Source organism: Symsagittifera roscoffensis, chromosome 2 (genome assembly GCF_963678635.1).
Source record: "Symsagittifera roscoffensis chromosome 2, txSymRosc1.1, whole genome shotgun sequence".
In the NCBI taxonomy this organism is placed as follows: domain Eukaryota; kingdom Metazoa; phylum Xenacoelomorpha; order Acoela; family Convolutidae; genus Symsagittifera; species Symsagittifera roscoffensis.
In genome coordinates, this window is record NC_087063.1 from 63,375,692 (window position 1) to 63,447,780 (window position 72,089).

At 33.1% G+C, this 72,089-nt stretch overlaps 2 protein-coding genes across 2 annotated transcripts; one reads left to right on the plus strand and one right to left on the minus strand.

The window, feature by feature from the left end:
- Positions 1 to 3,760: 3,760 nt before the first annotated feature.
- LOC134839917 (uncharacterized) lies at positions 3,761 to 50,732 on the plus strand. The gene is made up of 4 exons (XM_063855544.1): positions 3,761 to 3,821; positions 3,919 to 4,022; positions 49,384 to 49,718; positions 50,375 to 50,732. The coding sequence occupies exons 1-4, from the start codon at positions 3,761 to 3,763 to the stop codon at positions 50,706 to 50,708; spliced, it is 834 nt and encodes a 277-aa protein (XP_063711614.1). The 3' UTR covers positions 50,709 to 50,732.
- Positions 50,733 to 55,688: 4,956 nt separating this feature from the next.
- On the minus strand, positions 55,689 to 69,847 carry LOC134839665 (endoplasmin-like). The gene is made up of 7 exons (XM_063855288.1): positions 69,715 to 69,847; positions 69,549 to 69,648; positions 58,850 to 58,991; positions 58,329 to 58,768; positions 58,136 to 58,247; positions 56,259 to 57,665; positions 55,689 to 56,131 (listed from the first exon to the last, which is right to left on the minus strand). The coding sequence occupies exons 1-7, from the start codon at positions 69,761 to 69,763 to the stop codon at positions 56,027 to 56,029; spliced, it is 2,355 nt and encodes a 784-aa protein (XP_063711358.1). The 5' UTR covers positions 69,764 to 69,847; the 3' UTR covers positions 55,689 to 56,026.
- Positions 69,848 to 72,089: the final 2,242 nt, after the last annotated feature.

Consider the following 72,089-nt stretch of genomic DNA (forward strand, 5'->3'; position numbering starts at 1 on the left):
ACCACACAAAAAGAAAAACTACAATTCCATGAGAACAAACCCGTTAAAAAATACGTAACCTACAAGAAAAACAACTTACTCTAGAATTAAATGGAAAATTCACGCTCCAAAAATTTTCGAGACTATGAAACCAAACTAAAAAAAATAACAAACATTCATAACACAAACATTTTGAAAAAAGTCAAAATTCACAATATACCAAAAAAAAGACAAGAACATATGCCTGATATCATTGATATCCTCAACCGATACTACCGCATCTTTAAGATATCAATGGCATCACATAATTTGTCTATTTGAATCTTTTAATTCCTTTGACACTTCAATTTTTTCACTGAAAAAATCTGAGAAATACAGTAACAGAATCTGACCAACCACAACGTATCATTGCTGAATACATTCTTGTTCGTCGCCACCGTTCAATTAAGGGACTCTCTCCTATCTAAAACTCGAACTATAACAGCAACTTTAAGACCTTTGGGTCAAAATTTCGTTAAACGTTCGTAAAAGGTGAAAAAAAAATCATGTCAAGTTGTAGACCTCTCCTGACAACCCTCAGCAAAAACCAATAACTTGGTATACACTAGCACTCCAAAAACTTCAAAAAAAATAGCTAAATTAGCCTGAAATAGAGTTTTGCTATCATAATTCTAAATTTAAGATATCTTAAGAAAGACGCCTGTTTACGCAAAAAATGAAAGCAGAAGTCAAAGTTTAATACAGACTCCTGCAGACTATCTTTCACCAATACCTATCAATTTTCAACCCCATCAGTGATTTGCAATATGCAGTTTCATTATTGCATAAAAAGAATTTGGTATTTAAAAGACCTTTTGAATAAACGAAGCCGCTTTCCAAATCCTAGCTTTGAAACAAATTGTCATGATTCTCAAGAATTTCTATTTAAATTTGAAAACTTCTCCAAATCTTTACTTTTCATTAAATTACTTTAGACTTTTTGATTGGAATTTTTTAATTTTTTTAGTAAACACTTTTAAATTTTCTACGTCCTTTTTCAGCTACATCTATCCCATTTCCCAGCAGATCTTGCCTAGCTTTCCAGGTAAAAAAGGGCTAGTATAAAAAATTTCTTTTGTAATATTAAGATATCTTTTCAAAAAAAACGAAATTATCAATCTACCAGCAATGTTATTAACCTAAGTAGCATCCGCAAATCTACCATTTTTCAAAATCTAAGATAATCAGCTGTTGTGAATTTAATAGCCATTATCATGAAAGTATTTTTTTCAAAGAATAATTCCAAGAACACTTCAAATCGTAAATATAGAGAGGTTCAAAATTATCAGAGTATAAGATTGTTAATAAAACTTTCAACCCAATCTCCCCACCTCCAAACCAACCCAAAAAATTACCTCAAATCACCGAAAATCCGATAATCAGAACACACTTCCAAGAAATCCGCAGAAACAACCAGACATTCATATGTAAAAAACCCTTACACTCTCAAAAAACAACTAATATCATATTCCGAACCGTTTTTTCGAGCACGTCAAAACTCACTTTTAAGTGAACCACAAGACCAACCTATAACATGTGACCCTCAATTTTACAAGATTTGGGACGAATAAGACATCAAAATCAAAATCAAACACAAGGAATCACGATAGATAGACAATTAATTGATCCACGACCAAACAGAAACTTCTGAACACCAAAATTTCGTTTCAAAATAAGTTCACCATCACAGCCTTCATCTTCGTCACAATCAGAAACTATATCAGATACCTCTACATTTCCAATTATAAATTCCTCATCATATGCACGACGTTTAGCAACAGACATAGATTCAGCCCTAACATCACAACAATTAAGAGATAACTCATTCTTCCCTTCAATAGCCTCAAAACGTCTTCCATATGTGGTGACCTATCAAAATCAGCACGATGAACTAAACCTAGTAAATGACCCATCTGCAACTCCATCAGAAACATCATCATCTTCTTTTCCAACAACAGTTTCTCTACCCTCTACACTTTCCTTTTCAAGCTAGCCACAATTTTGTAAGTACACATCAGGATTACAACAGTTTTCAAAAAATGAAATCCGAAATTCAAGCTAGCCATTAAAACTTGAGACGAGACATTTGTAGCTCCTCCTCTACTCTTCAGATAGCACACGTTTCCATAGTTGGGCTTTAAATTGTTTACACAAAAGATACGATATTCATCAAGACAACCAATATCATAACTTGCAATTGATAGCACTTCAAGAGTAATTTTAAAAAATTGATGTTATAAAAAATTAAGAACTATCACACCTCAATCAGATCAAAGATTTTTTAGTAGGGCATTACGTTTGCTAGCAACCAACAAAAAAAACATTTCATGAGTTTGCTATAAATCAGATCACTCAATGCGAATCAGAAGCACAAGCAAAAAAAAAAACAAATGTAGAAACATTTTAAGCAAAAGCCACATCAAAGCAGCATTGAACGAATTTTACATTTTAACCCTGATGGTTGCAAATTACAACGCCTTAACTTAGTAGAAGACAAAGACAAAAGTAGTTTCCACATTTTCCTAGATTTAAACCATCAACAACAATTAGAAAACAGCCAAGGTTTGATATAATTAATTGAAAAATATCCATATCATGACGTACACCTAAGATAACTCTCTCAGATTTTTATCATAAGAACTGGATACCCCACATAAGTATTAACAATCCCTCAAATTGTGAAGCTAGTACAAGAAACACAGGATATCGAGGATTTTCCGATTTTTTTAATTGGAAAATACAATTAAAACAAGGACAACTCACAAGAGATTCAAAAACTGACACAGTTTTATATCAAAAGAACCGTTTACCTTGTAAAATTCATCAAGAAAGTTGCGACCCAACATTTCGTACACAAGCAACTATTGTTTGGTTCGCTGAAGAAGACAACTGCACAACGTTCCAATGGCACAAATTCTAACACAATTCTATAAAACTCATCAAAAAACGTTTTATTGAATCAATAACCTTGAGAAAATGAGTCTTCGACAAACAAAGTCTCAAAGCAATACTGATTGAAACTTTCGTGGCATCGAAAAAAAACTAGCACGTTTTCAAACTTACCCAAAAACAGAAAACCTACTTAAGTAAACTAAACACTTATTTGAAACACAGCACTCAGAATTTTTAGAAGAATAAAAAAATGGAATCAACGAGGACTGGTGAAAATTTATTATCCCTCCATATACCCGTTTTACTATCCAAAAATAGTGGAAACGTAAGTGGAAAAAACTTTTAAAAAAACCGAATTGATTGGTGACTAATAACATATGTGTGTGTATTTATACATCTTATTACTAACCAATCATGATCCGCAACTAAATCTTACCCATGATTTGTGAACCCGACACCCTGCTGGTTCAGAGAACTATTATTAAAGATTGAAATCAGATGCTTTCTTCTCTCCTCTAGCTTCGCAATCAAAACACTATATCACTAGATCTATTGGGACTTTGGGACTAGGAAATATAAGATACAGGAGTAAGAAAAGGATTGGTATTTGACTAAGGAATTGCACGAGCCTATCCTGCCGAAAAAAGATAGCGTGCCCAAAAAAATTAGCTTTTCACTGCCACAATTACGATTTCTTCACATATCATTAAAACTTTGCTTCAATTTTACATCTTCGGGTGAGCTTCGGTGAGTGGGAAGACACAGAGGTTATGACAACTTGGTTCAGTTCTCTGTTGTATTTTCAACCAAAAAAACTTGTTTTAATACAGGGAGGTAACTGCCGAGTGAAATGTTAACTTATAACTTCAAAATTCTGCTCGGAAGCGAAGCTGCACTTCGCAAACACAAGCGTGAAAACAGAAAAAAAAGATGCTCTAAAAAGGAAAAAAGTAAATTCATGTTCGACTAGGATTAGTGGGAACTAGTTTCTTTTACGGTTATGTTTAGCTGATTTGGAATTTGAAAAACTGGACAAGCTGTGGGCCAAGATAGAGGGTGAAGTAGAAAATATAAAGAAGCAGCCATTTGACGATATTCATACAGAACCGACGGTCAGTAATTTAGAGTACCATTTTGGATTTTTTTTTGACACTCCTCTTTTTATATTAGAAACAGAGGATGCTTTTGAACGTCTATCAATTTTCAGTCCTATCAATGAAGAGCCATTGGTTTAGTCTCGTCTAATAGGGCGAAGCAACTTCATTACCACGTGCACCGCAGCGGTTACCACAGGCACGATAGAGTTTTTACCGCCTCACCAACTAAAAAACCATCATATGAATGATTATGCTCTATATGGCGTACCGTTTTTTTTATCCCTGAATAAAATTTATATAAATTTCTATAATATTTCTGGGCTGCTGAATTTTGTTCTTCTCTACGGAATCATTTTTTGCTTATCAATGTTCATTTTGCAATATCTTACGTTTTGTAGTATCTTCTAACTGAATTGTTATACAAGGACTTGTTAACTACCACCACCCCCCCCCCAAAGTGTGGGTAATCGTCACAAGGTACAAATAATACCTGATGAGCCGTTGAATTAGTTCTTTATAGGGTACTGAAACCAGTTCTGAATTAGTATTATAAACGAATTATATTATTGATAAAACTATCACTATAAAAAATTACTAACTAACCAATCATATTCCGTCTCTAACAGTAACACTTATTTGTAAGTGCTGAAAATACTTGTAGTTTCAGCACCAGAACAATTTGAATAAATCTTAGAACACAGTTGTACTCTTTCTGGAAAAACTCCATGAACTAACTCGCGAAAACCAGTATACACTAGATCTATTGAGACTGGAGATATAAGAGTAAGATTAATATTGGTAATGGAAGTTGCACGAACCTATCCGGCCGAAAATAAAATAGCGTAACGAACAGACGGTGCACCTTATCTGAAATTACTCTATGAGTACAGGCCAAAGGTCATAACTCATCTGGTGCGACAAAAAGTCTCGAACCAGACCTTAACTAACTTAGAATAGACAATAGAACTTAGAATTAGACAATTGCAAGATGGCAAAAATGTTAGATGGAATAGATAATTTAATAGAAATGTCTCTACGTCTCAATTAATCTACGCCAATTTTGCAAACATTACAAGAAAAACTAGGTATTGCAAGAAGACAAGATCAAGAATTGAACAACGATCAGGAAACGAACCACTCTACTACATGATAGTACGACGGAAGCCGGAACAAGTTTTTGTATTTAGAATACTTTATGCAGTAAACTTAAATTTTCACTTACTGACCTGAAAATAACTTGAAGACTAACTCTTCAACAACCCATTTGGTGCTAAACATACTATCTAAACAATAACGACTGATAAAAAGAACTTAAGTCGTTTCCCTAAAATCTGCAGTAAATCAAATTTTTGCATAAATAATTTGTTGATTAAAAATACAAAAATTATTTAGTAATAAAATTCATGGTTAGTTTCATGAACTAACACACATGATTTTTCCCATCTCAGCTTAACCACCTGAAACATAGCAGCATAAGTTCAAAAAATTAAAATCATCTAAACATAAACTTTAAAATTTTTTTAAACTAAAACTTTTTACATAAAAACTTATCAAAAACTTATCCGCGTTTTCCATAACTTACTTTTCTTTCATGAACAGATCATCAAGGTTTTCCTTGGATCGTTAACTTCAAATTAAACTACAGTTAGTTTATTCTATTACTGATCATCAAGGCTTTCCTTGGATTAAATCGGAACAATTTTGTTCTCTCCATCCCATAATTTTAAAAGTTTCTAACGACCTCAAACGTCAATTCACTTCCCAACCCTTATAAACGACCTTGGACTAATAGAAATTTTTGAAAAACTAACCATTTTAATCAAGTTAGACAGTGAAGAACTTCTTTCTTTATTATTATTACAGTTTTATTATTTCTTTCTTAGACTTTATAATAGTCTTCAAAAGAATAAATTATCCAGTTTTAAACTGGGTTAGTCCGGTTTGGGTACCGTTGGTTTCCTTTCCTTAGTCATGCTGTTATTCTATGATTTGTGGTGTTTAGTAAGCTGCATTGGTTAGTTTTGATTTGTATATAATTCCTTTCCAACCGGGTTAAAGGAAAGTTTGAAACGTGTTATCGTGTATTAGAGTTGTTGAGTGTGAAAGCTTGAAACTGAAATTCATTATTTAAACAATTCTTCGTGGGCGAGCTGTGCGAGTTTGGATAGAATTTTTGTGCGAGTGAGTGGAAATATCAAAAGGTTAGTACTGCATTTTCGTTTTATCAATTTACTACATAGAATTTCAATTTTACTGCTAGTTTTTTGGGGAAAAATTAAGTTACAAATTTTCATCATTATTAGAATTACTGCTTTTAGGGAAATAATTTATAAATTAATTTACTACATTGGTATGATTTTTATTGAATTTATCTAGTGCAAAATATTAATAGAGTTTTGAAGAATTTGAAGAAGTTTTCTATTTTTTATTTTTCTTTTGTGTAATTTGTAGGTGATTGTGGGATGAAGACTAAAAATCTAAATAAGACATGGATAAAGAATGGTTAGTATTTATTTCAAATTTATTAGTGAAGAATATGATAAATTATACTTACCTGTTAGTCGTCGGGGAAAAAACCGTGGGGGAAGATGTCGTGTATTATGTCGGAATTTGTTAGTAATTTTGCTAGTATGCGAATGATGTTTTTAGTTTGAAGCAGTGGCCAAAGCAATTGAAGTGCTTTAATAGTTTTTAGTTCTTCAGTGCCAACTGCAAACTCATAAGGTGTGTTTTGGATGAGATTATATAACTTGTGATTGTATTTAGTGTTGTGAATGAATTCTAATATCGGGATTTCTATAGGTTGAATAAATTCATGTGGGATAAGGAAGGGTCTGGATTCTTCTGCGTTGAAGGTCTTCGTGATGGGACAAAAAATATACATTTGGGTTATGGGATCATAATTGCGAAGAATACCGTGAAGGTTAGTATCTTTGATGCAATATGTGAAGTTAAGAAAAAATGGTGATGTGTATTTAGAATTAATAAATTGAAAACGGTGATGTGGTTGTCTTGATGGAGTGTGTAGATCAAAATGATTTTGTATGAAGCGATAATATGTATATGTGTGGGTTTGTTTAGTGCGTAACATAATGTCGTGTGAGCAGTGCAAATCGCGTTCTTGTGGTGCAAGGAAATTGAAGGTTAATGAAAATAATTGAAATCTTTCTTTAAAACTTTCGTAAGCTTGCATGTCGGTTAGTGCTTCAGAAATGACGTGGTCGAATTTGCGATCAAATATATTGAGTGTAAATACATATGGTGTTTTTATGAAGAATTTTTCTGTGATTTGTGGGTTAGCGAAACGATCATCATCTAAAAATTGGTCTTGGTTAGCTCGGATGATGTTGTGATCGTAATATTCTAGCGTATATTCGTTTGCTCGGGGTGCAGTGTATGTTTTTAGTGACTTTTTATATCCTATATAAGTAAATTGTCTATGTGTTAGTGGTGTGGTGAGTCGATATAGCATATCTTGATTTCTTTCTATATCGATGTGAGTATTAGATAAAGGTAGGCAAAGGGGGTTAGTAAAATGATAATATGATGTCCAATGAAGTGTAGGCATTAAAACTTGTTCATCTACAAAACTACGTGTGTCGTTAGTGTCGTTAGGGGTGTTCAAAGTATATTGTGGAAATGAAGGTAAGGTGATTGCTAAAAAATCTTTCGTGTTAGTGTGATTTGGATAATTAATATATTCACGGGCTGTTCCTGGTTTTGTTGGAAATGGATGGTTTGGGAATTTTCTTTTGAAAGTGCGATAAGCTCTATTAGTGCTATTTGATGATTCGGTGGATGTGGATGATGGTGCTAATGATGCGGTATAAGCTGAAGAGGGTGTAGGGGTAGGTGGGTTTGATGATTCTATTGTGGATGAAATCTGATTTATAGTGGGGTTTTCAAGGTGGAAGGGTTGTTGTTGTAGGGTGATAAATTTATCTAGTTCTTGGGAGATTTGGGGAGTATCTGGAGAATTGGATGATCGGTCTGAATGAAATGAAGAGTAGGTTGGGGTGACTTGTGAAGCATAAGAGGGTGTAGAAATGGATGGGAGTGGGTTATTTGGTGGGATTGGTTGAAAAGGGGGTTTTGAAAAAACTGAGGAGTTGGTTTGAAAATTATTGGATGGAGATGGTTCAGAGTCTGCAAATTCATCAGGGGTTTCAATATTTGGGTTATTGAGTTGTGAAACGGAGTATAAAACTGAGATATGTGAATTAGTGTCTGAATTCATGCCTGATGTTACAATATTGGTTGGGAAATCGGGTGGCGGGAAAGCAAAAAGTGGAATTATTGTAATTGGAGTGTTGAGGTTGGTTGGATGGGAATTTGAGCGGTGTAGGGATCCAAGTTGTCGGCTCATCGTGGGCTAAAAAAAATTATTATTTTGAGACTGAAAAGCGGTGGTATGGGGTTGTTCTATAATTTGTTCATATGTATTTTCATCTAGTGAATGATGTGTCATTATATGTTGAATGGGACTTTGTGATATGGTTGGTCTAAAATTTGGATTACGTGTTATTGCTAAATTTCGAAAATTTCGTGGGACTAGGGATAATGGATGGTTATGTGGTAGGGGTGGCAACTGTGGTGCTGTGGGCGTTATTTCTACATTGTTATGTTCTTCGTCATATGTGTTCTGTCTTGTTGCTATTTTTGTGTTGTATTCTTTTATTTGTGCGTCTAAAAGAATTTTGTTTATTGATGATGAAAAAATTCCAAAAAATCCTGCAAATAGTATCCTTGCTTGTCTATTTACTTGTGTGTGTATAGCGCATGTATTATAGATTCCTTTTAAAAGTGAAAAAAGAAATTCTATAAAGTTAAACATTGCGTATAAAATAGTTAATTTTTCTAAGATGTAATAGGGCCATCCTAGAAAATCAAGAATTTCATTTTTGAGTGTAACAAAGCTAAAAATATTTATAGGTGAGACATCTTGTGGTCGGTTTTTTTCACCGTTTAGATATATATAGTCTTTAATGTCTTTAAAATATCCGCTATAGTCTTGTGTATAAATATCTGCAAATCCTGCGGTTTCGGCAAGTTTGCGTAAGTTTTGGTCAATTGATTGTCTTTGTATAGTGTCCATTTGTGTTAATAATTCTTGGAATTGTTGTGTTCTAATGTGATGTTGGATATCGGATTTTGAATATATTCCAATTGACTGTAGGTCAATATTTGGGTTTCGGGCAATAGCTCTAATGCTTTCAGGTGAAAATTTTTTGAGTGATTGCATTAATGTGGGATATGGGGTAAAAAGGTAATATTTATCTTCATCAGGGTTCAGTTGTACTACATTGTGGCTATTTTCTGATCCACATGGGACTGCGGTATCCCAGAAATAGGTTCGTCTTGAAAGTGTGTCAACGAAATGTACTTTATTCTTATAAAAGATAGGGATTCTTTTATAGCATCGTTTATCTTCAAAAACATATAGTGGTGATACTTTTTTGGTACAGGTATAGAACCATAAAATGTTTCCTTCATAGTCTAAAAAATTTGATCTATTTCCTGATAGTAAATATCCTGCGTAGGGTATTTTTAATACTGCTAGTGCAAGTGATTGTAGGATTTGTGTCCTTTCTAATTCGCATAGTTGCTGAAGTGTTTCTAATTCAGAGAGTGACATTTCTTGAAAAATTCGGCTAATTGTGTAGTCTAATTTCATATCTAAGTGAATATCATAGTGGATATTACCGAAATATGTACTATTCATTAGTGATAGTTCTTGTAAACGTGTGCTTCTAGTGTTATGGGGCTTTAGATGTCCACCAGGTTGACCTTTACTTTTTTGAAAATCAACTGGTATATATGATGTTCCTTCGTTTATAGGGTGACTTGTGGCGTATGGGTCGATTTTTACTTTTCCAGTGGTCATGTCGAATCCTTTTTCGTATTCAACTAATATTTCGGAGTATTGTGTTTTGTGAAGTGGATTTCTGTATTTACATGCAAGTTCTGTTTCTTGATATATTTGAAAACGTGTCAATTTATTTTCTATATTGTGTATGTTTCTAAAATTAGAACTTTGTTTTCGTGATGGATTTATTTGTTCATATGGGATTGATTGTATAAAATATTTTTCGTGAAATTTTATCATACGAGCGTGTATTTTTGCTACTTGAAATGTTGTACATGTGTCTTCGGGGAACCAAACAATTGTTGCTTGTGTTCGTGTTGTAGGGTCACAATAGCCTTGATCGTTTTTACAGGGTAATCTAATTCTTTGATAGATCATTGTGTTGTCAGATAAATCGCGTGTGAGTTGTATTTTTTCGAGTTGTATTTTCCAATCGAAAAACATGATTTCTTGATATCCTTTATTTTTTGTGTCTGCTTTGCAGTTTGATGGGTTATTTATACCAATGTGTGGTATCCAGTGTTTATCGTGTATGTCATAAGTTAATCTTCCGTGTGCGCCGTTGTATGGGTATTTTTCATCTAGTTTTATATGTCCTTGATATCTTTCAAGTTCTGCTTGATGTACAGAATCTGCAAAAACTTGGAAATATACTAATTTTCTATCTGTGTTTTTATTTCTTGTGATATTTAGTCTGAGTAACTCGTTTTTACAATCTTCGGGATTGAGATGTAAAAGTCGTTCGATATTACTCTGGTAGAATGATTCGTGGTCAAGTCGGTTTTTATTTCCATTTGAGACTTGTGAACAATGTACTTTCTTTTCAGAAAATGTTGCTGTGAATTTATATCCTATGACTGTTGTTGCTCGGGCTTTTGAATAAAGTGTCGCTATTACATTTGTAGTTTCTATAGCTTGTGGTTCTGTTTCGCATTGTGATACTTGATTTATTGCATATTTGTGTAGTGTTTTTTGTTCATTTTCTTCACAATCGTAATGTGTTACTAATAAATCTTGGGGTCCTGTGCGGGGGGAAGGGTTTATGTTTTGATTGGAGATTACTAGAAAAAAGAGTTGGAGAAAAATTAATATTTTTAGAATATACATGTGTATGATAATCCTGAGTATGGGTTATAAAATGTGATGTAACAATTGTCTTTTTGGTATATCTGTCGTTTTTTTATATTACTTCAGTTGTTATAAATTGTGGTGGTAGTGATTGAGCTGTTATATTTGGCGGGTTTAATGGGTAGGGATGTTGAGTAATGTTGTTTAGTTTAACCGTTATTTCAAATTTTAATTGTAGACTATTTTGTTGGAGTATTTGGATGTTATGATCACGAATGTCTTCGTGGATGTCTTGTCTATATTGTAGTCTATTGAGTGCCCAGTTGTGGAGTCGGTTATTTTCTGGGTGTTGTCCAAATAATGTTGGAGGTGCTGTGAATGTATTCCAGTCTAGTCTTAAAGGAATATTTGTTGATGATTGTTCTCGATATCTAGCGTCGAGGTTATTTGGGAAATTTAAGTTAAAAGGCGTTGGTGAAATCTGGCTTATTGATGGTGTTGATGGTAGTGATAATGTTTCTGGTAGTGATGAGGATGTTGTTGTATCCGTAGAAATATCTATTGGATCATTGATTAATTTTGGTTCACCTTGTGTGAATGAATGTGTTGTCCAATATGGTAGTCGTGATGTTTGGTTTGTGGGGTTAAAGGGATTTTCACGTATTTGTTCAGATGTTGGTGTTGAACCTAAGTAATCTGAGGGTAGGCTTGAGGTGCTACGTTGTGAAAGAAGCGTAGGGGTTTCTGGTAATATACCAATGGGGTTTTCTGGAGTACTTTGTGATGGGGATTGAGGTATATCAAAATGAACTCGGGGAGTTTGAAAATTTCTGTTTCGTCGAGGATGTATAATTTGTCTATTTATTTCGACTGTATTTTGGTTTTGACTAGGATTTCGTATTCTACTTAATTCTTGTGATAGTGTTGGGTATAAGTTATATGTTGGTTTGCTTAGAGGTGCTTGTCGTTGAACTGGTTCTAGTGGTTCAGATAAGCGAGCGTGTCGTTCTTCAAAAGTATATGGGTTATCTTGAAAGGAAATTCGTGTGGATGTTTGGGGGTTTTGGGTAGTTGAAGGTGGTGTTGGGTTATCTTGGGATGATGTCGGTGAAGACTGACTGTGTGATTGTTGATTAGCAATTTTTGATGGTTTTTTATTTATTCTTTTAGTGGAAAAATTTTAGTTTATTATAGTATTCTTCTAGAAAGAGAATTGGGAGGATTTTTGCTAGGGCGAATGTGATGATTGCTTTCTTTATACATTTGCATATTGTCAAGATGAGGGATGATAGAAATGTTATAAAAATTACAAATAGTAAAAAAATATCTGTTCTACTAAAAATGGTTCGTATCATTTAGATACGTTTTGTGAATCGTACCTGTGGATATAGTCAATAGCTTTCGAAAGTTGGAGGTATAGTTCAAATATGGAATAGAAAATTAAAAAAATATTGCAAAAAATGATTAAGATTATTACAAAAGATTCAAAGGTATCAAAAAGAAATATGATTAAAAGTTTAAATATCGTTAAAAAGTTTATGAGAATGTTAAGAATTATGTTGACTGGTCGAGAGAAGAGCATTTAAGAAATGGCTTCTCGATCGAATATTTTTTGGTGTTTGAGGCAATTTTCAAGTGTGGTCGAATTATTTATTGGTTTTTTGACAAGTGGGTTGAGTTTTGTGAAAAATTGTTGGGGGCAAATTTTATGGTGATCGGGAGGTCTTCTTTTTCTTTATTTTTATTTGTCAAATGATCTGGGGTATTTTTGAGATTTTATACTTTAGGCTAATTAAAATGGTCGTTCTTTTACTTTAGGCTAATTTAACATATTTGTTTTGGGGGGTATTTGAGGTCTGAGTTGGGGAAATATTGTTGATTTTTGGGTTATTAGATAAGGGAGGGTTATGATATTATGGTGATATTTATTTTAGTTGTCAAGTTGGAGTGGTTTGCTTATTTTTGACCTGGAGGTCGCAAAGTTATAGTTATAGATATGCCTGGAGTTTTAATATCGTTCGTCTAGTTGATTTGTGCTAGAGTTAGAGAAGGTGACGGATCGGATGAATCCTATTGGCTAATTATGAACTAGAGTCGCTGCGTGTTTGTCAGCATGTTATTTTGAAAAATGAAAGTTCAAAATATTTCAGAGGTGCAAAGATTATGAAATATAAAATTAAAGCTGTTTTTGAAATTCGACTTTCTTTAATATTTTAGATTGTGGGATGAATGTTTTATAGTTTTTACGTGGTTGGTTTCTAAGTCGTGATGACTCTCTATGTTCTGATTTGTCGATTTGTTCTTGGGGTATTATTTTTTCTGTCAATTTTCTATTTTTTCTTTCTTTTTGAGGTATATTTTGATCTAGCTTTTTTGTATTGTTTTTCGTTGTAGCTGATTTTTTATTTTGGTTTTCGAGATGAATGTCATGTTGTTCCTTTATTTTATTCTCCGTATGTGGGTTATTTTGAATAATTTTTAAACCTGTGAAAGAATATAATTGAGTTAGTTCGCGTAGTGCGTATTCTTTTGGGTAATAAGGTAATAGATTGTTTCGATGTTGAACAATTTCTTTTTTGTCTGAGTCGGTGATTTTATATGTGACATCAATGGGTTTGGCAATTATTTGGTATGGTCCTTTACGAAGGGGTTGTAATTTTTTAGAAATTCCTTTTTGAGTGTTAAAATTGGGTATTAAAACAAATGTTCCAATTTTTAAATCGGAGGCTGGTGTAAAGTGTGAATTTATTGGTTCATTAATGTTTTGCCTTTGTAACAACTTTTTTGTTACTTTTTGGTAAATTTCATTGTGTTTTTTATCTCTGTTTAAAATCCATTCGGTGTGTGTACCGGAGGCTAATTTAAGAATTTGTGGGTGATGAAAATGATCTTCATCGTGTGTGTGTAAAGGTAGGTTATAACAAATTGAGTCTATATTCGGTTGACAATGACTTTGTGCATTTTTATGAGAGTTTGCTGTAAACATAATTGGTTTGCGTGGCTTTTGATTAAAAACCATTTCATATGGTGACATTCCTAGAGTTGTCGTGATTTGTGAATTATATGCTAAGGGAAATAGTTTTACATCTGCTGACCATTCGGTGTATTTTGTATCATTTCCATTGATGATACATCTAAGATATTCTTGTAGTGAACGGTTCGTACCTTCGACTAAGCCGTTTGTCCAAGGTGCGTGAGATGTACGTGGTTTGTGTTTGATGTTATATAAATGACATAGTGTGATGATTTCATTATTTATGAATTCCGTACCGTTGTCTGTAACTAAAATTTCTGGTAGTCCGAATTTGGCTATCTAGTGTTCATAAAGTGTTGTGTAAGCGTAATAAGCGTTACAATGTGGTACTGGGTTAAGTGCTACATAATGTGTAAATGCGTCAACAATTACCATAATGTAAGAGTTTCCTTCGGATGATGGTGAAATTGGTCCTTTTGTATCAAATGAAATACGGTGGTTAAAGTACAAACTTTGTCCTTTAAAGTCTTGTTTTTGTGCTATTTGTTTTTGATTTGGATAAGGTTTATTTAGCTGACATACTATACAATCATTGCTTAGTACTTTTATCCAAATTGGTGCATTTGGAAAATAAAAGTTTTGTATGAAATTTGAATATGTTTTCTCTGATCCAGGGTGTCCTTTAATGTTTTGTGTATGTGAGATATTAAAAGCTATGAGAATCATACTTGAAGGGAGACAGGGAACTGTAGATTCATTTAATTGGTATTCTAGAAGGTCTGTGTTTTCATTAATTGTTGTATTATTAAATTTTCGAAAATATCGGAGGAGTGTTTTATTTCCTAATATTGTTGTATCTGCCTTTACGGGTTTAGTTTTATATTTGTGCCATGATTTTAGTTGTCTAATTATTGGGTCAAGATTTTGATATTGTTTCAAAGTATTAATTGTAATTTTATCTGTTGGGGGGAGAAAAATGTTTTCTATTTCTAATTTAGATAAAGGAATTGTATCAAGTGGGTCATGGAGGTCAAAAACTTGATTTCTTGTGTATTTTGAATCGTTTGTTTGCGGTCCTGATAAATTTATTTTATCAGTTAGATTTTCTTTTTCAATTAACGGAAAAAGGTCTTTTTTATGCGGGTGTTGTTTTACTCTTTTTTGTTGGGTGTTATTTTTTATCCATTGTGAATATGGAATTGGTTTAAAAGTTGATGTTCCAAGTAGATCAACTTCGTAGTGGTTATTTTGGCAATCTAAATAAAGTGGGAAGTGTTGTAGATTATTTGTTTGTGATTGTTCAACGTCAGTTTTTACTGCATATTTGCATTCTAGTCGGGGTGATGTTTCGTTTTCTGCAAGGTAAAATTTTATATTTTTGGGTATTTCAACTGTAGTTTTACGTGTAAGTAATTCAGGTGGTGTATTTCGACTTAAAGTGTCTGGTAATGCAAGATTCTTTCCTGCTGTCCAAACTATATGTAAGTTTGGGAATTTCATTAGAATTAATTGAAATCTATAAACTCGGTGATTTGGATTAGATTTTTGTGTAAAGAGAAAAATGATTGGTTTGTGATCTGTGAATAGAACTGTTGGATGTTTTGATCCAAGTATCAGAAATTCATATTCTGTTAGTGTATATATTATGGCTGTACATTCTCTCATTAGAGTTGAGAGTCGTAGCTCTGCTTGAGTGAATAATCGAGAATTTGCTGATATAAGATTCATTTTGTTTGTGCCATTGTGTGATTGTAATAATGCTGCGCCGATGCCAAAATTCGAAGCATCGCACATTGCATAGAATGGTTGATTTGGATCTGGAATTGTATTTGAAATTTGTTCAGTTAAGAGTTTTTTAATTTCTTTAAATCGTTATTGATGTTCTGTGTTCCATTCAAAATTATTTTGTTGTCTAAGTATATTATAGAATGGTCTTAGGTATAATTGCATTTTATAGACTTATTTGCTTAAAAAATTTAACATTCCAAGGAATTCTTGGATTTTCTTTTTGTTTGTTGGTGGTTGGAGCTTCTGAATAGCATCAATGCGTGATTTTAATGGAGTGATTGTTTTTCTTTCTATATTGTGTCCTAAGAATTTAACTCGTGTTAAAAAGAAGTGTGATTTATCGGGGGCGGCCTTCAGATTTTCGTTCTGAAGTATTTTGTGATAGTGTTCTAAAACATTAAACATTTCTTCTTTTGTCTGTGATTGCATAAAAACATCGTCTAGATAGGTGATTGCGTTTTTCTTTAGTATTAGTGGTCTAAAAATTTTACTCATAAAAGCTGAAAATGCTGCTGGTCCTATGGATATTCCATAGAATAGGCGGTTGAATTCATATTGCTGATTTCCAATAACAAATTGTGTTAAGCGTCGCGATTGTTCATCTAGTGGCATTTGATTATATGCACTATTCATATCTGCGGTTGTAAAGTATTTTCCGTTTATTTTTGTTAAAATAACTTGTATTGGTTCAATAGGCCAATTGCATTTTGATTCGTCTATTAGTGAATTAAGATATCTAGCGTCTAGAACTATTTTTAATGATTCTCTTTTTGCTAGGATGATAACAGGGTTGATAAATGTGTTACCTTTTGGTTGTTCTTCTTTGTTTACCGGTGATATAATTTTGTATTGTTCTAAAATATCGAGTAATCTGTTCACTTTATCGTGTAAATGAATTGGTACTTTACTTGCTCTTTGTTTTTTGAAAACTGCGTCAGGTTTTAATGGGAGATGTAGTGATGAACTGATTTTGCCAACATCAAATTTGGATGTTGCATAGACTGATGAATATTTTATTAGCTGTTTGGCTAACTTATCAAATTCGTCTTGTGTTATTTGTGAATGTTGGAAGTTAAACATTGTTAAAAATTTCTGTTGATTCTCTGTATAGTTATTTATGTTGAATGTAGGTTTGAAATATGGGGTTTTTGTGAATTAATCTGTATTTCTTTTTTCATTACTTATTATATTATTTATGGATAATTCTTCATTAAGAATTGTGGATTGACAAATATCTAATAATTGGAGTATATTATTTACGCGGTATGCCTTTTCGTGTACTGGTGATATCGTAGCGTTGGTTTCGCAATATCTCAAAAGTCCTAAAGGTAATGTTACTTGATAGGGTGTATTATTGTATACATGTAACGAAATAATATCTGAATTCGAGTTTTTCAAATATTTTATGGATGAAATTGTGATTTTGAAAAATTTATGGATAGGTTTGAATTCAAAGTCTGACATATAGAGTTGTTGTTTATTTTGTTTTTTATCATATTGGTGAACTTGTTTTATTGAAAAATTATATATGTTTCCTGATAGTGGTTTCAGGTGTTTTCTTTGTTGGTTATATATTGGATAAAATTTTGAAAAGAATGGTGGTTGTTTATTTAATCTTTGAAAAAATGTTAGGGATGTGTCTTTTGTTTTTGTGTATTTATCTTTGATTAGTATTTTACTATTCAAAATGTTGATTGTTGGTATATATTTAGAGATAAATGGTATTCCAATGATATTGTGTTTTATATCAGTGATATGAAATATTTGTTTAAATGGTTTATTTAAAATTTTATTTTGCTCTATTGTTCTTGTGGGGAGAAGAAATAATTGAATTTTTCCATAGTTTACCAATGTTGATCCTTGTGCTGTTGCTAGTTTACTGGAGGTTTCAAGAGGTGTTAGTTTTGGGTGTAATGTTTTTATCTCATTCCATGTGGGAATGTTTATTATGTTTGATTCTGCTCCTGAATCAATTAAAAAATCAATTTCAAGATCTGGTGGTGGAAATTCTTTGTTTCTTGGACTTTCTAAAAGAAATGGAATTGTCCAAATTTTTTCTTTGGGTTGTTCTTTTTGTATATTTTGATAGATGTGATTTGTATTCAAGCATTTTGTTTTGTCATTTTCATTGGATTGATTTGTAGTGTTGATTTCGTTAGTTTCTTGTGCCGTTTGTGTGGAATGGATGGGTTCAATATAATAGTTGTGAAGGAGTTCTAATTGATTTTCATATATATGTGATGAAAAATGTTGTTCATATATAATAGGTTCGTAGTCATTTTCGACTGCTATCATATTGATGGAGATAGTGTTTTCTGTATCTTTTTCTGAATCTGATGATCCACAGTTTAGTTGATTTAGTAGTAGTTTGTCATTTACTGTGTCATCAATACCTGGGGGGTTTGATGTTGTTTCTGGATTTGATTGTACTTGATTAATATGTCTTTGATGTTTAGGTGTACTACTTCTGTGGCGATTGTTAGAATTATTATAATGGTTATTATTTCTGTGTGGTGATTGGGAATAATTTCTATAACGATTATTATAACTTGAATGTCGATTTTGTGAACTATTTCGTGATCTGTTTTGATAATTATTGTTTGGTCTGTTATAGTTTGATCTGTTATATGAGTTATTCCTTGATCGATTATTCGGGTAATTCTGGTTTCGGTTGTTTGAATAACTTCTATTTCGATTATTGGAGTAGTTTCTATTTCTATTATATGATGAGTTTCGTGACTGATTGTTTGGATAGTATTTATTCCTTGATTGGGAATTAGATCTAGAAACAAATTGTGTTGTATTTGAATTTGATCTGGAGTAGTTATTTCGACTATTTGGTCTATTGTAATGATTTTGTGACGAATTTTGTGTATTTCTTCGTTCTGGTGATCTTCCTCTATAACTTGAGTTATATGGTGATTGGGTTCTCGTGTAATTGGTATTGTTCGGAAATGGTTTTCCTGAACTGTTGTTGCTGTATACATTTTTGTTTGGTAGATTTTGATCTTTCTTCATGTATTGATAGAATGATTTATTTGGTTCTTTATATTTTTGAGGTTTGTTTTGATTGTCCTGTTGTTTTTGTCTACATTCAGAAATACTATGTCCGTGTCGTCGGCAATAATTACACCATTTTTTGAAAGATGGTTTGCCTTTAAAGTTTGGGTGTTTTTCATAAATATTGAGTATTTCAGTGATTTTTTCAACGAGGTCTGTATCTGATTCCTGTATATTGTTGATATTTGTGGTATTTGTTTCAATTCGGTTAACATATTGTAATTTCAGATTTTCTGTTTCTTCAAGTTTCATTGTGATTTCCGCTTGCTCTAGTTTGTCTACTAATTTTCGAAAATCTAAATCAGGCTCTCGAATTGAGGAGGGATGGGATGCTCTCTTTTTTATTGCTATTTTCCTTAATTGAGGTGTTAAGGTCATCATTAAGATTTCTTGTCATTTTTGTGTTTTTATAGTCGTGTGTATTTAATGAATATGCTTTTCGAACTAGTTTTTCGATACGTACTGCTAATTGTTTGATGGTTTCATTTGGTAATCTGCGAATTTCATTACATAAAACTCTTTGTTGTTGTTTGTTTCTTTCGGAGTCAAACATTTTTGAAAATTCTTGTGTAAGTCTTTTCCAATTTGATTTTATTTCTATAGGCAATACTGAAAACCATTTTTGGGCTGCGCCGTCTAAGGTTGTCTGTATCAACGCTGTGCGTCGATGTATCCAATTTTGATGTAGTGGCGTATTAATTGGTTCAGGTCCTATATTTAAAATTAAATTTGCTGTTACTGCATTTAAATAATCTTCTACAGAATTTTCAGGTGCTACGTTGTGAAAGAAGCGTAGGGGTTTCTGGTAATATACCAATGGGGTTTTCTGGAGTACTTTGTGATGGGGATTGAGGTATATCAAAATGAACTCGGGAAGTTTGAAAATTTCTGTTTCGTCGAGGATGTATAATTTGTCTATTTATTTCGACTGTATTTTGGTTTTGACTAGGATTTCGTATTCTACTTAATTCTTGTGATAGTGTTGGGTATAAGTTATATGTTGGTTTGCTTAGAGGTGCTTGTCGTTGAACTGGTTCTAGTGGTTCAGATAAGCGAGCGTGTCGTTCTTCAAAGGTATATGGGTTATCTTGAAAGGAAATTCGTGTGGATGTTTGGGGGTTTTGGGTAGTTGAAGGTGGTGTTGGGTTATCTTGGGATGATGTCGGTGAAGACTGACTGTGTGATTGTTGGTTAGCAATTTTTGATGGTTTTTTATTTATTCTTTTAGTGGAAAAATTTATGTTTATTATAGTATTCTTCTAGAAAGAGAATTAGGAGGATTGTTGCTAGGGCGAATGTGATGATTGCTTTCTTTATACATTTGCATATTGTCAAGATGAGGGATGATAGAAATGTTATAAAAATTACAAATAGTAAAAAAATATCTGTTCTACTAAAAATGGTTCGTATCATTTAGATACGTTTTGTGAATCGTACCTGTGGATATAGTCAATAGCTTTCGAAAGTTGGAGGTATAGTTCAAATATGGAATAGAAAATTAAAAAAATATTGCAAAAAATGATTAAGATTATTACAAAAGATTCAAAGGTATCAAAAAGAAATATGATTAAAAGTTTAAATATCGTTAAAAAGTTTATGAGAATGTTAAGAATTATGTTGACTGGTCGAGAGAAGAGCATTTAAGAAATGGCTTCTCGATCGAATATTTTTTGGTGTTTGAGGCAATTTTCAAGTGTGGTCGAATTATTTATTGGTTTTTTGACAAGTGGGTTGAGTTTTGTGAAAAATTGTTGGGGGCAAATTTTATGGTGATCGGGAGGTCTTCTTTTTCTTTATTTTTATTTGTCAAATGATCTGGGGTATTTTTGAGATTTTATACTTTAGGCTAATTAAAATGGTCGTTCTTTTACTTTAGGCTAATTTAACATATTTGTTTTGGGGGGTATTTGAGGTCTGAGTTGGGGAAATATTGTTGATTTTTGGGTTATTAGATAAGGGAGGGTTATGATATTATGGTGATATTTATTTTAGTTGTCAAGTTGGAGTGGTTTGCTTATTTTTGACCTGGAGGTCGCAAAGTTATAGTTATAGATATGCCTGGAGTTTTAATATCGTTCGTCTAGTTGATTTGTGCTAGAGTTAGAGAAGGTGACGGATTGGATGAATCCTATTGGCTAATTATGAACTAGAGTCGCTGCGTGTTTGTCAGCATGTTATTTGAAAAATGAAAGTTCAAAATATTTCAGAGGTGCAAAGATTATGAAATATAAAATTAAAGCTGTTTTTGAAATTTGACTTTCTTTAATATTTTAGATTGTGGGATGAATGTTTTATAGTTTTTACGTGGTTGGTTTCTAAGTCGTGTTGACTCTCTATGTTCTGATTTGTCGATTTGTTCTTGGGGTATTATTTTTTCTGTCAATTTTCTATTTTTTCTTTCTTTTTGAGGTATATTTTGATCTAGCTTTTTTGTATTGTTTTTTGTTGTAGCTGATTTTTTATTTTGGTTTTCGAGATGAATGTCATGTTGTTCCTTTATTTTATTCTCCGTATGTGGGTTATTTTGAATAATTTTTAAACCTGTGAAAAAATATAATTGAGTTAGTTCGCGTAGTGCGTATTCTTTTGGGTAATAAGGTAATAGATTGTTTCGATGTTGAACAATTTCTTTTTTGTCTGAGTCGGTGATTTTATATGTGACATCAGTGGGTTTGGCAATTATTTGGTATGGTCCTTTACGAAGGGGTTGTAATTTTTTAGAAATTCCTTTTTGAGTGTTAAAATTGGGTATTAAAACAAATGTTCCAATTTTTAAATCGGAGGCTGGTGTAAAGCGTGAATTTATTTGTTCATTAATGTTTTGCCTTTGTAACAACTTTTTTGTTACTTTTTGGTAAATTTCATTGTGTTTTTTATCTCTGTTTAAAATCCATTCGGTGTGTGTACCGGAGGCTAATTTAAGAATTTGTGGGTGATGAAAATGATCTTCATCGTGTGTGTGTAAAGGTAGGTTATAACAAATTGAGTCTATATTCGGTTGACAATGACTTTGTGCATTTTTATGAGAGTTTGCTGTAAACATAATTGGTTTGCGTGGCTTTTGATTAAAAACCATTTCATATGGTGACATTTCTAGAGTTGTCGTGATTTGTGAATTATATGCTAAGGGAAATAGTTTTATATCTGCTGACCATTCGGTGTATTTTGTATCATTTCCATTGATGATACATCTAAGATATTCTTGTAGTGAACGGTTCATACCTTCGACTAAGCCGTTTGTCCAAGGTGCGTGAGATGTACGTGGTTTGTGTTTGATGTTATATAAATGACATAGTGTGATGATTTCATTATTTATGAATTCCGTACCGTTGTCTGTAACTAAAATTTCTGGTAGTCCGAATTTGGCTATCTAGTGTTCATAAAGTGTTGTGTAAGCGTAATAAGCGTTACAATGTGGTACTGGGTTAAGTGCTACATAATGTGTAAATGCGTCAACAATTACCATAATGTAAGAGTTTCCTTCGGATGATGGTGAAATTGGTCCTTTTGTATCAAATGAAATACGGTGGTTAAAGTACAAACTTTGTCCTTTAAAGTCTTGTTTTTGTGCTAAAATTTCTGGTAGTCCGAATTTGGCTATCTAGTGTTCATAAAGTGTTGTGTAAGCGTAATAAGCGTTACAATGTGGTACTGGGTTAAGTGCTACATAATGTGTAAATGCGTCAACAATTACCATAATGTAAGAGTTTCCTTCGGATGATGGTGAAATTGGTCCTTTTGTATCAAATGAAATACGGTGGTTAAAGTACAAACTTTGTCCTTTAAAGTCTTGTTTTTGTGCTATTTGTTTTTGATTTGGATAAGGTTTATTTAGCTGACATACTATACAATCATTGCTTAGTACTTTTATCCAAATTGGTGCATTTGGAAAATAAAAGTTTTGTATGAAATTTGAATATGTTTTCTCTGATCCAGGGTGTCCTTTAATGTTTTGTGTATGTGAGATATTAAAAGCTATGAGAATCATACTTGAAGGGAGACAGGGAACTGTAGATTCATTTAATTGGTATTCTAGAAGGTCTGTGTTTTCATTAATTGTTGTATTATTAAATTTTCGAAAATATCGGAGGAGTGTTTTATTTCCTAATATTGTTGTATCTGCCTTTACGGGTTTAGTTTTATATTTGTGCCATGATTTTAGTTGTCTAATTATTGGGTCAAGATTTTGATATTGTTTCAAAGTATTAATTGTAATTTTATCTGTTGGGGGGAGAAAAATGTTTTCTATTTCTAATTTAGATAAAGGAATTGTATCAAGTGGGTCATGGAGGTCAAAAACTTGATTTCTTGTGTATTTTGAATCGTTTGTTTGCGGTCCTGATAAATTTATTTTATCAGTTAGATTTTCTTTTTCAATTAACGGAAAAAGGTCTTTTTATGCGGGTGTTGTTTTACTCTTTTTTGTTGGGTGTTATTTTTTATCCATTGTGAATATGGAATTGGTTTAAAAGTTGATGTTCCAAGTAGATCAACTTCGTAGTGGTTATTTTGGCAATCTAAATAAAGTGGGAAGTGTTGTAGATTATTTGTTTGTGATTGTTCAACGTCAGTTTTTACTGCATATTTGCATTCTAGTCGGGGTGATGTTTCGTTTTCTGCAAGGTAAAATTTTATATTTTTGGGTATTTCAACTGTAGTTTTACGTGTAAGTAATTCAGGTGGTGTATTTCGACTTAAAGTGTCTGGTAATGCAAGATTCTTTCCTGCTGTCCAAACTATATGTAAGTTTGGGAATTTCATTAGAATTAATTGAAATCTATAAACTCGGTGATTTGGATTAGATTTTTGTGTAAAGAGAAAAATGATTGGTTTGTGATCTGTGAATAGAACTGTTGGATGTTTTGATCCAAGTATCAGAAATTCATATTCTGTTAGTGTATATATTATGGCTGTACATTCTCTCATTAGAGTTGAGAGTCGTAGCTCTGCTTGAGTGAATAATCGAGAATTTGCTGATATAGGATTCATTTTGTTTGTGCCATTGTGTGATTGTAATAATGCTGCGCCGATGCCAAAATTCGAAGCATCGCACATTGCATAGAATGGTTGATTTGGATCTGGAATTGTATTTGAAATTTGTTCAGTTAAGAGTTTTTTAATTTCTTTAAATCGTGCTTGATGTTCTGTGTTCCATTCAAAATTATTTTGTTGTCTAAGTATATTATAGAATGGTCTTAGGTATAATTGCATTTTCTAGACATATTTGCTTAAAAAATTTAACATTCCAAGGAATTCTTGGATTTTCTTTTTGTTTGTTGGTGGTTGGAGCTTCTGAATAGCATCAATGCGTGATTTTAATGGAGTGATTGTTTTTCTTTCTATATTGTGTCCTAAGAATTTAACTCGTGTTAAAAAGAAGTGTGATTTATCGGGGGCGGCCTTCAGATTTTCGTTCTGAAGTATTTTGTGATAGTGTTCTAAAACATTAAACATTTCTTCTTTTGTCTGTGATTGCATAAAAACATCGTCTAGATAGGTGATTGCGTTTTTCTTTAGTATTAGTGGTCTAAAAATTTTACTCATAAAAGCTGAAAATGCTGCTGGTCCTATGGATATTCCATAGAATAGGCGGTTGAATTCATATTGCTGATTTCCAATAACAAATTGTGTTAAGCGTCGCGATTGTTCATCTAGTGGCATTTGATTATATGCACTATTCATATCTGCGGTTGTAAAGTATTTTCCGTTTATTTTTGTTAAAATAACTTGTATTGGTTCAATAGGCCAATTGCATTTTGATTCGTCTATTAGTGAATTAAGATATCTAGCGTCTAGAACTATTTTTAATGATTCTCCTTTTGCTAGGATGATAACAGGGTTGATAAATGTGTTACCTTTTGGTTGTTCTTCTTTGTTTACCGGTGATATAATTTTGTATTGTTCTAAAATATCGAGTAATCTGTTCACTTTATCGTGTAAATGAATTGGTACTTTACTTGCTCTTTGTTTTTTGAAAACTGCGTCAAGTTTTAATGGGAGATGTAGTGATGAACTGATTTTGCCAACATCAAATTTGGATGTTGCATAGACTGATGAATATTTTATTAGCTGTTTGGCTAACTTATCAAATTCGTCTTGTGTTATTTGTGAATGTTGGAAGTTAAACATTGTTAAAAATTTCTGTTGATTCTCTGTATAGTTATTTATGTTGAATGTAGGTTTGAAATATGGGGTTTTTGTGAATTAATCTGTATTTCTTTTTTCATTACTTATTATATTATTTATGGATAATTCTTCATTAAGAATTGTGGATTGACAAATATCTAATAATTGGAGTATATTATTTACGCGGTATGCCTTTTCGTGTACTGGTGATATCGTAGCGTTGGTTTCGCAATATCTCAAAAGTCCTAAAGGTAATGTTACTTGATAGGGTGTATTATTGTATACATGTAACGAAATAATATCTGAATTCGAGTTTTTCAAATATTTTATGGATGAAATTGTGATTTTGAAAAATTTATGGATAGGTTTGAATTCAAAGTCTGACATATAGAGTTGTTGTTTATTTTGTTTTTTATCATATTGGTGAACTTGTTTTATTGAAAAATTATATATGTTTCCTGATAGTGGTTTCAGGTGTTTTCTTTGTTGGTTATATATTGGATAAAATTTTGAAAAGAATGGTGGTTGTTTATTTAATCTTTGAAAAAATGTTAGGGATGTGTCTTTTGTTTTTGTGTATTTATCTTTGATTAGTATTTTACTATTCAAAATGTTGATTGTTGGTATATATTTAGAGATAAATGGTATTCCAATGATATTGTGTTTTATATCAGTGATATGAAATATTTGTTTAAATGGTTTATTTAAAATTTTATTTTGCTCTATTGTTCTTGTGGGGAGAAGAAATAATTGAATTTTTCCATAGTTTACCAATGTTGATCCTTGTGCTGTTGCTAGTTTACTGGAGGTTTCAAGAGGTGTTAGTTTTGGGTGTAATGTTTTTATCTCATTCCATGTGGGAATGTTTATTATGTTTGATTCTGCTCCTGAATCAATTAAAAAATCAATTTCAAGATCTGGTGGTGGAAATTCTTTGTTTCTTGGACTTTCTAAAAGAAATGGAATTGTCCAAATTTTTTCTTTGGGTTGTTCTTTTTGTATATTTTGATAGATGTGATTTGTATTCAAGCATTTTGTTTTGTCATTTTCATTGGATTGATTTGTAGTGTTGATTTCGTTAGTTTCTTGTGCCGTTTGTGTGGAATGGATGGGTTCAATATAATAGTTGTGAAGGAGTTCTAATTGATTTTCATATATATGTGATGAAAAATGTTGTTCATATATAATAGGTTCGTAGTCATTTTCGACTGCTATCATATTGATGGAGATAGTGTTTTCTGTATCACTTTCTGAATCTGATGATCCACAGTTTAGTTGATTTAGTAGTAGTTTGTCATTTACTGTGTCATCAATACCTGGGGGGTTTGATGTTGTTTCTGGATTTGATTGTACTTGATTAATATGTCTTTGATGTTTAGGTGTACTACTTCTGTGGCGATTGTTAGAATTATTATAATGGTTATTATTTCTGTGTGGTGATTGGGAATAATTTCTATAACGATTATTATAACTTGAATGTCGATTTTGTGAACTATTTCGTGATCTGTTTTGATAATTATTGTTTGGTCTGTTATAGTTTGATCTGTTATATGAGTTATTCCTTGATCGATTATTCGGGTAATTCTGGTTTCGGTTGTTTGAATAACTTCTATTTCGATTATTGGAGTAGTTTCTATTTCTATTATATGATGAGTTTCGTGACTGATTGTTTGGATAGTATTTATTCCTTGATTGGGAATTAGATCTAGAAACAAATTGTGTTGTATTTGAATTTGATCTGGAGTAGTTATTTCGACTATTTGGTCTATTGTAATGATTTTGTGACGAATTTTGTGTATTTCTTCGTTCTGGTGATCTTCCTCTATAACTTGAGTTATATGGTGATTGGGTTCTCGTGTAATTGGTATTGTTCGGAAGTGGTTTTCCTGAACTGTTGTTGCTGTATACATTTTTGTTTGGTAGATTTTGATCTTTCTTCATGTATTGATAGAATGATTTATTTGGTTCTTTATATTTTTGAGGTTTGTTTTGATTGTCCTGTTGTTTTTGTCTACATTCAGAAATACTATGTCCGTATCGTCGGCAATAATTACACCATTTTTTGAAAGATGATTTGCCTTTAAAGTTTGGGTGTTTTTCATAAATATTGAGTATTTCAGTGATTTTTTCAACGAGGTCTGTATCTGATTCCTGTATATTGTTGATATTTGTGGTATTTGTTTCAATTCGGTTAACATATTGTAATTTCAGATTTTCTGTTTCTTCAAGTTTCATTGTGATTTCCGCTTGCTCTAGTTTGTCTACTAATTTTCGAAAATCTAAATCAGGCTCTCGAATTGAGGAGGGATGGGATGCTCTCTTTTTTATTGCTATTTTCCTTAATTGAGGTGTTAAGGTCATCATTAAGATTTCTTGTCATTTTTGTGTTTTTATAGTCGTGTGTAATTAATGAATATGCTTTTCGAACTAGTTTTTCGATACGTACTGCTAATTGTTTGATGGTTTCATTTGGTAATCTGCGAATTTCATTACATAAAACTCTTTGTTGTTGTTTGTTTCTTTCGGAGTCAAACATTTTTGAAAATTCTTGTGTAAGTCTTTTCCAATTTGATTTTATTTCTATAGGCAATACTGAAAACCATTTTTGGGCTGCGCCGTCTAAGGTTGTCTGTATCAACGCTGTGCGTCGATGTATCCAATTTTGATGTAGTGGCGTATTAATTGGTTCAGGTCCTATATTTAAAATTAAATTTGCTGTTACTGCATTTAAATAATCTTCTACAGAATTTTCAGGGTCTGTTCCTGTGAATACCATTAATGGTTTGTTTGATGTTATTGATGATCCACCCATAAGGTATGGATTCATTGTCATTTGTAATGATTCTGCGGCATTTGGCATTTGTGAAAAATTTGAAAGTTGATTTTTTGTTATTTCGTGTTGTTGAAGGTAATATGGGAATGGTATTTCATTTTGCATTTGTGTTGGTTGATACGAGTGTGTAATCATTGGGTTTTGTGGCTGAATTGGTTGAAAAGATTGTGTAATAAATGGGTTTTGCATTTGTATTGTTTGTTGATTTTGTGTATCTATTGGGTGTGGAGGAAAAATTCTATGATATGTATGTGGTTCCTGCACTCTTTGTCCACGATATTCTTGAGTGTATGGTGCAAATATAATCATCATCAGAGGATAGATAATGCGTTTGATGAAATGCTTGTTTTTTATTTTTATTCTGTTGAAAGAATGGGTAATTTTCACTACGCTCCTGTGGAGGATGTGAATTAGTTTGAAAATTTACTGAGTTGTTTGTTGCCATTGGATTATCCCAATATTGAGATCTTATCTGATTATTATAATTTTTTCGTGGGGGATAGTTTGTTTTTGATGAATGTGTGTAATTATAATTGTGTTCCGCAAAAGTGTTTCTTTTGAATGTTCTGCGTGTTTTTGACGGTATTGTCATGGGTCTATATGTTTGATAATCTATTTGTGGACATTTTGGAGCAACCGAAGGTTTAACGGTTGATTGTAAGGTTACCTGTGCTAGTGAAGTGTTTGTATTTCTTGGTGTTGTTAAATTTGGACGTATCGGTGAAATACTTTGTGGTGTAGTTGTTGTTGTTTGGACGATTTCTTCATTTATGAAGTGTGATGGTGTTTGAATATCTTGTTGAGTGAGATTCCTAGTTCCATTAAGGTTTTCATTGTGTATGACGGTCGAATTTAAAATGTTATTTCGCGTATCGGGTAAAAATGTATTGTAGTTTAATGGTGATGCATCAATGGATAATGGTATTACCCTTACATAATCTCTTACATAAGATATTGTACTTATTGCCTGACTTGAGATTGATTGTGGGATATTTATGAATGCATAATGACACCATTCGGGGTCCCAAACGTAGTCTGATTGTTCTGTGATGGCGGTATCATCGTTTGAATTTTGGGGTCTGAAATTTTTTCTTGCTTGTGAAATTAAATCTATATTATGTGTGAAATAATCTATTATAAACCATGCCAAAATTTTTTGTAAGTCATTTTTTGTATGTTGTGAAACTTCATCTTTAGTAAAATTTTCTTTAATTATATGTAGAAAAGTTGAGAATAGTGTGATTTCATGTCGTACCTTTATATGTTTGGATGTCTCATTCGGTGAGATATGCGGGATTGGGTTTTCATTTTCTAATATTGAAATATGACTATATATTATTGCAAAAACTTCATTAGTAAATATGGAGTTTGCTCTTTGTGAGTTATGATATTGTATGCTTTTTATATATTCTGAGAATACTTTTGAAAATTCTAAATCAAGATCGTCTGTTTGAATTACATATTTGCGGTGATTCGGGTTTGGTGAGCTGAATTCTATGGTGTAGATTCCGTATTGTTGTGTTAAGTTACATATATCTTTCAGATAGTGATCAATAATCTGTCTTTTTATTTTTACATCTGGGAACTCTGTTTTACATGGGCTAATTCCGGGTTCAAACAAATTTAGGAGGAAATTCTTGCAAAGATCATTTTGTCCTCTATTATCGGGTGCATCTACTAGGAAGGGGTAGATATCGTCATCGTCTGGACTATCTTCACTTGGAGTGTGTGTTTGGCTCATTTTTTCGTTTAATGACTGTTAATAGGTAATTATTGATGTGTCTAATTGGTTGATTCCAATTATACAAGTGTACTGGTTTGTGTTTATATTGCTTTTTTATTCTTCTTTTTCCTCTTTTTGATGAATTTGAAGTTGTTTCTGAGTCTGAAAATTATAATTGATCGTGAATGGGGCAATTTTTATCTATAGATTCTTTTAATTTATAAAGTTCGTCTAAATTGTTGGCTTCTGATTCTGAAAATGCGTTTCTATTTTGGAAAATCTTTTTCGTGTTATTTGTCTTTGTTTGGTTATTATTTTCTTTTGTGTTTGTCGTTTTGTTCTAATATATCCAACTGTTTGTGTATGAGGTGTGATTACAAGGTCATATTTTTTGTTATCTATTTCACAGTTGTGTAAAACGATTGTTTGTTTGTTTCCTAGGTTTTTAAATGACATAAGGTTTAGGATGACGGATGCAAAAAGTTGTTAGATGATTTCTATTTTCTTAAATTGTTAGTCCTTACGATTTTTTGGTTAGCTTAACCTGGGTCTATTTGTTCAGGGTTGGAGAGAAAAGTATATCGATTCCGAAGAATGATTTTTTACTTTCTCGTGGCTAGTATAAGCTAAGCTGTTAACTTACTTAATCTTACTTAGGGGTAGTGATTGTGTTCAAGGGTTGGAGAATAGTAAATCGATCCACAAGGTTCAGGTATAATTAGAACGCGAGTAGTTCGTTAGATACTATTTTAAACTTACTAAGTCTAAGATTTATCCTGGGTCTGGTAAGAGGAGGGTTCAAGTGAAGGATGAATAACCGAAGTTCTTCACTGTTTATCCTAATTTGAATGATTAGTTTGTTCAAAAATTTCTATTAGTCTTGGGTTTTTTGAAAGGGTTGGATAGTGAATCGACGTTTGAGGTCGTTAGACAATAGCTAAGTGGCTGGGGGAGAACAAAATTGTTCTTTTTGATCCAAGGATAGGCCTTGATGATCAAGTTTTTTAAATTTAATTAAATAGAAAATTAATTAAGATCCAAGGATAAGCCTTGATGATCTGATTTTAAAATTAAGTGAATTTAAGTTTAAAATGATTTAAATTTATTTAAGAAAAGATTTAGTGTTTTAATGATATTAGTGAGTTTATGATTGCTGTTATGTTTTAGGTGATGAAGCTGGGACAACTGATGATTTTATGATTACTAACAGTTTATTGTCATGCTACTAATTCTTGTTTTGATTTTCAATAAATATTTTCCAAACATGTTTTATAGAATACTGCAGAATTTTAGGAAACGATCTGAGATCTTTTTATCAATCGTTATTGTATATTAATATTTTTGTTTAGCGCCTGAAATGATTATGAAGATTGACTTCAAGATTTTATGTTTGTAAATGAAAATCTAAATTCATTGCTAATAAATTTCTAAATATAAAAGTTTGTGTTGGCTTTTGCCGTACTATCATATAACTATTTGGTAAGTTTCTACTTTGTCGTATGTCGTCTCTGGTTTGAGGTCTTCTTCCAATTCCGGGTAGTTCTATTATCGTTCGGAATATTGGCTCTGATCTATTGAGTCGTAGAGACATTTCGATTAAATTATCGTCGTGTAACATTTTAAAAATGTTTTGTCTAAATTCTAATCTATTTTTGGTTAATTCTAAGCTATTAAGATCTTTTTCGAGACTTATGGTCGCACCAGATGAGTTATAACCGGTGGTCTTAACTCATAGAGTAATTTCGGATAGGGTACACCGTCTGCTCGTCACGCTATCTTATTTTCGGCCGGATAGATTCGTGCAACTTCTTAGTCTAATACCGATCCTAATCTTACTCTTATACTATTCTAGTCTCAGGTTGCTTAACTAGTCTCTGCTAGGCTCAATAGATCTAGGGTATACTGGTTTATTGCGGCTGCTGAAGTTCTCTTGGAGAGGCAACTAATTTCTAAGTTAAATTCAAATCTCTCTGGTGCTGAAATTACAAGTAATTTCAGCACTTACAAATAAGTGGGTTGTTAGTTAGATGGATCAAGATTGGTTAATATTAAATACTTTACAGTGGTAAAATATCTAATTTATTCAATCATAAAATGTAGTTTAGATCAGGTTCCACATCCTTCACTTGAGACATTCCTCTTAGATGACCCAGGCTAAAACCCTTAAATTTTTAGTAAGTCATGGAATAGTACCTAACGATCTACCTGTGTTCTAATTATACATGAACCTAGTAGATTGATTTAGTATTCTCCAACCCTTGATCACAAATCACAACCCCTAGGTAAGATTAAGTAGATAACTCTTAAACTAAAACCTAGTCACGAGAAAGTTAAAAAGTAAAAACGACAATCTATGCGCCAATGTGGATAACCGCACAAAAATTGTAAAAACTATCAGTTTAGGAAAACAAAACCAATAACCCACAAATATTGCATCCATCCTAAACCTTATGATAAGAGATAATCTAGGCAGTATGCAAATAATCGTATTACATAATTGTTCAATAAAAAAAGACAGATACGATCTTGTAATCACACTGCACAGACAAACAGTAGGATATATTAGGTCAAAAAGACAAACACGAAAAAAGTCAATTCCAACAAAACAAAAGCAAATTATCAAAAGACGATTTTCAAGACGACGAAACGCAGTCTCAGAATCAGAAAAAAAACACAAACACAACGCAGGAACTTCAAGACTTAAAAGAATTCAATAAATAAGAATAATCCGATAGAAGACTAAATATATTTTTCTGACTCAGAAGCTACAACACCATCGTCAACAAAAGACAACGCAGACTAAAAAAAGTCAATCAAACCGATTCGCCTATATAATTGGAACCAACCAATAAGACATACTGAATATTAAACAAATAAAAAATGGGCGAATATAACGGTAATTTAGACGATAACTCGATATTTTTTATTTTTCATACAACCACAAAGTGATCCCGCCCGAGGACAAATACAATTTTGTCCTATCTTAGATGTAAATTCATTTGAAAACTGAAATAGCCCATGTGAACAGGATTTTCCTAAAATAGGAATAGAACGACAAATCCTTGACCACTATCTCAAAGCTATTTGTAAAATCACATCATTTTATGGTTTTTTTACAATCGAAATGCTATCACCTAAATTAAATTACCCAACACATCAAATACAATCAGATGATATAAATATAAAACTCTCGAAAGTTTTCACAAATTATGTAGAACAAGTACATCAAAATTCACAAAGAGCAAACTCAATATTCACAAACGATGTTTTTTCAACTATTTTTAGGTGTCTGTCTATACTAGAATTATACAAAACACAAAATGACTCACAACTCAAACATCCCGACCTTCAACAGTAATACAAGAAATCTATCTTTTCTCAAAATTTTTAAACACAATCCGTGAAAACCTTTTTAATAACGAAATCTCACAAAATGTAAAATATGGCTTACAAAGAATAGTAGCATGGTTTAAAATTGATTATTATAGCATTGATCTCATAGCACTATCAAGAAAGAAAAAGTTTTCGACCGCAAAATTTAATTGATGAAACTGTATTAGCAGATGAAAAAGAATATGTTTGAGACCCTGATTGGTCTCATCCATCAATTAATAACATAACAACTGAATAATCAAGTACAGCAATCACTACTATTTCTGTCAAATAAGACTATATTAGAATAACTACACTCAATAATGATGCAACACCTTTAAATAATAAAACAAAATTCTCTGACAGGAAAGGAAATAATATCTTAAACTCCACATTCATTAATACACAAGAAAGTTTAAATGGAACAAGAAATCTTAGATAACAATATATTCAAATTTCATCCCATTTCCTTAATGAAGAAACAGTCAAAAAATGCCATCAACAACACATCAAAGCATTTCCTCGTTCATCCTACTTTTACAACTCCTAAAAACAAAAATACAGCATTTACGTAAACATCTATACAATCCGCAGTAAAACCTTCTGTCACTCCAAAAAACTCACAAGTGGATTATTAAATATTTAAACCAGTGACGACATCACGACAAACAAATAAACAAAAAACGTCCAAGAGAAGCAATTTTTCAGATCATAACTACAACTTTTTTGCAAAATCCAAAAATAAAAAACCCCCCTATAAGAACAGTCAAAACCAATCACATGCACAAAACTATAATCAAAAATACCAAAACAAGCCTCTCACTCAGTATCTTTCAAAGTTCAACCACAAGCTACAGTGGATTGTAGCGAAAACTATCCATTTTTCCAACAAAAAAAAACATGATTAATAAACATCATACAAGAAATCAACCACATTACTCAGAGCATGAAACTTTTTATTGCCAAAATCAACAACGATTTAGTACAAATCAACAAAAGATATTGGAATATTGATCAACCAGATCCTACTTATTTTTCAGATCTTTTTGAAGCAAATGCACGAAATGAACAAATACGACAAACAAGACAAACCTTAGCATCAAATAAACAAAAGTATAATGATAAATTTCAATCACAAAATACAATAAATAACTAAATTAATCAACCAACTCAAATGCAAAATGAAATCCCACTACCATGTTATTTACAACAACATAAAATTACAAAAACACAACTTACAAACTTTTTTCAATTACCAAATGCCGCAGAATCACTACAAATGACTATGAATCACTACTTTATGGGTGGATCTTCTATATCTTCTAATAAACAACTAAACCACTTCTTATATTCGCAGTAACAGATCTTGAATTATCAGTAGAAGATTATTTAAACGCATTCACAGCTAATTTATTTTTAAATATAAGACGTGAACTAGTAAATACGCCACTTCATCAAAATTGGATACATAGATGCACAGCCCTAATCCAAATCACACTTGATGGCGCAGCCCAAACACAGTTTTCAGTTTGACCTACAGATTATAAATCAGACTGGAATAAATTTACACAAAAAATTTCAAGAACGTTCGACTCTGAGAGAAATAAAAAACATCAAAGAAGTCTAAGCAACGAAATTCGTATACTCCCTAATGAAACAATTAAACAACTTGAAGTAAGAACCAAAACATTAGAAAGAAAAGCATCTTCCTTTAATACGCATGATAATAAAAACACAAAAATGAAAGAAAACTTGATGATGAATCTAAAAACACAATTACGAAAAATAGCGACAAAAAAGAGAGCATCGCATTCATTTTTAATTTGAGAACCTGATATAGATTTCCGAAAAATAGTAGACAAACTAGAACAAACTGAAATCACAATGAAACTTGAAGAAACAGAAAATCTTAAACTACAATACGTTAATAGAATCGAAACAAATACCACACAAATAAACAACATACACAATTCAGATGTAGACCTGACTGAAAAGATCACAGAAATTTTGAACATATATGAGAAAAATCCCAATTTCAAAGGTAAACCATCTTTCAAGAAATGGCGTAATTATTGTCGATGTACGGACATAGCATTGCTGAATGTAGGCAAAAACAACAAAATAACCAAAATAAACCACAAAAGTACAAGGAACCAAACAAATCATTCAACCAATACATGAAAAAGGATCAAAATTTACCAAACAAAAATGTACATTGTAAAAACAGCTCTGGTAAAACACTCCCAAATAATTGAAATTACTCAAGAAACCAATCACCCTATAACTCTAATTATAGAGGTAGATCACCAGAACAAAGAAACTCACGAAATTTCCCACAAAACAGATATAGTCGATCAAATAGCCAAAATAACCAGTATAGAAACAACTATTCACGATCAAATTCAAACAGAAGAGAGTTTTTGGATACCACTTCCCATTCAAATTCTAGAAAAAGACACTATGAAACTGGAAGAAACAAAAAATTTAAAATTGCAATAGGTAAACAACATCCATACAACTACTTCGCGAATAAACAACATTCATGACTCCGACACTGAACTAGCTGAAAAAAAAACACTCAAATAATAAATATCTACGAGAAAAACCCAAATACCAAGGGCAAACCATCATTCAAACAAGGGTGTAACTATTGCCGTAGATATAGACATAGCATTGTCGAATGTAGACAAAAACAACAAGAAAATCAGAACAAACCATAGAAAAATAGAAAACCAATAAATCCTTTTATCAGTACATGAAAAAAGACCAAAAATTACCAAACAAAAACATTCACAGTAATAATAGTCGAGGAAAACAACTCCCAGATAACTATAATACCTCCAGACAACAATCACCACCACGGAAAATCTCCAGATCGAAGAATTTCACAAAATTCCTCATATAGTCGATCAAACAGTCAAAACAATCAATATTGAAATAATCTTCTGAGATCAAATCCAAACTGGAGTAACTACTCAAATTAAAATAGGAAGCGTTCATATTCAAACTCTCAAAATCGATATTATTCAAACGACCGTTCCAGAAATTCCTGGTATAACCAAAACAGAAACTACTCAAATAATAGGTATAGAAAATACTCAGATAATAGATCACGAAACTATTCAAATAACAGATCAAACTGAAATCATAATCACAATAGATCACGTGAAAATTCCAAAAACCGATATTTTGATTATTCAAATCGACAAAAAATTTATTCTCAGTTACCAATCAGGAGTCATAAACAATATCAAAATCCATCAGTAGTACACCTAAAACATCAAAGACAAGTCAACCAGTTACAATCAACTGACAAAACCCAATCAGACCCTCCCGTATTGATAACACAGAAGATTCAGAATTACAACTAAATCACATAGATTGTGAATCCACAAATGATGAGAACGAATCAGAAAAGACGCTTTCAATAAACATGCTTCAGATTGAAAATGAGTACGAAACCCCAGTTGAATCGAATTATTATCAAAACAATGAAAATTTTGAAAACTGACATTTCAGAAAATACACAAATCATAACAGACTATACTGAATAAGAACTTAAAGGAAGTTCAAGTACGAATAATATATAACAAAATAAGCAAATAAAGTACAATCACCCGCAGAAAAATCTCGACAGTCCCACTTTTGTTAGAAAGAGCAAAAAGCAAAGATTTTCAACAACCAGACCCCGAAATTGATTTCTTATTAGACTCTGGAGCAGAATCAAAAATCAAAAAAATTCCCACATGGAATGAAATACAATTTCTACATCCAGAATTGTTAACTCTAAAGACTTCAAGCAGACTAGCTACAGCACAAGGATCAAGTTTAACAAACTTTGGAAAAATTCAATTACTCCTCGTTCCAAATCGCACAAAGAAATAAAATAAACTTTTTAATAAACCCTCCAAACAAATATTTCATATTACAGATATTAAACACAATATCGTTGGATTACCTTTTATTACTAAATATATCCCCACTACTATTATCCTAAATAGCAAATTAAATAAAAAAGATAATTACACTTTAATGAAAAACTCATCACTCACATTCATTCAAAGAATATTTAAAAAACCTCCGTTTTTCTCCAAAATTTACCCAATACAACCAGGAACGAAAACATCTGAAACCATTATCAGGATATGTATATAGCTTCTCAATAGGTCAAGTCCATCAAAACAACAAAAAACAAAAAAAAACAAAAAATTTTCATGTTAGAATTTGAATTCAACCCAATTCATAAATTTTTTCGAGGAACAATCTCATCAATAAAATAAACGAAGAAAACAAACTCAGATATAATTTTTTTGCAATGTTACAACAATTCCCCAATTAAATTAACGTTACCTAAATTTTAAGGATATTGTGAAACCAATGCAACTATTTCTCCCGCAATTGAAACAGCATATAGATTGTTAGATATATGTTGAAATTATTAGAGAATGTCAATCAACATTTTTCAAAGAAGAATTATCAATTGATAAGGTAATTAATGATTCAAAACAAAAAACAGACTACTTTACAAAATCGCATTATTTTAAACACACATTTCAAACTACAAAATAAACTAATGAACAGCAGAAATTTCTTACAATGTTTAATTTTCAACACTTGCAAATTATACAGCAAGAATTTGACCAAAAAGCAGAACTACTACTTGAATACCCAATGGCTTACGCTACATCTAAGTTTGATGATGAAAAAGTAAATTCACCATTACATCTACCTCTATAACTTGATGCAATTTCAAAAAAAACAACGAGCAAGTAAAGTTCCAATTCAATGACATGATAAAATCAATAGATTACTAGATATTTTAGAACGATATAAAATCGTTTCTCCGTTTAATGAAGAAGAGCAACCAAAAAGAGACACTTTCAAAAATCCCGTTATTTTTCTCATCGTTATTTTTTCCGTTATTTATCCCGTTGTTGAGGAAAATTTTTAAAAATTGTTCTAGAAGCTAGATACCACAATTCACTTATTGATGAATCTAATGGTAATTGGCCCAGAGAACCAATTCAAGTAATTCTCACGAAAATAAATGGAAAAAACTTTACAACAGCTGACAAAACGATTTGAAGGAATAAAAACACTCCTCACTGAACAATTATCAAATACTATTCCAGATCCAGACCAACTAATTTATGCTATATGCGACGCCTTAAATTTCGGCATTGGCGCAGCATTATTACAATCACACTGTGGAAGAAATAAAGTGGATCTTGTTTCGGCAAACTCAAGACTATTTACACAAGCTGAACTTAGACTCTCTACACTTATGAGAGAATGCACAGCTAAAATATATACTCTCACAGAATATGAATTTTGAATAACTGGATCAAAACATCCAACAGTTCTTTTTACAGATCATAAAACTATATTTTTTCTATTTACACAGAAATCAAATCCAAACCAGAGAGTTTATAAATTTTAATTAGTTCTAATGAAATTCCCAGTTTTACATATGGTTTGGACTGCAGAAAAAATCTTGCATTGCCAGACACACTCAGTTAAAACACACCAGCTGAATTACTAACAAGATAAACAACAGTAGAAATAACAGAAAAAATATTAAGTTTTTTCTTGCATGATAGATCACCATGATTAGAATGCAAATATGCAGTAAAAACTGACGTTGATACTGCACAAATAAATAATTGAAAAATGTTTTCCATTATATCTAGATTGCCGAAAAATCACTACGAAATAGACTTATTAGGAAACTCTACATTTAAACCAATACCATATTCATCATAGATCAAAAAAATACCCAATAAAAACCATCAAAACTAAAAATGTATCGGACAGACCTATTCCCCCAATAGAAAAAGAAAACTTAACTGATAATATTCATTTATCAGCACCCCAGGATTTAGGCTCCAAATACACAATAAATCAAGTTTTTATTCTACACGACCCTCTAGATAATACATCTCTCTCAAGAACAGAAATTAAAAATGTTTTCCTACCAGCCAAAGACAAAATGACACTGAAACTACAATAGAAATATCAAAATCTTGATCAGTCATTAGAAAACTTGGATCTTCGCACAAATATAATATAAAACTCAGATATAATATAAATATAAAAGCAGATATCACAATTCTAGGAAACAAAACATTTCTTAGATACTTCAAAAAAATTAATAACATATCCATAAACGGAAACACCAATGTCCTGGAAAACTGAACATCCTAATTAAAAGAACCCTGTTAACCACTAGTATGATACTCCTAGCAACTCAAATTTCACATTCCTTAAATATAAAAGGACATGCAGGATCGGAAAAAAAAACATACTCAAATTTTATACAAGATTTTAACTTTCCATATGCACCGATTTGGATTAAAGTATTAAGTAAAGATTTCTTAACAAGCCAGTTAAAAAAACCATACCCACATCAGAAACAAATAGCAGAAAAACAATACTTCAAAGGACAAAGTTTGTATTTCAAACACAGAATCTCATTTGATACAAAAGGACCGTTATTATCCTCCTCAGAAGGAAACTCATAAATTATGGTTATAGTTGATGCATTTACACACTATGTAGCACTCAATCCTGAACCTCACTAAAATGCCTATTTTGCATATACAACACTTTACGAACACTGAATAGCAAAATTTGGATTACCAGAAATCCTTATCACCGATAATGACACCGAATTTATAAATTTATGCCATCTTTACAACATTAAAAGTAAACCACGATTGTCTCATGCCCCATGGACTAATGGTTTAGTCGAAAGAATGAACCGTTCTCCAAGAATAACTAAGATGTATCGTACATGGAATAGATAAAAAAACACCGAATGGTAAACAGACGTGAAATTTTTCCCCTTAGCTGATAATTCACAGATAACAACAACCCTAGGACTATCACCTTATGAAATCGTTTTCAATCAAAAAATACTGAACATCACAAGATTTATTAGTTACATACTATGAATGTGAAGACAATGAACAAAAAAAACTACATAAATACGCCATAAACGAAGTAACTCAATGCCAATCCGAACCACAAGAACTAGAAACAACCAATTGAGTAGCGGCACTTTATGCAAAACCCCGAGCTGCAATCATGTCCACAGCAAATTCCTCAAAGCATCCACAAGGCTATTGCCAACCTTTTAAAGAATCGATTTGTTATAATTTACCGTTACACACGCACGTTTAAGATCACTTTCATCACCCACAAATCATAAAATTAGCCTCCGGCACACATACAGAATGGATTTTGAATAGAGATAAAAAACACAATGAAGTTTATCAAAAAATAGACGAAAAAGTATTACAAAGAGAGAATATTCAATAACAAGTTATTTCACGATTCACACCAGCTACAAACCTTAAAATTGGTATGTATGTCTTACGTAACACAAGAAAAAATATCCAAAAAATTGAAACCAATCCGAGAAGGACCATTTCAGATTATTGACAAACCCACTGATGTAACATACAAATTTATTGATTCAAAAAAAAAGGAAAGAGTTCAAAACAGAAACAATCTTCTACCATATTACCAAAAAGAACACAATCTTCGCAAACTAACACAGTTATACTCCTTTTCAGGACTAAAGTTGTCCACGACAACTCAGACTATAATCAGCAACAAACACATGATATAGATTGCTCATCACAATTATTAGAACCAAAAGAAAGTTAAAAATACATCAACAAAACCTCAAGAAAGAAGCAATAAAGAAATACCTCAAAAATAAAGAAAAATCGAAAACTAGAAGAGAAAATTTATCACAAGAAACAAAAGAAAAGTCTCAACTACGACAATCACCATGACTCCGAATTCACCCACGGAAAAATTGCAAAACTGTCATCCCACAATCTAAAATTTTAAAGAAAGTTGAATTTCAAAAATGGCTTTCCAATTACTTAATCAATTCTAACATTTTAAAATAAAAGAAATTTTTCTTGTCTTAACCACAATTCGTGCTGACACTCTTGAAAAACTAGTTAAACTTTAGCCAATCAGAAACTATTTAAACATCACCCCATTCTGACACCACTTCTTTAGCCGACACTTTACTGACTTCAAACATATATAAAACTATAACTTAAAGACCTCCAGGTCAAAAATAAGCAACACGTTCATATTCGACAACTGAAATAAACAAGTATAAACTCTCCCCCCAGCTAACAAAAAACTCTTCCTCCAGCTCCATCAATTATATCAGCTCAATCTTTTCCACTCCCATTATTCTTAACAGAACTTATCTATGAATATGATAGATAAACATAAAAGACACTTGGATCCTTAAAATTCTGTAAACCATATTCGGGATTATCCTTCACACGTCTGTTTTAATAATTTTTTTCCTACAAATAATCTCTCCGTTTGTTCTTTCAGAACCAAGATTCCATCAAAATCCTTCCCTTTGAACAGGACCACAAGATTTATTAGTTACATACTATGAATGTGAAGACAATGAACAAAAAAGACTACATAAATACGCCATAAACGAAGTAACTCAATGCCAATCCGAACCACAAGAACTAGAAACAACCAATTGAGTAGCGGCACTTTATGCAAAACCCCGAGCTGCAACCTTAACAGAGTATAAATTCACAGCAACACTTTCAGAGAAAACAGTACATTGTTCCCAATTCTCAAATGGAAACAAAAAGGACTCGATCACGAATCTTTCTATCAAAGCAAAAAAGAAAGACTGTTATATCTTAATCTTGACATTTGTAAAAAACGAGCTCACGATTAAAGTTAGTCACCAGCAAAGACAAAAATCAAAAATTGATAACTTTTCAAGTTTTTCTAGACTCTGCACATCAAGCAGAACTTTGAAAGATACCAAGGTCATATAAGATCAGACTATAAATACCCGTTCCAAGGCGCACTCGAACAATTAAATTATGAACTCCATGATAAAAACTGGATAGCACGAATTGGAATAAACAACCTTTCTAATTGTAAAGCAGCCACAAAAAATGAAGGATATGAAGAATTAATGTTTTTTGATTGGAAAATCCAATTAGAAAAAGTACAACTAACACGAGATTTAAAAGGCGAAACCATAATTTATCAGGGAAAACGGTTGCCTTGCAAAACTGACCAAGGTTATTGCGACCCAACAACAAGAAAAGAAGCAACTATTGTTTGGTTCCCTGAAGACATATGTACCACATTTCAGGTTACAAGAATTTACGCAAGAATGATATTATTTCATCAAAAACATTTCATTGAATCAATCCCTTATGATAAAGTAAACCCTGATAAAATCCGACAAAACAGAAACCGTTCTAACAATATCGATGGAATAGAAAATAAATTGACGCGTTTTCAAATCTATCCCGAAACAGAACTCGCCTGCAAATATAAAACTCCACTTTACAAAACACAATATTCAAATATTTTTGTCGAATACGAAAAAAGCTTCGACATGGTAACAGGAAAATTAATAAATAACCCAAATCTAACGTTCCATAGTTCTAAAGACGAAAATTCATACATCCCAAAAAAAAATATTTTTGAAAAACATAGGAAGTACTGGTGGAAAACTTCGCCCACAAGATAAAAGCAGCACATGTTTACAAGAAATATCACTCATGAACAATACTAAATTTGGCGCAATTTGACATGACAATCACTTAGATATGAAATTGTAGTGCACAATTAGCAGAATCTTTCAAGAATTGTCACTATCAGAATTAGATACACTTCATCAATTATGTGAACTAGAACGAACACAAATTTTACAATCGCAGTACTAAAAATACCTTATGCTGGAAAATTATTATCGGGCAAAAGGTCAAAATTCATTGATATTGAAGGAAACATACTATGGTATTACACATGTACAAAAAAAGTAATACCATTGAATGTTTTTGAAGATAAGAGATGTTATAAAAGAATACCTATATTCTACAAAAACAAAATACTATTTGTCGAGACACTTTCCGGACGAACATATTGGAAATCGGCAGACACATGTGGATCTAAAAACAGCCACAAGGTTGTACAGCTAAACCCGGATGAGGATAAATATCTTCTCGCCCCATACCCTACACTTATGCCACCATTAGAGAAATTTTCACCAAAAAGTATCAGAGCTATTGCTCGTAACCCCAATATAGATTTACAATCAAAAGATATATACTCCAGATCCGATATACTACATCATATTCGCACAAAACAACTTCAATAACTAACAAAACTGGACACAATCCAAAGACAATCAAAAGATCTGAATTTAAGAAGAAACCTTGCAGAAACAGCAGGATTTTCAGACATCTATGCACAAGACTACAGTGGATACTTTAAAGATATAAAAAAAATTACATTTATTTAAACTGTGAAAAATACCGTCCACAAAATATTTCACCTATTAATGTTTTTAGTTTTGCAAACCACAAAAACGAACTTCTCGCCTTTCTAGGATGGCTCTATTACATCTTAGAAAGAGTGACGCTCAGATCTTATACGCTTAGTTCTCACTCTTATTTAATCTTTTCCCACTATCTTTCAATATACTCACACCAAATAAACGTGACTTACACTGCTCAAATCGAATAATGTTACGCACTAAACAAACTCACACCTACACTTATTCTACATTTATTCAACGCCACTATATAACTAATGCACCATCACGAAAGCCACGACATCGATTCACATTTATCATTTCTAAATATACTTCACCATTCTTCCTAAACTTCACCTACTATATAAAAGACAGTAAAATCCAAGGCATCATCCGAAACTACGACCACATAAGACAAATGTATTTATTCTGCCCACTAACCAATTGTTTTAACGTCGAAGAATCCCGCGAACTAATTGTCCCCCACGAATATATATACAGTCCAACAGTCTAGAAGATATTCATAAAACTAAATAAAATCATAAGCTATATAACCTAACTCAAAACACACTGCATGAAATTTTACTCAATAGTGACGAGCACAAAATCGTCCGAGCACTCGAGTTTCTATGGTCTCTCCTCCAAACTAAGTACGTCATCCTCATGCTAGCCAAACTCCTCACATCATCCGACGCAATTCGCACTAATTTTCCAAATGGATTTTTGCAGACGACCACCCTTTGTAAGTATAATCAAGCAATCAAACAAATAAAATTCAAACACTACTAACCATTCTTTATAAATGTCTCACTTTTCCTTTTTTTTATTTCACCACTCTATCATCTAAAACAAATGAAAATAAACCAAAAAATTGTAATTTTTTTTTATAAACTTTTCAAATTCATTTTAACAATTGCAGTATGTAATTGAAGCAGTAAAATTTCCCTTTCGACAACAGTAATCTCATAAATAAAAACACCCACAGCAGTAAATTAATATTTCCATGTTGTAAATTCATTGAAAATTGCATATAAATTAAAAAAGAAATAATATTTTTACCAGACGTTTTTTTATGAATTGAAATTCTTCACTCGCCCATAAATCACAATTTTTTCCACAATTGCACAGCTCGCCCACGGAGAATTGTTTCGTTAATAATTTTCAAGTTTTAACTTTCACTGATAACAACTCTCACTTGTTTGCACACGTTTCAAACTTTCCTTCATACCGGTTGGAGAGAAATATATAGTAAGGTGAACTAACCAACGCAACTTACTGACGTCACAAAACCACAAACTAATAGTTTGACTAAGTAAGAAAATCCCACAGTGCCCAAACCGGATTAAACACAGATTAAAACTGGATAATTTATTCTTTTGAAAACCACTTTCAAGTTTTAATAACACCAAAAAAAACACTAAAAAGTTGAAGGACAAACTAAAAAACAAATTATTCTACCTATGAAAAAAAAAGGACACAACCAAAACAAAAAAAGAGAAAAACACGTAATGAAAAGGCAACAAAAGATTGAATATATAAAGAGACTCTGTACAAAGAGATCATAAAATATAGCAATCTCCTGGCCTAACCAACCAGAGGGACGTCCTGAGCATGCTCTTTAGCCGGCCTAACGCAACACAACCACTCTTTGTGACCCACACTCTATTTTTGCTGAGAATTTAAGCGATTTTTGCTGAGAGTGTGAGCGACTCTTTAAAAATAACCAAACTAAAATAAAAACGCTTTTGCGATAACAATTAAAAGTTATTCTTAACTAAAACTTGACTTTCAAGAAGTAATTACATAAATGCAGTATGTAAAGATTTCTTAGAGCCCAAGAAACGAGAAGCAAAGGAGTTGACAACCCGACTACACTCCAACTCTGGAATGCCAAATCTATTTGGTACGCTGCCGAAGTCACTATCCTCAAAGGATTTAAAGTATGGACTCAACATCGCAGCAAAGGAAACCCATTGAACAAGACCAATGGCCATCTCGATGTTGATCTCACATACCGATCCTAGTCACTTGGCACTTCACACGGAAAAGTCAAACTTCACCCTGCACGTAGTCTCGCTCTAAACTTAATGAAATCGATACATTATTGCATCGAGCAGAAGTCTTGACACAATCACCCAAGACTACCCACGATCAACGAGATCCATCTTGAATCACGAACAAAACAATCTTCTTCCATTTACACGATAAATTATGTCTCTGGCCTCGTCAAGAAGTCACTGCTCAAAACCTGCAAAGGAAACTACGTCAGTCGTCCTTCACTACAATAAACAAATAAAAACTAAAAACTCTCCAAGCCCCGGATGGGTAGAACCAGTTCTGAACTAGTATTTATTAACCAATTGTTTTATTGATAAAAACTATCACTATAAAAAATTACTAACTCACCAATCATTTTCCATCTCTAACATTGATACTTATTTGTAAGTGCTGAAACTACTTGTAGTTTCAGCACCAGAACAATTTGAATAAATCTTTGAATACAGTTGTTCTCCTTCTGGAAACACTCCAAGAACTTACTTGCAAAAACCAGTATACACTAGATCCATTGAGAGTAAATACAAGAGTAAGATTAAGACTGGTATTAGACAAAGAAGTTGCACGAATCTATCCGGCCGAAAATATGATAGCGTGACGAACAGACAGTGTACCTTATCTGGAATTATTCTATGAGTACAGGCCAAAAGTCATAACTCAGTACATAATCTTTCTATTCTTTACTAGATTTGAATGAGGAGGAGGTGGTTAAAACGATCTGTTATAAAAAAAATTTTAATACACCACTGTTTAATGACTCTCTTTTTGCATTAATACACCCCTTTTTGCAAGCTCAATACACGTTGGCGCGACTGCAGTGGCCATAACTTGCTGTTAATTTGCTGTTTGAAGAATAAAGCGTGTATTAGATAAGCAGCAACCCATTTATCAAATAAAGCGTGTTAGATGAACAGAGCGACCAAATGGCATAATGGAACCAGTTCTAAACTAGTATTTATAACATAATATTTTTTTGATAAAACTATCCCTATAATATATTACTAACTAACCAGTCATATTACTAATTAACACTGAGAACTATTTGTAGTGCTGAAACTACCTGTAGTTTCAGCACCAGATCAATTTGAATAAATCTTAGAAGACAGTTGTTCTCCTTTGGACAAGTTCCATAAACCAAACCCGCAAATACCAGTATACACTAGATCTAGTGAGACTAGGAGATATAAAAGTAGGATTAAGATTTGTATTAGATTAAGAAGTTGCACGAATCTATCCGGCCGAAAAAAAAGATAGCCGGACGAGCAGACGGTGTACGCTATCTGAAATGAATCTACGAGAAAGCTACCTCCGGCTTAAACTCATCTGGTGCGACCAAACAAGAACTAACTAAACAAGACCTAACAAAAGTCCCAAACAAGAAGACCTAACTAACCTAGGTTGAGCAAATTAGAGTTAGACCAAAAATGCAAACTGCAAAATGATAGATGGTATAGACAAATCCAATTGGGTATTTCTCTACGTCTCAATGAATCTACTCCAATATTCCAAACCTTACAACAAACACCAGTTCGATAACTGACCAATAGACAAAGCTACTACATCCTGTCAAGACGCAAACGGCAAAGAGTTTATGTCTTCAGAACCCTCTATGCAGTAGATTTTCATTCTCTGACATGAAAATAAATTCACTTTGAAAAATAAACCTAATTTCCAAGCAATAAATTTCTTGATAATTTATAGCCATATTTTATAACGATAATAACGACGAAAAAAATTAACAGAAGTCATTTCTTTCATCAAAATCTGCAGTATTTTTATTTCGAAAACTTTAGTAAAATTAAATTAATTTGATTGAAAATACAAAAATTAGTTAGAAAATAAAATTATATAAGTTATATTAAAATTATAAAAAGTATCTTGCTTCTCGAGAACATGTTTTTCTTCATCCTCGCTTACTCACCTATAAAATATATGCTTTTATTGAAAAACTAATATAATTTAAAATCATAATCCTTGGACAAATTTTTCAACTTAAAAATTTTCTTTCATTTAAAACTTGTATCTAAATAATTATCAAGGCCTATCCTTGCTTTTCGATAATAAAAATTTATTTTAAAATACAGATTGTCCAAGCTTCCCTTGGATCTTTAAATTTAACCTTAAATTAAGGATTATTCATTTTAATTAATTGATCATCAAGGCCACCCTTGGATCAATCAGGACAATTTTGTTCTCTTCACGTCATAATTATAAGCGTCTAACGACCTCAAACGTCGATGATTTACTCTCCAACCATTTATCAAAGACCCAGGACTAGTAGAAAATTTTGGAAAACTAACCATTATAGTTAGGGTAAACAGTGAAGAACATCGGTTACTCATCCTTTACTTGAGCCCTTCCTCTTAGCTGACCCAGGCTAAAACTACCATAATATTAGTGGGTTTTAAAATAGTATCTAACGATCTACTTGCGTTCTAATTATACCTGAACCTTGTGGGTTGATTTACTATTTTTCAACCCTTGGTCACAAATCTCAACCCCTAGGTAAGATTAGGTAAGTAACTCATAAATTAAAACCTAGTCACAAGAAAGTAAAAATCATTCTAACGAATTGATATACTCTCTCTCTTTCTCCAACCCGTCAACCTCGACAATCTAATCCCCAAGATTAAGATGACCAACAAAACGTAAGAACTAACAGTTTAAGAAACAAAAAATTCTAACCCTTGGATTTTGCATCTTTCATCCTAAACCTTATGCGAAGTGATAATTTAGGTAGTAAACACACAGTAGTACTTCACAGTTGTTTAATTCAAAACGAAAGATACGATCTTGTAATTACACCACATAGACGAACAATAGGATATATTATCATTTTCTTAGTATTAAAAAAAAATAGATTATCATTTTCTTAGTATGATTGACGTTTCTAATAATTGTTTAATCAATTAGCCCGCATAAATCAATACAAGTTAATGTTATTCTGTTCTTCTGCTCTTGGACCCATTCGGCTCTTAGACTATTCTGCTTATTGCTCCGCCGCCCTTAGTTTATATTATTTTTTATTCCTCCTGCGGATCTTGTTAGTTATTCCCCCTCCCCCCCCCCCCCACTAGTGCAATAAAGGAGGGAATAGTAAACAAGATCCGCAGGAGGAATAAATAAGAATAAAAAATGAGGGAGGCGGAGCAATAACCAGAATAGTCTAAGAGCCGAATTGCAATAAGGGGGGGGGGGGGTGGGATAGTTAACAAGGTTCAAAAATCGTATATGCTTAACCGTTCAATTCTTTCTTTGTGGGGGAGGGGGGATTCAAACCATAGGGGGGGAAAGAGTTAACAAGATCCCTTCCTGCTTTTAGAACTGATCGCTGTCTGCTTTAAGAATTAAGACAAACTTTTCGGACAGAACAGGTCGTCAAGTATAGAGAAATACTACCCTAACCAATCAGCCTCGACATGTTACCGGTCTTCGAAAATTTAACCGATCTTCTAAAAACAAGAATTTATGATTATTGTTCCGACTTTCGATACGAAAGTAACGGAATATTTGTGCTCGGAGTGACTTTTTAACTAGCCATTTTTGACGAATTTTTTTTATATCGTTCGAAAATTATTGTTGTCCTGAGCTTAAATTTGAAAAGATATTTCACCTGTGATCATTTTTTGTGAGGTTATGGGGGTTTAAAGATTGGCATTTTGGCCAATTTGGGACAATTGACGCGCGATGTATTTCGCGCTTTTAACGCGTAAGCAGAGATTTAATCCGTTTTGGAAGTCATTCCAAATTGGTTGAATTAAGCTTATTTCAAATTGATAGAATAAGCGAAATCTATTCTTTTGTACTTTATATGGCATGTGGGGGGATGATTTTCACTAAAAAGTTCAAATTTCAGAAATTTTTTTTTCATTTTGTTTTATTACATTCAATTTTTTTAATGTTATTACTATTCCATAAATCTTAAAAGGCAGTCGGAACATTCAGAGCTTCGCTCTGATACGAGCAGTATTGTTGTTTTTGCGTACGTTTAATATTCTTTTCTCAATTTTGATTGGTTAAAATTGTGTTCGCCTACTTGATGACCTGTCTACTTAAAAAGTTGTCTATTTGTTGCTCTGTAACACTTATCTCTGGACTTACTCAAAGTTTACCTCCGAACTTATTTAACTCAATTTTTAAATCAAACTAGTAGAAATAATAAGGTTTCATTTTAGAACACTGCTCAGAAACCCGGAAATCGTACAAAAAGAGCTGTTTCTGATACAAAAACTTTGCACCGCACAATTGTTAGTGAGTCGATTGTTTCAAAAGAGCCAGTGACAAACTTTGGTCCTAGTTTTTGTCAGGACATTTTAAAATCAGTCACAGAATGGAATTTTTGCGAGCGGTTCTTCGTTGATGACTCTCAATGTAAAGAGTCATGCGCGTCCAATGATGAAAAAAGTTTCTGCACCGATGTCAAAGACAGAGAGATCAAGCTGCAAATAGTGTTGGAGGATTTCCAAAACTATCAAGAAGAGTACCGAAAGCAAGCTGATCTTGTAATAAGGTACATGAAAGTTTCAAACCATCAATCTGCTTTTGTGGACTTATGACATTTGAGGATAAAAGCTTTTTGCTTTTCCATGTAAAATTTTAAGGAGCTAGATTCGGTGACATCAGCAGAATAAAAACTTAATTGTGTTGATCTGAAACCTGTGTAAGATGTGTTAATCTGTAGAAATTGAGCAAAACGGAAGCACCTTTGTCGCATAAATTACTACTTAGGTTTACTTTACTACTAATTTGTTTTACGAGCCAGGTAAACTTAAGTTTCTTAGGAATAAACCAAAATGGGCCATAGACACTTAGCATATTGGTAGGGGATTCACTTTGAGATCGTCAGATCGTGTAATCGATCCTCTGCCATGGCAATGATAGTGTGTGAGGTCGAGCTGTTATTTGACCTCTAGCTTCAGGTCTACGGCAGCCTGACCGGTTTCAGCCTCAATAATGGCAGCACGTGAAAATTCTAGACGCAAAAAAAGAGCATTTCTCAACAAAATAATTCAGTCTGGAATGAGGGGAAATGATAGAAACGGACTATGCTTAAACAAGCTGGATAGCCTTTCAAATATCCTCTGCGAATCGCAGAAACCACAAAAAAGGGAAAAAGAAGAATCTATGTTGTGGTCTTATTTCATTCATATCGAAACTTGTTTTTAGACAGCACTGTTGGGTGAAAATATTCACGAGCACAATGAAACTTAAGTTACACGAGCGAGACGACAGAAAAATTCTCATAGACTCAATCGAGATCGACCCCTCAAGATACGACAAAACGAAGCCCTGGTTATTCAATGACGTACAGGTTAATCTCTCCTTGAAGCAGAGTGGCGGTGACCCCAAGTACTATATCAAGCATCAAAAACTGAGGATATTTGAGCCTGTCAATCTACTGAACACATTCAGCGTCAACGCAATTCAGCCATTTGCGAATGCACTTATTAACCAATTGAACGCCAAGTACATTGAAATACACCCCATTACAGAGCTATAAATGTTTATTTTCATTGATATGTACATCATTCTGTACGTTTTCATTTTTGAATAAAAATAAGAATGAATTAAGATCTCTTCAAAGTTTTTGAAAGTTTTTGAAAGTTTTTAGAGTCTTTTTTAGAGTTTTGCTTTTGAGTTTAAGAAAGATCTTAGTACTCTTTTTTTCTGAGATTAAATTTAAAATAGATTTTTGTAGATTTTTAATCAACTAGGGAAAAATATATCATGAAACGTTTTCAGAGCGTTCGAAGCTTCTTCGCTCTGAAGAGTTTTACGGCAGCAATTGCGAAACACGGTCACGGCTTCCACTTCACAGTTAAAATGTCCTTGCGCAAGTGAAGCCAAAACTTATAAGCTCAGAAAAAAATTAGATGCAAGTCTTAATTAGGCGCACAACAAAGAATTGCTGTATATGAGCTCAACATCCTGTATGAGGGTCCCTTAAGAATTCATTTTATCGAAGATAACATAACAACTTCTAATATCTCAAAAACTTAAAGTCTTCGATTGATAATTTGAGCCTGAAGCACCTCCACAAAACTTGATTTATAGATGCCCTTCAACAAATTATCATTGAAATGGTATCTGTTATTAGTTTGAGTAAAAAGCCACACATCTGGCAGCTTGTTTATGTGCATATCAATTTGAACTGTTATGATTATTAATTTCAGCAAGCACTGAACGCTTTTCTAAAAAGTATTCAATACTTTTTAAAAGCCTTGAATACTCGAATACCTCACTCAGCCCTATCTAACATTAAATTTTAGAACCTGAAAACCAATACATGCATTCAGGGGCTGATCTAGAATTTTCTCGAGGGGCTCAGGGCTCTTTTTCCTTCCCCCCCCCCCCCCCCCCCACCTCACTCAAACATGAATTTTATGGTCTAACGAGTGGTTTTACAAGGTGAATTATGACCAAATATGCTTGTTATGGTCTAATTAGTCTGCATGTCAATTTTTACGACAATCGGACAAAGTGAGCAGTAACTTCAAATATAAAAATTTGCAGGTGGGGAGAAAAAGGAAAAAGAGCCGGAGTCAGATTTTATCGACTTCTTTAGGCCGACCAAACCAATTTTGCGAGATCTGACAAATCACTATGAAGACGGTTCCCCCTCAAAATTAGTATACATGGGCGCCAAAGGCGCATTTCGAAAAAAATTGAGGTTCCGGCAGCCACCAATGGAAATTTCAAAATAGTGCAGAAGAGGGACCCTTTGGGTCGGCAAGGGGTCGAATCCTGATTGGGAGGCGTCCGTCCCCCCTAACCCTGCTGGTGCATGCATTTCCTAAGTCCTACTTTTGATGATCGGAAAAAAAAAACGTAGGTACTGACTAACAATAGAACGAAATTATTTGAATTTTTCTAAAATTTATCCTGTCTGAAATTACTCTATGAGTGAGCCACCCCGGACTTAATTCCACAAAGGACGAATCTCTAAATTTTTTCCCGACATAAAATTAAAACAGAGCTGCATACAGCATCTAGCTCAAAAAAAGGACGAATCCGCTTATATGTGATTTGAAGCATGTGCTCAATTGCCAGATCATCTTTTTAAAAAATAAATCACAAAGTTAGAAATTTAATCAGAAAAACAATTGCGAGACGAGATTTTAAAAAATACGAAAATTTATAACTGAATCTTTGAACAAATTCTTTCGGAAAAATTAATTGATGTCTCTGCTAATCGCAGAGAATCTATGAAATGCTATTAAGCTTGTCTACCCTAATTCGTCTTACCCATAATCTAGACAGTTATTTTATTGAGCGAAACTCTGTTTTGCGACTCACGGCTGTTCTTGTGCCTAGAGTTTTCACGTGGTACCATTATTGCAATTGAAATCGGTCATACTGTCGTAGAAATCAAGATAGAGGTCACATAAGAGCTCATCCTCTCACGCAAGGATCGCAATGGCAGGGGAGCAAAAACACCATCTGATGCTTTTAAAATTTTACCACTGTACTTAGTGCTTCATGTTTTGAAGATCTACGTGCCTCAAAAAATCGCAAACTACAACTACGTTTCAATTTCTACTATAAGATGCAATTTAGGACTTGCAATTGTTTTTTAATACAATTGTTGTATAAAACCAAAAATGTTACAAGAAAAATTTCGGCAATGTCAGATAAAAAAAGTATCGAATTTCGAAACTTTCAAAAACTGATATTTAATTTACAATCGTAAGTTTTCATGGAAAAACTGGCAACTCTAGAGATAGAAACTAACTTTTACCACAAGAAGATCAAAAATTTGACAGTTTTAATTCATAATTATCAAACTGAGGCTTGCCAGTTTAAATGAAAATTAGACATAAATTTAACTTACAAAAAGTGAAACGAAAAAACACATCAAAAAAACAAACACTAACAGCAAAAAAAATAAACCTAATTCAAGCCTTTTCATTGAACACAGATGCCGTTATGAGATTTCCATCACTTGCGACGAAACGCAGGCTAATACAAGCATTGCAAGCTAATACAAGAAAATGAAACGGACATAAATGTCAAAAAAAACAATTAACAAAAATGAATCATTTTTCTTTGAAAAAACTAACTCGGGGGGAAAATCACCAGTATTAAAAAATGTTTTAGTATATTTGATCGAGCATTCGCCAAGCCGTTAAAAGTTGGGTAGGCTCCAATTGAGCCAAGAAAAATTTTAAATTAAAAAAGAAAAAATGTCTAAAAAAAATTGAGAGATTAAGTTTAAAAAATTGTTACACCATAATCGGCCTATAATTCGATTTACTTATTAAAAAATTTCTTTCAAGCTGAACAAAATTATTGAACAAGACGACTGTCAGTTAAAGTAAAATGGTTAAAATTAAAAAAAAAACTAGTGCTTTAGAAACGATGTCGGCAAAAATTGAGCAGAAAACGGAACTCCGACAATTTCTTCCGGGAAGTTTTTTTCCTTTAATACATACTAATAAACAATGGTTCGACTGGAACATAAAGCCCAAACCATACATTGCAAAACAACCTTGTTTCCTTTAAATCAAATGAGAAGTAACATGGAGTTTGCTAAGGATCTGTTAGAAAGTAAATTCAGTATCTTACAGATTAATAAAAAAAAGTTCAGGGGCAAAAAAAATCTAGTTCTCGATCACAAGACACTTGCTTTGGCAAGTGTAATTAAAAGACAGAAAAAAAATTCCGAAATTTGCTAGTGAACTTTCAGGCAAAATCTTAGACGGTCAATTTGAAAAGGTACCTATCTTTTCAATCAACTTAGTTAATCAGAAATTTCTTTTCAAAAAGAATTCTCTGTTCTTCCCGTCAACTGCAGAAGTGTTATTGGAGAATGCTGTTAGTTTTATGGATAAAAAATGAAGTTGAGTAATTAACAAAAAAGTTAAAATTCAACCCAAAATGTAATCTTCGTTATGAGCAAACTTTGAGACTTTCAGAAAAAGGATTAGGATTTCATGATCTGCCAGTTGCTTCCAACTTAAGTCTCTTTCAACTTTGGCGCGTAGTTTGTACAGAAAAAGTCGAAATTTCCCAAAAATTCAAAAATTACACAAAAAGGCGAAGATGCGCTCCGCAAATAGTAGCGTGAACACGACAAAAAGCAGCTCTATCATGTGGAATAAAAAAAATAAGCCTCAAATTAGCAAAAACTCAGCTACGTGTCAGATTCGATCTGTGACCTAACAATTTTGAGTCTCACGCACTAACCACTCAAGTACGGACGCTCGCTTAAAATTCCCTGAAAACCGATAAAGCAGCTATCACATGTTAATAAACTGCTTAATCGTTTCAGCAAAAACGGCACCAAATGCAAAAACAAAAACAATTTTGCATGAAACATACGGTAAAGCATAAAACCAAACTATCTATTAATTATGAGTATCAAAAAATGCAGATACATAGAATTGAAAGTTTCTGAAATCAAGCTTTTTATTGTGCTGCAGTTTGATACAAATAACTTTTTTCGATTCATTTGATGAATTAAAAATGTATCAACTGTGTTAACTTTCTACTAATCAAATGCCTAAGCACATATGCCATTATTTTGCTGCAGCCATTATTTTGCGGCTTTACCTTGCTGCAGCTTTTTTATTTACGAATTAGGTGTGAAAAAAGAAGGTATGTACTAAAACACAAAACTCAGCCAACTGACTAGGGTAAAACATTATTACTGCCTACAGATATTGTTGCTAATTTCATGCCAAAAAAATGTCTTCTAATTTTTAAATTCTTAGTCGCTCGCGTTCAATGCTCCAAAATAGAATGACAAGCAAAACTTTTAAATCAATTTACCACGACACAGAAAAATTTTTAGTAATCATTGATTTCGATCTTTAAACGTCTATTAATTCAAAGAATCTCAACTTTAGAATACCAAAAAAAATAGATGCCCTTAAAATCCTTTGAAATTTCAAAACCAATTTATGATTGGCACTTTTTTGCTTAAGTTAAATGAATAAAAAACTGGATTGATAGGTAAATTTTTTGTTTCCCTGGAAAATCCGAAAATGAATTGCCACTTTCGGAACCAATAGTCAATCACGTTTTTCGTGAGGTTTATGACTCTTGAAAAACTAAAATTACCATTGAAAAAAAAACGTGTTCAATGCGTTCAAATGAGCCATCGCACGGTTGCTTTATGAATTAAAGTCGTCCACGTCAGAAAAAGATAGGATAAAGTTTCAGGCAACATTTCGTGTTCCACTTCTGTAGGCCAAGTTAAAACTTAACACTTGACTAATAAACCAAACTTCAAAACAGCTCTTATTTAGCATATAATTCAGAACTAAAGCCCACAAAAAGTGACCAACAAAAAATCTTAACCAGCTTTTTGATTGAGTTTGTTGTTGTGTGCCTTCTATAAGCGAATGAATTTGAATATAACTTGAAAAATCTAACGTTCATTGACACTCAAAGTTTTTCGTTGTTTTTCTGCACTTAAGAAATTTCACACCTTACATTTTTACACCGTTTTATATTTCTTTCATCTTCAAAAAAAACATTTTTCAAGTAAAATTTTATTAAAGTCTCTGATTTGTGACAAATTAAGATATCAACAGTGTCCTCAAATCAACACTAGAGAAATAACTATATCTGTAAACACGCTTACAAATATTAACAACATTAATTCAAAACACAAAATACCGCTTTTACTGCATAATCATAATCACATCTTCCACACATGAACCACGCTAGGTGGATTTGATATAAATGGCACTCAGTGATGAGATTGGAAAACCGTAGGCAATAATTTTTTTTACAGTAATAGTATTTGGCTATTAGTTTTCATTTGGATTGTACTGAGGCTGGAGGTATCCAGTTGTTCATCAAAGTGGTAAGCTAGAGCTCATCCTTGGGCTCTGTATCTTCATCCTCGCCTTCCTTCTCCTCGGTCTTCTCTTCGTCTTCTTCTTCATCTTCAGGGAATTCAGGCTCAGGCTCAACCTAAAAGGATCACTGATTAGTATTCAGTACTATATGTGAATTTCAGATAAAGCTATGTCTATTTATGCAATTTGCTGACGGCGAGGTGAACGCAAAAACTAAATTTAGATAGAGAATGAATTCATACCTCTTCGTTTACGTCGATATTCAGGCTCGTCTTGAGCATTCTTTCAATTCTACCAGCAAAGTTAGGCATGTCTGATATCTGGTAGCCAGACCTCAGCAGGGCAGTGTCAAAAAGGGTTTCAGCCATGTCTTTTGTCTTCTCGTCAGAGGCATCCGCTTCTACTTGTCTCAGCAACTCTTTGATCAGAGGATGTCTAGGATTGATTTCCAATGTCTTCTTTCCAGAGTAGACATTAGCCATGCCCTCGTTCTCTCGGTGATATCCTTGGGACTTCATGATTCTCTCCATGTTCCCAGACCATCCCCATTGTGAAGCTACAAGGGCGCACGGTGACTGATCCAATCTGTCAGAAATGGCTGCTTTCTCAATCTTGTCTTTCAATCCAGTTTCTTTGAGCCATGTCGTGAGAGGTTTGAACTGTTCTTCTGTCTTTTCTTTAAGTTCTTTCTTTTTTTCGCTGTCTTTACCAATCTTAAGACCATCTTTAGCGACGTTCTGGAACTTTTTCGATTCGTAATCAGTCAATGATTGAATGCAGTATTCGTCAATGGGTTCCGTCAGATATAGAACTTCGTATCCTTTCTTGAGGAGTTTCTCAACGAAAGGCGAGGTCTCAATTTCAGCTACGCTAGAGCCTCCCATGAAGAAAATGTTCTCCTGTGAAGACTTCATTCTCTCAATGTACTTATCCAAAGAAGTCATTTCGTCTTTGGAGTTGGAGGAGTGGAATTTGAGCAGCTTCGCAATCCTGTTCTTGTTTGCGCTGTCCTCCATGATTCCGAACTTCAATTTAACTCCGTATTGCTTATAGAAGGCATCATAGTCTTTATCGTCCATCTTCTTAAACATATCGAGAATTTTTCTGATCAACTTCTTTCTTATGATTTTGATCAATTTATTCTGCTGCAAAGTTTCCCTGGATACATTCAGAGGCAAGTCATCTGAGTCAACAATTCCCTTGATAAAGGACAAGTACTTCGGCATTAGATCGTCAATCTTGTCTGCAATAAATACTCGCTTGACGTACAGCTTGATGTTATCCATGCTCGGTGAGTCAGTATATGAATCATGAGGTGCTGTTTTCGGCACAAAAAGAATGGACTTGAAAGTGACTTCTCCTTCCGCCGTGAAATGAGTATAGGCAAGTGGATCTTCGCTGTCTTTAGTGAATGATTTGTAGAATTCTTTGTACTCCTCGTCCGTGACGTCGGATGTCTGTCTCAACCAGATTGGCTTGGCTTCGTTCATTCTCTTCCAATCCCAAACAGTCTTCTCAACTGTCTTCTTTTCCTTTTCACCTTCTTCTTCCTCCTCGACAACTGAGTCCTCGTCCCCATCAGCTTCTTCGTCCGCTGGTGGTTTCTCTGTGGCATCGGAAGCTTCATCTTCAACCTCTTCTGTTACTGTCTGAAATAGATTTGATTATCATCAAACATAGCCATTCGAAAAATAACATTGATTACAATTTTTTTTACCTCTTCAACTTTTGAATTTCAATAAATACATGGCCAACAGACAGTTGTAAAAGTGTGAATTCACGAAAGTTAACCGATAAAATACTGACGCAATTTTTGAAAAATCTAAATTTTCTAATTTTTAAAAAATGACCTTAATGCTCTGAACTTCTAGAACAATTTATGATTGACACTTTTTTGATAAAATCAACCCTTTTTGAAAAAACTATATCTTTATTTTTTTTATTACGCTGAAAGAAAAAAGTTATGACCTTTTTAAGTGTCTTCACTACTTTTATTCACTTCACTACTTGCACATTAAACAAGGACAATATTTAGGACGGGAAAAACCTTAAATGACAAATCATTGTCTATAATTCCGCTTTTTCAAGCTATGACGGTTCAAAATTAACAATATCTTACCTTGCTGCTCCACAGGTAGATAGGGAAGTTGATGAATTGACTGTATTTTCGCACTAGATCTTCCAGTTTGTTCTCTTCCAAGAACTCAATTGACTCGGGTCGCATGTGCAAGCTGAAAATAAAATCATTTAATCTTATCTAGAATATTGTATGGATTGATGATGGCAAGGTGTTCCACTACAGACATCTGTACCTTATTTGAGTCCCTCTTAGAAGTGTGTCACCACGCGGATCTTCCGCTAGAGAAAATTCAGCAGCGTTCGACTCCCAAATGTGTTGTTTGTCATCATTGTGCTTTGATGTGACAAACACTCTGTCTGCGACCAAAAATGACGAATAAAACCCAACGCCAAATTGACCAATAAGGTCAGTTGCTTTCGAGTCGCCTTCTTGCATCTTTTGAATGAAATCGCTCGTACCAGATTTGGCTATTGTCCCAAGATTTTTCACCAAATCATTTTTAGTCATTCCAATTCCTGTGTCGATGATGTGTAGTAGGTTATTCTCTTTGTCTGGTTTGATTCTAATGGAAAGCTCCTCCGTTGCATCAAGTGCACTTTTGTCTGTGACCGATAAAAATCGGAGTTTGTCGAGGGCATCAGAAGCATTTGATATTAGCTCTCTCAGGAAAATCTACATAAACCAACGCCTATTCATTTAACAAAATCTAAATTAAATCTAAGTTAACCCAATGTAAAAAATAAGCAAATTAACCTCCTTGTTCTTGTACAGTGAATTGATAATCAATTTCATCATTCTATTGACTTCGGCCTGGAAATGATGCTTCTCGGCAGCATCTCTCAAATTCTTCATATCTGCCACATTAAGCCCGTCCAACTTGATGGCCTCTTCCTCTCTAGGCAGACGACAAAAATCAGGAACTCAATTAAATTAAAATCTATTTCAAAACCTAGCCATCAGACTGTTGGAAACCAGAATACACTGAAATATTTTCTAATTCGGGTATGAAATGACCACATTTTGGACAAAGTTGATGATGCGGTAACTAAGTAGACAGAAAAAAGCAGACAAACAGAATTTCGACAAAAATTTTACAGAAAAAGCAGGTCGTGGCCGGACTCCAACCATTGACCTTTGTCTTTATAGGTGCTTTACCTATTCGCCATATGCGCAAATTAACGTTGTACTTTTGATTTGATATGAACCCAGGTAAAATGATTCAAGTGATTCTCTTTCGGTTTGACAATCGCAAGCGTAATAGCACATTAAAGCTTTTTCAAATTAACGAATCAATTATAATTGAAGTGTCTCCTTAAAATTGAGTTAAAGAAAACTAGGTTAATTGATAAATCCGTTGGCAATTCTGAACTTAGCCAATCGAAGATTGGAAAAGAGTAATGAACGCAAGTAAACATAAAACAAACACTGACTCTGTAGACTTTCGAATTTCAAAGAGAAAAACAGATGCCCTTTAAGCTCTTTGAATTTCTAGAACAATTTATGATTGGCGCTTTTTTGATAATTTGACCCAACTTGAGAAAACTGGATCAACAGGTAAAGTTTTTCTTCCGCTGGAAATCTATAAATCAAATTCGAAGTTCGAAACTAAAAATCGTTCACGTTTTTTGTCCCATTTCCACGTTCGTATTTGGAGAGTGCTATTTACGTAACTATCAGCCGATTAATTTCAGTTGAACTCAAAAAGTGCATATATATCTAAGTGCATTCATAAATGCATCAATATGTATAAATGCACATCTATAGTTATTAGACACTTTTAAGCACCTTTTAAGACTGTATCCTGAAAAAAAAAAGATAAAAAATCATGAAGGACTATATAAGTCTTTCACTGCATTTTGGAACTTGAATTCATAACAAATTTTGCGCACCATATTTTTTTGTTACTCGAGAGCGTAATTTGCATTCCTTTCAGCAAATGAATTTGAATTGAACAAAAGAAGATATAGCCAACAGACAGTTGGAAAACAGGAAAAAAACAGACAGTTGGAAAACAGGAGTCTTTTATGAAAAAAACTTTCGAACTTCAAAAACCTATGCCCCTAAAGCTCTTTGAATTTCTGCAATTTATGATTGATACGTTTTTGGTTAAATTAACCCAATTAGAGAAAAATGAATCAATGTTAATTTTTCATTCCGCTGGATATATTCCACAAACTACAGGAGTAAACCAAAAACACTAGCAACTTCAATGAAAAGTGGGTACTCGTTTTGAAGTATGGTCCCGTTAAACACATAGTTTAAAAGTATCATCCCCAAACACTAATATGGTCCCATATAAAATCAAACAGCAAAGATATAGCATTTTCTAAGTTTTACCAGGAAACGATTTTTTTGATAGTTTTATTTGGTAGAATACTTGTGTTAAATTAAACAAAACGATTACAATTTTCTCTTAATTTCCATCCAATTGAAGTACTGCAAGTAGAATTCAAGTGTTCATGCGTGAATACAGTTAGTAGAATTCAAGTGTTCATGCGGCACCATAATTGCGTACAGCATATGAAAATTCCGTGATAAACCAACGAAGCCGTCAAAACACAACAAAAACCAACAACCCGAAAATTTCATGTAACGGCACATTTCCAATTTGAAAAAATTCCTGGCCGGCTTCTAACTTTTCAAGAGGTTTGTGCAGAAGAGAAAATCTGGCATGTTCAGACCCGGGTTAAATTGTCAAGACTTTGAAACCGAGCAATTAACATATCATAGAGGGTAGCTCTGACCATTTGCTCTTGGTCTATGTAAAAATTTTGATGACGCTCGAAGTAAATGTTGTCCAAAATTAACATTAGCAGCCTTTTCAAAAAGCTGAAACATTGATCGATTACTTGTGTAGAATTATGGTCTCGCCGTTTATAGTTAAGTCTCATTCAAAAACCTTGCGCTTCACTTCCAGACCACATCCACTTGAAGAAAAACACAAGGAAGTACTTCAAATTGATTAAAACAAAAACAAAACTTTTGAAGCTGCCCTTAAGATACTAGCGAGTATATTGCAACCCCGGTGCTTCAAACAGATTGATGAAGATGAGAATTAATTGCTTCTGTATATAAATATATGAAAGAACAACGAAGTTAAATGCAACCGTAATAGACTGGGATTCTAACAACGCTTTTTATGTCATTAAATAAATGTCAATTTAACGGTGGACTAAAATGGTCAATTCCTAAAACTACTGGGTTTCAAATCGAATTTTCAACTCTAAATAAATCCCTAAATTACGGACAGCATACAACTGCGCCTCATATTTCACAACTAAGCCAACAGACTGTTTCGAGGCAATATTTGTTATCCATGATGCTACCCTGAGAGAGTAACTTAGCAGCACCTTACTATAGCGTCAGGAAATTCGAATTTAAAAAAACTTCAGGCTCTAAATTATTTGAAAATCATAAAACGGCACATCTCGGAAACCTCGGGAAACGATTTGAGCAATCAAAAAATGGAGGCAAGATTTACAATTTCTGATAAAGAACAGAAGTACCCTGAAAACAAACCACTATAGGGATGGGTTTATCAAATTCAAGTAGTCATTTTTGAAGGTAAAATTTGCAGACCTGAGAGTGACCAGATAGCACCCCATTATACGTTTACGAATTTCAAATTTTTTTAAATCTAAGTTTTTCGAATAAAATCGCTTAAATAGTTGTCTCCTAAATAAGAGATTATAGAAATCGAAAACATAGACTGATTTCGCAACCCTTAAAAGAACCCAGAAAGCATCCAACAATAGTTTTGCTAGAAAAGAAGTTCGAACAAAAACACAAACCAAAAGGTTTAAGGTTCTCGTTAAGAATACAGGAAAAATGTAAACTTAACAAAATCGCGCTTCAGCAGGTTTTTAATACCTCGCTTCCCATGCTTGTATCATACCCACAGCCTCAATTCTAGACTTTCAATTGGAAGGTTCGTTCAAAAACTAAAAAAAAAATTAAAAATTACAATATACGGTATAGCTTTAACGTGCATAAATTTTTTCGCAAAACTAATTCAAAAATGAACATGCTAAATATTATTTTGAAAAAGCCTCAACATGGAGAGATAAAGAACCTCGCAGTCAAATAAATAATAGATAAAAAGATTTTACTGAGGGAACTATCAAAAAATCATTTACTGGCAAAAATTTGAAATCGCCCGAATTGTTTAATTTGGAATCTTAACACCGTAATAAAGCATGGTCAATAACAATAAACCGATGACAATAAAGTGTTGTCCAAAACAGATATATGAAAAAAAAATTTAAAAAAGGATGCTCTTCAAGAAAAAAAACTTGAACGATAAATTCCGCAAGTTATCTTATTATTTTTTGGTTATTCAGATGCCTAATTTTACCTCGAAAAGAATGCCAAAATGACGCAACCGTTATTCAATGGCTTCCGTAGTTCGAAACGTTTATTCGCATTTTTTGAGAAGAAACATTCAAACTGCCGGAATAAACCATTCCGTGCAAATTGGCGACTCACTAATGGCAAACGAAAATTTAATTGCAGTCGCCTGTCAACTACAGAAGATGAGTTTTGGTGGAATCGATTCCAAAAAATAAAGATTCTGATCGGTTCCTGATCGGTTCACTGAACCTTTTTTTACTCTGATTAAAGCATTCATTTCTCACGAAATAATCATAAAATGGACGAATGGCCAGCTTACAACGAAATTACATCAATTCGGGTAACTCTTCTTTAGACCATAATACAGTGAATCATTCCAAAAAATTTAGATCCGGTGACGGGAAGCCATACTTACAACGTTGAAAACTGGAAAAACTGCAGACCAAATTTCGGTAATCTTTTGGAAGGATGGTCCCAAACAATCATCAGTCGTCCATATATAAGTCAGATAGGAACGTTTATGAAGATAGTACTATTTTTTTCCGGTGATTTGATATTTCCTTTTTAAAAACACGTCACAAAGTGTTGGCACATACCGGATACTAGTAGAAATTTCAACTAGTATCAATACTAGTACAAACTAGTATAAGAAAATCATGATACTTGTATCCAGGGTGTAAAAAAAAACAATCAATAAGATAATCAAAAATTTTGTAATCTACATTTTTAGCGGTTTTCAAACTTAGAACTGAAATAAAAAGTTGTATTAAAATATTGTCAAAAAATAGCTCGACAATTAAGCGTTGTCCAAAACAAATATCTGAAGAAGAGCTAATTAAAAGGGACTAATTACAAAAAAATAATCAAATTGAACAAAAAATTCAGCAAACTATCTTATTATTAGGGTTAATCAGATGCCTAATTTTACCTTGAAAACAAGGACAAAATTATGCAACCGTTATTCAAAAGCTTCCGTAGTTTCCAGAAGTTGTGGAAAAAAATTCAAATTGGCGGAATTAACAATTCCGTCCCAATTGGCGAATCCTTTAATGGCAGAAGAAATTACAACTGTGGTCGACTGCCAACCCCAGAGTTAGTTTAAGTGATATCGACCCCAGAAACGATGATTTTCTTTGATTGTTCTCCCGTTTGGTCCACTGATCTTTTTTTATTTTGAACAATTCACTGTTCGTGAAACAATCATTAAATGGACGAACGGCGAGCTAAAAACCAAGTTTACATCGATTGGGGTAAACCCTCTTTACAACCACGATACAGTGAATAATTACGGACAATTTAGATCCGTTCACGGAAAGCAATACTTACAAGGCTGAAATTATAGAAAAATTGAAGAGGAAATTTCGTTACTGGTTTACGAAGAACTAGCGTGTAGCGCACCTCCGGTGCTTCGAACTTTCAACAACTCAAAAAACTATTCTTTGAGTATACTCTGACAGCTCCCAATTACAGGGTTCGTAATTACCAAGTTTTTAATTCAAGTTTTTATACAAATTTTGAAAAACCATAAAATTTTGAAGTTTAATATAAGTTCTTCGAAAAATTAAAAATAAACTAAGAAACTTCACATCTGGGAAAATGAAAGCAATTGAGCAGTCGCATTTGGACGCAAGATTTGCAACTCCTGAGAGTACTCTTACAGTACCCAACTACAACGTTGGGCAATTCAAATTTTGAGAAACTTCACCTTAAGTTTTCGAAAAAAGGTATTCACATCTCGAAAACTACAAAAATTGGAGCAGTGTTTTTAATGGTAATAATCGCAATCTTTCAAAGTACACAACTACGGGGCTGGAAGTTTCACTTAAACTAATTATTTTGTAATTTGAGTTTTCTGAAAATTTCTTTAAAAAATCACAAAAATCGTCTTATCTCTTCAACAAAAACGATTTGGGCATTCTTAACTGGAGGCCAAATTTCCAACCCGTGAGATTACTCTGACAGCCTCCCAACTACAGATTAGGAAATTCAAATTTTGAAGAAAAAAAATTAATTTAATTTTCATGAAAGTTTTTTTTTTGAAAAAATCACAAAAAACGTCATATCTGGAAAACTACAAGGATTTGAGCAGTCAAATTGGGAGGCAAAACTCCCAACTCCTGAGATTACCCTGACAGAGCCTCACTACAGCGATGAAAAGTTCAAGTTCTGCGAAATTTTTTATACCTAAGTTTTCTGAAAAATTTTGAAAAAAAAACCGAAAAAACGTCATATCTCAAAAACTACGAGAATTTGAGCAGCCATATTCAGAGGCAAGATTCGCAACCCCCTGAGAGCACCCTCACAGATTCCAATAACAGGATTGAGACCTTCAAATTTTGGAATTTTTTAACATTTAAGTTTTTTTGAAAATTTCGGAGAAAATCATAAAAACGCCATATCTCGAAAACTACAATGATTTGATCAGTCATATTTGGCGGCAAAATTCGCAACTTCTGAGAGTACCCTGACAGAGTCTCCCTACAGAGATGGTAATTTCAAGTTTTGTGAAATTTTTTATATCTAATTTTTCTGAAAAATTTTGAAAAAATCCAAAAAAAACGTCATATCTCAAGAATACAAAGATTTGAGCAGCCATAATCAGATGCAAGATTCTCAACTCTTGAGAGTACCTTCACAATATCCAACAACAAGATTGAGATCTTCAACGTTTTTGAAACTTTTAAAATCTAAGTTTTTGAAAAGTTTAAACGTCATATCTCGAAAACTACGAGGATTTGGGAAGTGAGATTTGGAGGCAAGATTTGGGACCTCTGAGAAACCTCTGACAGTACCCAAGTACAGGGTGAGAATTGCAAAAATTGAGAAATTTAAAAAAATAAATAAATGTTCCAGAAATATTTGGAAAAATCTCGAAAATTGCCTATTTCGTAAGCTAAAAGGATTTGGTTATTCATATATGGAGGCCAGAATCGCAAAACCTGGGAAAACTCTGACAATATCCTACTATTGGGTTGCTAATTTCAAACTTGATGAAATAAACACTGAATTTAAAGTGAAAAATCAAAAAAAAAATCTTAACATGCAAAAATAATACGTTGCAAAAGCTTAAACATGGCGAGATAGTGAAGCCCGCATTTAAATATATAACAGATGGTCCCGAAAAACTACCAGTGGTCCCATATATAAGTCAGACAGAGAAGTTCTTGAATGTAGTATATTTTCCGGTGAATTGATGTTTATAATAATTTCATTTTTAAAAAGACACGTCATGTGTTAGCACATAACGAACACTAGTAGAAATGTGAAAATCAAGATATAATATCCAGAAGTGTAAGGAAAAAATTGATACACAGATTATCATCCATTTGAAAAGCTACACTTTTACTTTGTAGCGGTTTTCAAACTGAACTGAAATAGCAATTAGATATTAAAAACGTATTAAAACGTGGTCAAAAACAAAAACTCGATGACAATTCAGCGTCGCCTAAAATAGATATCTAAAAAAGAGTTAATTCAAAAGCGAGTCACTAATGGCAAACGAAATACAATCGTAGTTACTGCCAACCCCAGAGGTTTAGTTTTGGTAGGATCGACCCCGAAAACAAAGCCTTTCTTGCTCCCGTTTGATTTACTGAAATTTTTTTAGTTTTTAAAAAATCATTGTTCATGAAACAACCATTAAATGGACGAATGGCGAGCCAACAACCAAACTAGATCAATTAGGGTAAACCTTCTTTACACCCATGATACAGTGAATCATTCCGAACAACTTGGATCCGGTGACGGGAAGCCATACTTACAACGGGAAGCCATACTTTTAATTAAAAAGATATTAAAATATGGTAAAAAAATGGCTTGATAACAATTTAGCGTTGTGCAATAGAGTTATCTAAAAAGAATTTAATAAATAGGGACGATATTCAAAAAATTCAGCAAGTTATCTTATTTTTAGGGTTATTCAGATGCCTAATTTTGAAAGCAATGACAATTTTATGCAACCGTTATTCAAAAGCTTCTGTAGTTTCAAGACGTTTTGTTGGAAAAAACACTCAAATTGGCCGAATTATCCATTCGGTGCCAATTGGCGAGTCACTAATAGCAAACGAAATTACAACCGTAGTCGACTGCCAACCCCAGAGAGTTAAGTTTAGTTTAAATCGTCCCCGGAAACAATGATTTTCTTCAATTGTTCCCGTTCGGTCCACTTACCCTTTCCATATTTTTGAAAAATTTATTTTTCTTTCAAACGATCATTAAATGGACAAATGGCAAGCTAACTAGCAAATTACAACATTAGGCGTAAATCCTCTTTTTACATATGATACAGTGAATCATTCTGAACAATTTGGATCCGGTGACCAGAAGCCACTTACAACGTTGAAATCTGGAAAAACTGGAGAAAAAATTACGGTACTCTTGAAGTTTGGTCCCCAAAAACTACCAGTGGTCCCATAAACAATTTTCAAAGTTAGTACTAAGTTTTTCCAGTGAATTGATATGTAATAATTTCATTAAAAAAACCACTAGTGCTAAATAGTGTTGGCACATTCCGGATATTAGAAATTTCTTGCATGTGAAAATCATGATACTAGTATCCAGGGATTTCAAAAAAATAATCGTTAAAAAGATATTCATCGATTTTGTAGTCTAGATGTTTTCAGCAATTTTCACACTTGGAACTTTTATAATAGTTTGGTCATATTTGCATATTTTTAAAAAGGAAATGGTTTGGTTTGTTGTTTCTTGAAAAGTTAACATTGAATATGGTTCGTTACAACTTTACTGAGAGAAACCAAATAATTAGAGCAATTAAATTTGGGTCAACTTTTGAAGAATCGCGAGTTTTTTTGATGTCTAAAATCAGCAGTTCAAAAAATTTGGCAAAATCTTATTCTAACTGGCACTGTCGCCGACCGACCAAAACCACCGTGGCGAAAAATGACAAATTGTTCGAGATTTTTGCGCAGACCCATTTCTGACAGTAGTCGAAAACGGAACTTCTGGGACTATTAGCCAAAAAACAGTTGCCAAAACATTACAAAAATACGGTTTTCGTTGTAGACCACTAAAAAGTCAAATAGTCCAAAGAAATTGTTTAAATTACCGAAAACTTTTGCCACCACCAAAACTTCGCGCTGGAAAAGACAATGGAAAGAAGTTCTCTATGGAAGAATTATCCAGCAATCAAAAAAAAAGAATGCAATGCAAACTGATCGCTGGAAAAAAAAGAATTATGGTCTGTGCTGGCATGACATTAGCCAACAGACAATTTTTGAATTTCGAAGAAAATAGATGGCCTTAAAGCTCTTTGAACTTGTAGAACAATTTTTGATGGACACTTTTTCCAAGCTAACACAATTTGAGAAAACTGGATCGGCAGTTTGAACTTTTATCAAGCTGGGAAATCGGATACCTAAATTGCATTTTCGAAATTAAAGATTGATCAGGTTTTTCGTGAGCTTTTCACTTTTGCTGTTTGATAGGAGTTTGCCATCCTTTTAACAATGGACAAGCACTGAACTTTAAAACAAATCACCGCAAAAAAAAATCAAAATCGAGCGTGAACAAAATTCATGACTTTTTCTTGGAAAAAAAATCACCAAGACCTATATAAGCGTACTCACTAAGTTCATTGTTGTTTTCAACCAATTCAAATTTCAATGAAGGACATTTGAACAGCGATCGAAACATGAATAAAGTTTTGAGACCCCAAGTAGTGCCATTTATGCAACAGGACCCTGAAATTAAGTTTTTTCAACAAGATAATGCAACTCCACGTATTGCCGAACCAAGTGAAGAATATTTGCGAGGAAAAAGAATTAAAGTTCTTCCGTGGCCTCCTGGTTCACCGGATTTATCGAGCATGTTTGGACGAACATGAGCATGTTTTGGACGAAAATTAACAAAATCGACCATTTCAAAAAAAGCCGATGAACTGCAGACGATAATATGCTTGCAGACGTTCATTTGTGCCCCTTTTCCGCTATTAAAACTTAAAAACCCATTTCATGTAATTTGCTTTTAAAGTATTAAAATTTTGCTTGAGCTTAATTTTGTCCAGTAGGGTATTCTCATGTTATTCGGTTCAAAAACCAACTTTATCTTTAATCTACAATAAGTTTAATGTTTATTTGACTTTTCTCTTGGAGCAAAGGCAATTTTTTGGGACCATAATTCTAAACTAGGTTTGTAACGCGGCCATTCTAGACCAGTAGCCGCGCTTAATTTAGTCCGCTTGTATATCAAATGGTTCAAATGATTTTGTTTAACAATTTGTTAACCTGAAAATAATCTCAAATTGCAATCAATTTAACCGCTTACTAATCGCAGCGAATTACTTAATGATTTTTCACTGTGAATGATTGAATCGACAAGAATCAACACTTTTTTTGTTCTTTTTATAGAATACATCAGGTTAAAAACATCATGGTAACCAACCGATTACCAAATAAAGACTTACTTTAGTGTTTCATTTATTTAATTTATACACGACATTTGGACAAACAACCTCACATGGCAAAAACTCACAATTTGATCACCAGAATAATCTGCTGCTCTTGGCATTTTTTTTCTCGTTTTTTTTGTCTTATGAAGAATACTCAGGTCAAAAAAATCATAGTAACGAAAGTTAGCTTCAGGAGTCCCTTCATCGCATATTCTAGTCAAAAACCTGGATTTGGGTTATATACTGAGCACTCCCTTGACTCAAATATTAATACTGAGAGTGGCTAAGATCATTTGCTATGAAATTGCTGAAAAATTTGATTTCTGAGAAAACTTGCTCTGGAAATTTTTTTTATCAATTAATGAGCCACTTGTAATTCAGTCAGTGATCAAAATCTCCGGTAGCTGGTAGCACTCATGAAATCATTGGTATCAGGGGCGGATGTAGGATTTATCGCGGGGGGGGGGGGCGGATTTTCGAAAAAATTTGTCGAATGCGTCCCTTCGGGGCGCACTCTCCTTCAAAATTAGAATTTATTCGCGCCAAAGGCGCCTTTACAAAAACTAAGGGTAGGTCGGCCTAAAATGGATGTCAAAACATAATACCAAAGGGGGTTCTTTGGTTGGTTGGAGGGGGTCGAATCCTTGCTTCAAACTGGAGTTTATTGTTGCTGGCCTCAAAAAAACTTAATCATACCTTTGAACTGCCTCGGTATCTGTCCTAGAACCATCGGCATGACTGCCTACATCTCCATCGACAGTTTCCTCGGCTATAGTCTCTTCTGCAATAGATAGCCCTATAACGAACACTAAATTCAGACCATAAAAGGGAATAGAACATCAATACGGAAGAAATATATTACCAATTAAAAGGGCACCGACAACGAACAAGTAAAACTTCTTGTCAATCATAGCTGTACAGGGGTAACAAACAATTTTTTGAATATTCTGAAGCAAATTTCTGCTTCTGGCAAACTATCTGTAATACAATGATGAATTTCTTCGTGGTCAACTCTGATTGGTTTAGATTGACCTAACATGCTCAAATTTTTCAAAAAAGAGAAATATTGTTATCAAAAACGAGTCCCTTTTAAAACATCTGATAAATTTAACGATAAGAAATACACATTGCTCCTTCTGATATAAACTATAAGGACATGTTAGACTTCAGCAACAAACCAGGATAACCGGTATCCGGTAAAAGTAATGTCAATTGAACAAAAACTGCTAAGAAGTAGAAGGTAGAATGTTTTTGCCTTCTGATTTCTACATTTTGAAAGAGAAAAATCGAATTTTTTTTCAAGTATACCTACGGGTGAAGGCTTTTTTGCCCCCCATTGAGTAAAACCAAGTCATGAGTCAACAACAACTGACGGAATCTCAGCTACCAATTACTCACGAAGTGCTGATTGAAACGGAGACAAATTTCAGAAATGCGCTAACAGCAAACAAATCGACGACACAAACAAAACAAATCCAAATAATCAAAATCATCCCCCCATTCTCGAGAGAAATTGTAAGGTCAGCTGAAAATCTGGCGCAGGCATATCGAAGTTGTGCTTCCGATATACTTAAACAATTCCCCACAACAATGCAACAGAAGATGACAATCTCAAAAACAATAACCGTGACGAAAGATGACCGCAAACTTCATACACTGACAGTTATTGCTCCCCCCGAAGCAGAGCAATTCATAACTAGCATCAAAAGCGAAGGAATCATTCTACTTAACAAGACGGTATTTCCCATGGGATGCTTTCCAAGGTCTCATAGACCCAAGAACATTTACCCTAAACTAGCAAAAATCAAATTGTCGAACTTGCCTTATGTATGCAACGATATCGAAGCGAAATTAATTCTCCAATTGCCAGAAGACATAATTCATAGCCCCATATTCCAACGTGAGACCTGTATCGTAACTGAACCGGGTCAGTATGTTTACACAGGAAGAGCAATTTTAGAAGTTAAAATACAAAACGAAGAACAAGAGAAAAAGCTGAAGGACTGGTCTTATAAATCAAGAATGGATGGCTTCAAAATGTGGGAAGGTGTAGAAATCTCGTTTCACATACCTTCACTACATGAATGTCAAAAATGCAAGATGTCTGGACGCCAAGAAAAAGGTCATCACGATGATTGGTGTAACATAGGGAACCAAATAACCAAAAATCCAAATAATCACTACCCACAAAAACCAAGCTCCAATAATGCCAGCGACGAGAAAAACGATGACGAAACAACAAGCGATAAGTTTTGTAATGGTACCGAAACTGAAGAAGATAAGAATGTTGAAGCACCACCATCTGGAGTTTTGATTGATGAATCTAAAACAAACAGTGCAGCTACTCCAAGCGAAGAAAAACAAAAGGATGAGGTTCTCAACAATCAGGTCGTAGATTTTCATTCTTACTCTGCAAAAGAAAAAAAAGACAAATTAAATGTCGAAAATAACAAACGAAAATGTTCCTCTGACGGAAGAATGCTTACAAAAAGAGAGCGTGAAACTTCACCAACCTCTTGGTCAGTTTTAACACGGAAGAAAGGGCCAAAAATAAAATCTAAAAATAACGGAGAAGACTTGGCTGGAGGGAAGTTTTAGCAAAAAATTTCTATGTGCGAAAAACCAGATATTTTTTCCGTTAATATTTTTAGCATAGGAAATCCAGCTAAATTACACTCACTTATCAAAAAATGCCAAGTTTTAAAAAAATCGCCCAGTTTCATTTTGTGCATTCAGGAAGCAAAAATATCGAAACTTACAAATATACATTTGAGTTTACTGGATAAACATAATGTTTTATTCGATTTCATACCGGGCTAAAATAATTCTGGTGGTTTCTTAACGTTATGGTCGTCAAACTTGAGTCCTGCAAAAAGAATTGCTTCAAGTACAGGTTTTCAATTGTTAAAATTTGTCAAACTTGATTGGTTTGTTATCAACGTTTATGCGAACCCAATTTCATTCCGAGCAACTTTGAATTCCCTGAAATTAAGCATCAGATTTTTACCTAACAAATCGAAAATTATCATGATGGGTGACTTTAATGCGCTGAGTTATGATAATATTAACAGTTCTTCAATACTTAAGTTAAATGATGCACGTATCAAACGATTTACCCAACTCAAAGAAAAATTCTTGACTGTTTTGGTTTTGTTGATTTTGCACTCAAGAATGATTTTTGTGATTATACACATTATGACAAACAACATAAAACTTTTGCACGCATAGATTATGTCT

What these genes read in the sequence shown, in the direction of transcription:
- LOC134839917 (XM_063855544.1), top strand. Translation starts at nt 3,761, where the DNA reads ATGTTAACTTATAACTTCAAAATTCTGCTCGGAAGCGAAGCTGCACTT. An exon ending in TGCACTTCGCAAACACAAGC is followed by an intron (nt 3,822 to 3,918) that starts GTGAAAACAGAA and finishes GGTTATGTTTAG; the next exon opens with CTGATTTGGAATTTGAAAAA. An exon ending in CAAGCTGATCTTGTAATAAG is followed by an intron (nt 49,719 to 50,374) that starts GTACATGAAAGT and finishes ACTTGTTTTTAG; the next exon opens with ACAGCACTGTTGGGTGAAAA.
- LOC134839665 (XM_063855288.1), bottom strand. Translation starts at nt 69,763, where the DNA reads ATGATTGACAAGAAGTTTTACTTGTTCGTTGTCGGTGCCCTTTTAATT. An exon ending in GATACCGAGGCAGTTCAAAG is followed by an intron (nt 58,992 to 69,548) that starts GTATGATTAAGT and finishes TCGTCTGCCTAG; the next exon opens with AGAGGAAGAGGCCATCAAGT. An exon ending in TCTACCTGTGGAGCAGCAAG is followed by an intron (nt 57,666 to 58,135) that starts GTAAGATATTGT and finishes AATCTATTTCAG; the next exon opens with ACAGTAACAGAAGAGGTTGA.